Source organism: Cupressus sempervirens, chromosome 6 (genome assembly GCF_028749045.1).
Source record: "Cupressus sempervirens isolate cs-2001-9-10 chromosome 6, ASM2874904v1, whole genome shotgun sequence".
In the NCBI taxonomy this organism is placed as follows: domain Eukaryota; kingdom Viridiplantae; phylum Streptophyta; class Pinopsida; order Cupressales; family Cupressaceae; genus Cupressus; species Cupressus sempervirens.
Genome location: NC_143123.1, coordinates 515,691,572 through 515,763,660, shown reverse-complemented (window position 1 = coordinate 515,763,660; position 72,089 = coordinate 515,691,572). Strand labels below are relative to the sequence as shown.

The following is a 72,089-nucleotide window of genomic DNA, read 5'->3' as shown; positions in this document are numbered from 1 at the left end:
CTAGTGAACAAAATATGGTGTTAAGAGTTTTCTTATCACATGATTATGTTTACTATTAAGCATAGTTAGTTTTCTTTCATATGCAAGTTATAAGATTATTAATAATATTCAATTTTGGGCTAAAGTCTATAAATATTGATTCACCCTCCCCCCTTCCCCCCCATCTCATTATTTTCTATTTCTAACAATTTTTATGAGACCATAACTACTTAAAAGAGGCTTAACAACTTGAGTGAGATCCCTATGGATATGGAATATTCATAGAAGAACCTACAAGAACCTCTTTAGAAGATTGATATTCTAACTAAAGAAAGAGATACTTTGAAAGATATGAAGATGCTAAAGACTACATTGGAAATATGAAAGACACAATAGTGTTGAAAACATTTGTTTAGTTGTATATTGTCACTGATCTTATGCAAATGTCATACTCTAACTAAGAATAGCTAGTGTTAACTGAGCTCACTTGAGCACTATAGAAAACTCTAGTATCAACTGAATAGAAGTTAGTGTCAACCAAGTTTGGTTGATCTACAAAGAAGTCAATGTAAACCAAGTTTGGTCAGTCATTGATGGGAGTTTAGTATTAACCAAGTGTTTAGCCTATGTTAGTCGACTGACATGATATTAATTTTCTTATTTATTTGGTTAAAACAAGCTGACTAAATAGATGTTTATTAATATTTAAAGGGTTTACAAGCTAACTTTCCCTAGCTTATGATATATAATAAAGGTTAGGTTGTGAGGATTAAATAAAGTATGAAATTGAAGAAAAAGAGATGGACATATGAGAGAACATAAGGCAGAGTAGAAAGTGTGAAGGTCAAACTACAAGGAAACATATGATTAGGAAGAATCCAAAGGACAAGCTAGAATAGTGATTTGAATTTGCAAAGATAGTTACTTCATCAATTAGGTCAATCATTTTTAGTCTCTAACAATTGTAGTAATGAATAAATCTCTTAACATAGTTGACTTAAAAATGATTTTTGTAAATCCTCTTACAAGGTAGAATTTCTTGATTTAAGTGTTAAATACCTCTAACAAGGCCACTCCTAACAAGGTAATTGAATCCTCTAATAGGGCCACACTTAACCATGTGTTTTGTAACCTTTAACAAGGTTGGCTCCTGATAAGGCTCACTTCAGGAGAGTGAAAAGTTATAACTAGTTGCATTGGTAGTTTTTTCCAAATTGGATTTCCACATTAAATCTTGGTGTCTCATGTGTTTAGGATATATGCTTAATGGTTCTACAACTAAGTTACTAAAGGCTAATAGACATTGATAGCTTAAGATTTCTTTTTTAATTAAGTTATAGTGAATATCTAGTTCTAACCAAGTAGTGTAAGTATTTGGTTTAAGTAGTAAAAGTTTGTGTTGACATCTAATGGACTTGGATTTTTTTTTTTTGTGGTAATTGATTCACCCTCCCCTCTTAGTTACTCCTCTTATATATCCAAAAATTGGTATCAAAATATTGGTGCTTGCAAGAAAAAGGTTTTAAGGACCTAAGCTAAAGATCAGGACATCTTATAGAAGGGAGACTCCTAACTTAACATAGAAAATTTATTAGGATGGTATGAGTTGATGAAGCTTTATATATTGAGCAACAGTGATGATGGTGTGTTCTATTTGGAGAAAAAATATGTGCCACCACGCAAGCCTATGACTACGGAGAAAATCAAAGAAGAAAAGGAGCACAACATTATGATGATTGATATTGCATCCTTTTTAAACTATTTTGAATTTTATGAAGTCAAGTACTATCCTACTACATTTGACATGTGGGAAAAATTGAAGAAAGTAGAAAGCTTAATAAGAAAGTTTGATCGATTGAAAATGAAAGAAAGTGGGAACATCACCTAGTACAATGAAAGGATCAAAGATAGTGTTAGTGTAATCAAAGCTTTAGGAGGTAGAATTTATGATGAAATAGTAATAAAAAAGGTACTAAGAACTCCTCTTTCTATTTATGCAATTAGAGTTTCAGCTATTCAAGAGATGGGATGCAATCCAACACATGATCTAAGCCTAGATACTCTTGTGGGAACATTGACTACTTTTAGGTTGGAAAATTTTGATAATTATGCTCCTAACAATCTTGAATCTACATTCAAAGCTAAACTAACCCTTGGTAGAAAAGGAAGAAACTCAAAAGGAAAAAAAGTTGATAGTGAAGATCAAGAGGATTCAAATGAGGACCTTGAAGTTATTAAGGTTCTCCTAGCAAAAAGGGCAACAAAGGATAAAGTAAAATTTAGATGAAAGATTCCATTGATTTATTTTTCATGTGAGGAAGTTGGCCACATTGTGGCTAAATGTCTAAACAAGAATTATAAAGATGAAAGGAAGTTCAAAAAATTCAAAGGCAAGAATGACTTCAAAAGCTACAAGGACTTCAAAGGCAAAGGTAAGAAATAGTGTTACATTACAAAAGATTCTGATAGTGATGATGATGAAGATGAAGTAGTATATATTGCTATCAAAGATGAATCTAATGATGAAAATAATGAAAAAAATGGCACTTATCTCTCATGTTAGAAAAAATGATGCATGGATCATAGATAGTGGTTATTCTCATCACATGACTGGTGATAAAATAAAATTTGAACATTTAGAACACTATGATGGTGGAAGTGTTAGATTTGGGAAAAATAAACCATATTATGTAAGGAAAAGGTGTCATTGCATTGACTAATGAAATAAAATGTGACAATGCTTATTGGGTTGAAGGATTAAAGCATAATCTACTCAATGTAGCTTAGTTGAACAATATAAGATACAAAGTTAAATTTATGAATGGGAAAGCCAAACTATTGGATGGAAAGGGAGAACTAGTTGGAACAAGAAATTGGACTAAAGGTAATATTTTTTATCAAGATCTCAATGAAAAATCATTTTTATTAGCTCAAGTTGAAGAAAGTTGGATATACAATAACTAGCAGTTGCACGTCTATGTACATGCAACGATTAGCCGATAGGAGAGATTTTTCTAATTGAATGCAAGGAAAAGAAGATGTTTTATGTTGCTATGGAGAAGATATATCAATTTATTATTAGATTATGAGTATAGTAATTCAAATCTAATATATTGTGTTGAGTTGACATATTTAGAAAGATTTAAAGTAAGAAAACATAAGAAATATTACAAGTAAACAAAAACACTCATTCATTAAGTGTGAACATAAACCATTGTGTGCAATGTGACAATTTAGTATAATGTTTAACAAAGAACATACATAACTTGCCAACTAAATAAGTTAAAAGGAATAGTAAAGAAATATAATGTTTTTTAATCAATATTTGTTTCAATAATTTTTATTTGTTGTGCTTCAAATTTATGGCATTTGAGCTTATATTAGACATATATTTGAATAAAAAAACATATTATTCAAATTGCAAATATCTTATTTGAGAAGTAAAATTAGAAATCATATTGTTAACATATAACCTAAAACATAATAGTAAATAGTGTAAATCTACATAAATGTTGTAGTTAGTAGTGTTGAAAATTGTATGTTGAAAGTGGTATACTGTAATCTACAAAATAAAATTAGAATAATTTTAAGTTAGGTTTGTTTAAATTCAATAAAAATTAACATATACACATGAAGAAAAAAGTTATGATTCACATGCTTTTAACTTTTAAAAATTAATAAAAATATATATAAACCATACATTGAATTTTATAGAAAATAAATCATATTAAAATTATATAATCATATTTTCACTACAAATAAACATGTACACATAAGAAAGAAAAAAATATGATTAAAATGTATTTAACTTCTAAATAAAAATCTAATTAAAATTATAATATAACATAAATTAAATTCACAAAAGATAAATCATACTAAAATTATATATAAACATTTTATTTAAATTTGATAAAATGGAAAATAAAACTCAAATTTATAAACTTAGAATAACTTTACAAAGAAAAATTAAACCAAAACTAAATAAACATATATTTCAACACTCACAGGAGAATTATATACATTTTAACTTTACAAAGGAAAAATCAAAATAAACTTAAATATAACATTATTTAACACATTTAATATATAAAAAATCTAAAATTATATGTAACATGCATTTAACTTCAAAACTAAATTATCAATTTTTTAGCCCATACTATATTGCATGCAATTAATACATGTCCATTCTAGTTTTAATCTAGTAAGAAAGAAATTATCATTAATGCATTTAACTTCTAAATTAAAAAATCAAATAAAAATTGTTTATTACATAAATTGAATTTCACAAAATGCATTTAACATACTTTTAATATATAAAAAATTCAAATGACATGTAGCATTTATTTAACTTCAAAACAAAATTATCAAATCATTACCGACTATTTTGCATGCAATTACTACATGTTCCTTAAATTTTCATCTAATAAAAAAAATTAATAACATGTATTTAACTTGTAAATAAAAATCAATTATATATATTATAAGTGGAATTTCACAAATGATGAATCACATTAAAATTATAAATATATATAAATTTGACAAAATTTGAACAAAAATATTATGATTAACATATATTTTACTTTGAAATAAAAATCAAATTAAAATTATATAAAATATGCATTGAATTTTTAAAATGAAAAAATCAAACTACAATTATATAAACTTACTGATAGCTTTACAAAGACAAACAAACATGCCTTTAATCTTCACAATGAAACTCACACCAAAATTATATAATCTTATGTAACAATCATTTAAATTCAAAACAAAATTATCAAAAATTTGGCCCACGGTATTTTGCATGCAATTAATACATGTCCCTTCAAATCTTCAACCTCCATCCTCTATGCTCTAACTGTAAAGAAAACTCATTCATGCTCAAAACTAAACCTGTATTATTGAAATTAATAAAGAAAATTTAATTACAACATTCTTGGATTCTAATAATTTGAATAAGAGAATATCATTCTAAAAATTAAGAGGTCTTTTAGTGATCCTACAAACAAAAAGATGTATAGACAATTCTTGTTGTTCTGAAAGCTACAAGGTTCTCAGATTTGATATGATTTCAACATAAATTATTTTAAACATTTTATAGAAATGGTGAATTTTTTTGAAACTTATCCAATAGAAAGGAAAATGGGAAACTTTCCTGTAAGCTTAAGAAATAGTAAAAGGAAAGTTAAATCTATAATAGATTTTTCACATCATAAAAAAGAAAAGTTGAATTTCTAATAATTGATTTTTTTCACATGATCAGAAAATCATAAAACCAAAGTGGTCTTACAACTTTTCCATCAAAAAACTAAATTATGGTAGCAAAGCTCCCACACTAAGCCTATCGGCTTAAAAAGAATGTGTCATGTTAACTTTGATAACTTGATCAACATAAGAAAGAATAACAAAGGAAGAGCCATACCTTATCTAAAGAAACTTGAGATAAGAATGTGCAAACAATGTCAAATTGGGAAAATGAGTAAAAGAAGTTTCAAAAGTAAGTCCTATAACTCTAAAGATATTTTGGAACTAGTTCACACAGATCTTTGTGGGTCAATTGGTGTAGAAATCTATTATGGAGAAGTATATTTCATTTTATTTGTTGATGCTTACTCTAGAATGATGACTATAATTTATTTTTAAAAGATAAGTTTGATATGTTTCAAAAGTTCAAATAGTATTTGGATAGAGTTAAGAAAGAAATAGAAAAATTCTAAAATTCCTAAGATCATATTGAGGAAGAGAATTATTCTAAAATGAATTCAATAAGTTCTACAATGAAAGAGGAGTCAAAACACAGGTGTCAACACCTAGAATTCCAAGAAAAAATGGAATAGCAAAGAGAAAGAATAGATCCATCATGGAATTTGCAAGAACATTATTATTAGAAAAGAATGTTGCACCCAATTACTAGAGAGAAGCAATCAGCACAACAATTCACACACTAAACTAACTTCAATTAAAGAAAGGTACAAACAAATCACCTTATGAATTAAGGTATGGATACAAGTCTAATGTTTTTTATCTTAGAGTATTTGGAAGAAAATGCTACATCCCAAATTATGTAAAAAAAGGAAAGCTTGATGCAAATAGTAATGAAAGAATATTCCTAGGGTGCTCCAATAAAAGAAAGTCATACAAATGTCTAAATATTCCTACTCACAAAATTATAGAAAGTGTACATGTGAAAATTGATGAGTTTGCTAAAAGAAGTGAAGAACAAAGAAGCAAAGAGCCTAAGGATTATAGAATATTTGTATACTATGAAGAACTTGAAACCTTACCTCAAAAGGTTGAAACCAATCACCAACAAAGTACATCTTACAAATCATTGGTAGTTCAACTCGAGTCTCAAAAAAAGGCACTCGAGTCTTAGTTAGTTCAACTTGAGTTACAACCCCATGAAGTGAAACCCAAGAAATAGGTAGTACTACCCAAGCTTTAGCATAATCAACCAAAGGAACTAGAGAAAAAGGATGAAAATATTGTAGAACCTAGTTCTGAGAAAGGAAAGAAAGATCCAAGGCTTGCAAAATACGTCAAAAGGCATCATGCACTTGATCAAATAATTAGAGAAGAAACATATGGCATACTGACAAGGAACAAACTAAAAGGTACATGTTTACTTAATGAAGTTGAACCTAGATCTGTCAAAGACTCTTTAGAAGATGAAAATTGGATTGAAGCAATGAATGAAGAGATTGAGAAAATAGAAAATAATAAAACCTTGTCTCTTGTTCCTAGACCCAAGGATAAAAATGTAATTGGTACAAAATGGGTATTCAAAAATAAATTGAATGAGAAAGGTGAAGTGACAAGAAACAAGGAAAGACATATCTTCAAAGGTTATGCTCAAGAAGAAGGTATTGATTATGGAGAAATATTTGCCCATGTTGCAAGACATGGAGGAGTTAGATCACTTCTAGCATATCCAGCACAAAAGGGATTTAAAATATGTCATATGGATGTCAAGTCAGTTTTCTTGAATGGAGTTTTGGAGGAGGAAGTCTACATTGATCAACTTGAAGTTTTCATAGATCCAAGCCAAAGAGACATGGTATGTAAAATTCATAAAGCCCTATATGGTTTAAAGAAATCTCCTAGAGAATGGTATGAAAGAATTCATGGATATCTAGTAAAAATTGGTTTTGAGAAGACAAATGATAATAGAAATTTGTATATAAAGGAAGGACCTGAAGACAAGATATTGCTTGCAAAAATATTTGTAGATGATATCTTATTCACAAAACATGATGATTTAAGAAAATCATTCTCTAAAGAAATGAGAAAATCATTTGAAATGTCTATGCTTAGTGAAATAAAATTATTTATGGGTCTACAAGTTAATCAGATGAAGGATGGGATATTTATCACTCAATCAAAGTACATCAGGGAAACATTGAAAGTATTTGGAATTGAATTTTCCAAACCAATTGGTACACCGATGTTTACTGGGCTAAAGCTCTTAAAGGATGATGATTCAAAAGAGGTAAACCAAACTACTTATAGATCAATGATTGGGAAACTTCAATATGTGGTTCACACAAGACCTAATATTGCATTGGTAGTTGGCATAGTTGCATGATTCTCTACTAATCCTAAAGAAAATCATGTGATGACAATCAAAAGAATCTCAAGATATCTAAAAGGAACTAAATATTATTGGTTATGGTACAAGAAAGGAGGAAACATTGAACTAAGAGCCTTCACTTATGTAGATTGGGCAGGAAGCATTGATGAAAAAAAAAGTACTAGTGGAGGAGCATTCTTTCTAGGAAAAAGGCTAGTATCTTGGACAAGGAAGAAGAAGAATTGAATTTCTCAATCCACAACAGAAGTAGAATATGTTATTGTAGTAGTTGATTGTTCTAACATAATTTGGATCAAGTAGCTAATGTCATGAATGGAGGAAGAAATCAAGGAACCAATAGCTATCTATTCTAATAACACAAGTGCAAACAATATATCCAAAAATCCAGTAATGCACTCTAAGATAAAACACATTGCAATCAAATATCATTTCCTAAGGGAATTGGTTCAAGTCAAAGAGGTAAGATTGGAATATATCAACACTAAGAAGAAAATAACTAGCATATTTACCAAGAAAATACCTAAGGATGAATTTTTGTATCTCAGAGGTAAGCTAGGGATCATTCCCCTATTTGATGCTCACTAGAGTATAGATCAGTGATGCATCAACCAAGCTGCATTGAAGAACTATCGAGTTGATGCAAGAATTTAATAGCACATTTCATATAAATCAGTATATTAGGTGCATTGCAATTTTATTGTACAAAGTCTTTGGCATTAATTTCAAAGAGGGAGAGATTGATGTCTTGTCAAAGAAATGACTAAGGAATTTTGTATAAGAGCAAGAGGCAAAGTCTAAAGATAGAGCTTGATAAGATGAAAGAGGGAGTATCTCAGAGGGATTTCTCATAAATTAAGAATCAGAGTGAAACTAAGAATATTATAAATCATTATGTCTCCCCAAGTTTTCTTTGCATAATGAAATGTTGTGTTGCCATTGATGCCAAAGAGGCAGATTATTGAAAATAATAGTATAATTATATATTGTCATTGATGTTACATAAATGTCACACTCTAACCAAGAAAAACTATTTTAATTAACCAAGCTTAGTTAGGCACTATAGAAGACTCTAGTTTTAGTCGAATAGAAGTTAGTGTCAACCAAGTTTGGTTGATCTACAAAGAAGTCAGCGTAAACCAAGTTTGGTTAGTCATTGAAGGGAGTTTAATATTAACTAATTTTTCATTCTAGTGTTAATCAACTAACAACAGATTACTTTTGTTAATTATTTAGTTAATATAAGAAAAATAAATGAATGTTTATTACTGGTTTGAAAGGGTTTACAAGCTGAATTTTCCTAGATTATGATATATAAGAAAGGTCAAGTTGTGAGGATTAAAGAGAGTATGAAGTTGAAGAAAAAGATATGGACATGTGAGTGAAGATAAGGTAGAGTAGAAAGTGTGAAGGCTAAGGTGCAAGGAAACATCTAATTAGGAAGGATCTAGGGGATAAGCCAAAACAATGATCTAAATTTACAAAGATAGTTGCTTCATCAATCGGGTCAATCATTGTTACTCTCTAACAATTATAGTAGTGAACAAATCTCTTAACAAAGTTCAATTAACAGTCATTTTTCTAAACCTTTAATAGGGTAGCATTTATTGATTGAAGTGTCTAAAGACCTCTAAAAAGGCCACTCCTAATAGGGTGATTCAAATCCTCTAGCAGGGTCACGCTTAATCATGTATTTTGTAACTTTTAATAGGGTTGGCTCCTAATAGGGCTCACTTTAGAAGAGTGAAAATTTGTAACTAGTTGCATTGGTTATTTTTCCCAAATTGGGTTTCCACATTAAATCTTTCTATCTCATGTGTTCAAATTATATGCTTAATATTTTATGGTTCTACAACATTAATATCTTAAGATTTGTTTCTTAACTTAGGTACAGTGAATATTTAGTTCTAATTGAGTAGTGCAAGTATTTGGTTTAAGAAGTAAAAGTTTGTTTTGACATCTAAGGGACTTGTATTTTTTTTTGTGGTAACTGATTCACCCCTCCTCTCTCAGCTACTCTTATATTTCCAATAGATAGATCATCTCAAATCCAAGAAATAGCCTAAAGATTAGATCAAGGAAAGTGGTAAAGTTTCTAGTCTAAAGAAAGAAAGTGAGATCCTAAAACATGAACTTAAGATTGTAGATCTAAAGTTAAGATTGAATAATTATAATGATAAAATTAAATTATATTTGAAGTTTGAGAATGCATAAATGAGATCTAACCTTACTAAAGTAGTATCTAAGCTTGATTCTACCAAGTTCCACTATGCAAAACTTGAAAAGCATAATACTATTAAAAAAGGAAAGTTAACCCTTTCTAAGAAACACCTTGAGAGACTATATTCTACAAGTAAGGAGATTGACAAAAATATATATTTTTAGAGACTTTCTTATTATAAGAATGTTTTTGGATATTTCATTGGAGAAAATTTATCTAAGATCTGAATAAGATTGAGTCAAAGGAGGTTGAACAAGTCAAGCAATCTAAGTAAGTAGATGAACCCAAGAAACATGAGCAAGTTGAAACATCCAAATGAGAAAGATAATGAATTAAAAGGTAGATGTTATGGATGTAATGAAATTGGTCATATGAAGGGTGCATACAAGATCACGATGTGCCAAAAAGTGGCAATCTAGAAAATATGTAGTTCTAAAATGCCTCAACACATTTCAAAATCTATTCCAATTTTTTCCCACCCATCTTGATAGCAAACCAAAAAATTAAGACCTTTATAAGCCCAATTATATCTTTGGATATTAACCCTGCCTAGTCAACTTTAAAAATGTCCCAAAAATGTGTTTTTGGCCTATTCTTGTCTGTATTTTACTTCAAACATGTATTTGACAAATTTTTTGTTCACCCAAATTTGATCAAATGAAAAGGGTTTCTTTAGAATGTTCTTATCTTTCCATAAATGTAATGTCTGCCAAATTACGAGTTTAGCAAGTAATTATTACTTACTAATGGAGTTCCATATAAAGTGTTGATTGACACATTGATTGAAAAACAACTTTAACTTTCAAATGGTACAACATTTTTGAAATCCAAAAGATGTATCACATTCTATGCTTCTCCTACTATAAGGAGAAAAAAGAAAAATTAAATTTTGCTGAGTTTTTAATTAGTTAAGGTGGTCAGACATGAGAGTTTTTTAATTCTAAAAATACCATAGTATAAAATTCATATTTAATTTTTTTTTGGAATTAAAATACCCAAAAATATACATCACATCTAGGAATGAGTCTACTTCTTATATCTAGAAACTTATTTAAAAAAATTATCATTTCATTTTGATTAAGGTGGCTAGACATATGTCTACTTCTTATTTTTTTCCTAAATTTTTTGTACTATTGCATTAAAATTCAAATTTTTGACCAATCAATTTTTAATTTTTTAAGATAATGCCTAGAAGTTTAGAAGCTAAATTCAATTTCCTCAAGGTTCTTTTGTGTCAATTTTTTGATAGAAAGTTCATAACAAGTTGAAAATTGTATGTCAAGTTGACATAACCTTGATTTGCTAATTTTTCATTGCCACTTAAGGGCATAGTTTGGTTGACCATGATGTTGCACATACCTTGAAAATGGACTACATAGGTAATTCATTTAAACTAGTTATTGATTTTTATTATTAGAATTGTCATGGTTTTGGGTACAGAGGAGTTAATTGTAAAATCCCTAAATTTGATAACAGTAATAGCAATAGTAGAATTTTTAGAGGTATTAACATTGTAGGAAGAAGATCTAAAGAAGGAAATAATGGAGAAAGGAACAACATTGTATGTTACAAGTGCAACAACTTTGGACATATTGCAAGAAATTGTAGAGCACCTGTTTAACCAACTTGGACCTAGATTTGGAAACAATACACCAATATGCTAGTTGTGAAAAACATTGGTCATATAGAGAGATTATATAGAATGGACATGAGGAACAAAAAAAGAAATTCAAATTTTAGAAATAATATGAATAGGAATGCTAGAAGGAATGATAACAATAGTGATAGTGTAAAAGAACATGTAGAAGAATTCAAGGAAGTATTTGTCGAATCCAAAGATCCATCAAGTTCACATGTAGTGTTGGAAGAGAAATCAAATGAAACACCTAAAGGCAAATTGAAATCAGCTATAGTAATTGATTTAACTTATTTGAATTAAGCACTTTTATAAATGATTGAGTATTAGAAAGATAGAAGAGATGACAAAGAGAATTTAAGATATGCATTATTAGTATGAGACTTGTATAATGTGATGTGTAGAAGTTGTGGTCAAGAAGGTAGATGATATAGAATTTATATATGAGTGCACAAAGTAAATCAAGTCTTCTAGTAATTAGAAACAACTTTTTATTGATTGTGTACTTGTGCAACTAGTGCAAAGATGAATTGAAATTGATTTAAGGGTCATAATCAAGTTATTGAGTACCATTTGATTGTGCAAGACTTAAAGGAGAGCTTTGGAGAAACTGTAATGCAAATTTGAAAGAGTTTTCAAGTACAAATTGAAGAAAGCCTAGTTCCATGGAAATAAGGTATTTATCATGTGTGTGGTCATTATTTGAAGTGCTCATTTGAAAAATGGAAAATCCTACTGTTGGCCTAGTTTTTCACCTTGCATTAATTTTGTTACATTCAATAGTGAAAGAACCAATGGTTTTATGTTTAAAGGTAAGATTTGTTAAAAAACCTAGATGAAATTATTAAAATTGCATAAACCCTTATTGTCATGCCCTAGTCTTCAAAAAATTTGAAAAGTAGTGTTTTATTTGAAAATAGCATGGGTAGTTTTTCACTTTAAGGTTTTATCTTTACCTTTTTCCATATTTATTTTAAAATTACCTTCTCAAAAAAATATATCTTTTACCATAAACCTTTGTCTTAACCATGGTTTTAACCCTCTCTTAATTCCTTAGTTTTATTCTTAGTGTTTTAACCACAATAGGCTTTACCTTTTCTAATAGTTGATCTTAAAAAGATCAACGACGAACACTTTCCTACATTACAAACTTGCTCGACCTTTAGCAAATGTGAGGTAGTGCCTACATGACATGTAGCCCTTGGTGACAATAACTCCTTAATGAACCACAAAAGCTAGATGTGTCAAAATAGGTTTAGAAGTATTAGGTGTTGTTAGCACACATTGGAAAATTGGGGCTATTTCATTAGTTGAAGTGAGCAATGAGACTACTTTTAAATGATACGACACCACATTATAGATCTTGTGAAGATCTATGGTGAGTGCTTCCCCACAATGTAAAGATGTGCAAGGTTTATGAAATGTGAGAAAGTGCCCTAGTGACAAATGTACTTAGTGAGGTCATGCACTCCCAGTTTGAATAAGTGGTAGAATGGTTGGAAACTGTTAGGACACGCTAGAAAAAATAACTTATTTCATTGGTTGTTTCTATTGATTGGATTGTGAAAAGGTGAGTTATATGGGATTGTCAATCACTTGAAGATTGATGGAGGGTGCTTTGTTGCTTTATGAAAGTGCCTAATGTTTAACAAAAGTGGGGAAGCACCTAAGTGCCATGTGGACAGGTGGGGCTAGTCACTCAAAGGGTTGCCTAGTCACACTGAGTTGGAATGTATGCTAAATGGTTTGCATTGATTTTTTTCAATGGTCTACATGTTTTTGAGCTGGAGGGTGATTGTATGAGTGGGACCAAGATATTAAGAGTGGACTCATAAATTTCTAAGGGTTTTTATGATCGTCAATCTTGTAAAGATCAAAAATCAGTGCTTTCTAGCAATATGAAAGTGCCCATACTTTAAAAAATGTAGGGAAGTGCCTTGTTGATGCGTGGCCATTTCCAAAAAGGGTTAATGCAATCATTTTGATTTCAAGCTAAGTCATCTAATTCTTGAAGATTGACAATGGAATTTCAAACTTTATAGCTTGACACAAAATATGACAATTGAAGCATTTAATTTTGATCAATGTTATTTTGTACGAGCTTAATGTTGTAATAAAATTCCAATTTTCCATTATTGAAGCAATAAGGTTGTAGAATACCCACAGAACAAAGATTTATAAAGTAAAGGGAAAAATTTCCCAAAGGTTTTGATATACTGCTGTTTAATTTTTAGAGGAGAAAAAGAAATAAAATTGGGTGAGTCTTCTAAACTTCTAAAAAATTGAGAAGTTATTTTTGTCATAGGATAATTTCCAAACATGCCTCCACGAAGGGATTTTTTGGGGAAAGTAGATTATTTGAAGAGAGCAGTGCATGATAATTTCCTAGAGCAAATGCCACAATCCATGAATGAACTAGCCAGGGGAAAAGTTCTTATTCTAAAAAGCCCTAAGTTATTGGTCAGTGAGAGTTTTTATGATAAAGAAAACTGGTTAACGGATGTTGAAGTGATTGTTGGAGGGTAAGGGCTTTTTTGAAAATGTTTTGCAGAGAGAAAGTTAGATACTCCCTTGAATAATGTATGAGAATTTGATATAGGCAAATTGATTATCCCAAGAGTTTTCTTTGATGATTATTTACTTGTAATGATGTCAAAGAAATATGATCCAATTACCAGAATTGTGAAGAATCGTGCTGGTGATAATCTCTTTAGGGCTTCACTAGAACTAATTAGAGAGGTTTTAAGTTGAACCCCAACCATGTAGTCCATGAAAAGATAGACATGGAAGACCTCTAGGCTAGGTATGATGCACAAAGAATATATTTAAGAGGAGGATCATTGCAGGAGAATTTTGTCAAAATTGGATCATTGCCCCTAGCTACACAAAACACTCCAAAGCCTTTGCTGAAAAAATAGTTCAATGCTAGAGTGCAAGTATTATATTTCTTTCTTTGAAAAATCTCTGGCATAGATGAGCAAGACTATATTCTAGGCTCCATTATCTTCATTAATGCTTATAATTTTCAGCATGGTATGAATTCAATTTTTGATTTTGCTTCTCACTTGGTAGAAGAAATTCATACTAGATTAATAGGAATTGCAAAGCTAAAGTTAATAAGCCCTTCTGCTAGTACTTTGTGATTATGTATATATTCTTATACAAGGGAGTTACCTCTTTCTCTAAGGAGATGAAGTTGGAATTGGAGAGAGATGGAGAGAAGCTCCTTGTCCAACTATGGAGTGTAGATATGATAGGGGAGGTGACTGATACAAGTTTTGTTAGGTTTGATAGATATTTTTCTTCTAGGCTCAGAGTGTTGTTAATAGGGGATAGCCCTAGAATACCACAACCTCTATTAGAGTTGATTAGACAAAAATATCATGCTAAAGGGTTGATGTCAAGTAATAATTGGGGAGACATCACCCATATTCAGTATCTAATATTTTTAGAGTTCATGGTTTTCAGGGAAAACCATATGTACTACCTTATCAAGTGCCTTTAAAAGTAGGAATTGCTAAACTTTTATGGTAGATTGGATCAATTGAGAGAGAGAGAGTTGTTGGGTAAATCTAAAGGTACTTTCTTTCCCCAACTTACTATTGTTCATAACTTTTTTTTTGTCAAAAAGGGACGAAGGAACTTGGAGAAATTTTTAGACAAATATCAAATTGCTCAGTCCCATGCCCATTTTATAGATTTAGAGGATTTTATGACCTCTTCAGAGAAAGAACTAACGCTAAAGCTCATTAAAAAATGGTACACTTTCTAGAGGACATAGTAAGAAATAAATTTTCATTACAAGAGCAAGAGGTTATGAAGGAAAATGGAAAGTATATAGCAAAGTCCTAGATTTCATAAATGCTTTTGAGCCAGATTATGATCCCCTAGCTATTAGGAAATATTGGGGTATGAAAGTAGATATGTTGATGGATAATTTAGCTAGGATTATGCAAACTTTAAATGAAAAGAAAGAAGTTCTTACATAATCATACCTAGACAAGGCCATTGAGGTGGAAAGGAGGTTGGCAAGTAAAATGATTTTGAACCTAGTGCAGTATACATTGTAGAAAAGAGTTGGGTACATAGTGTCTAGGAGTGTATAGCCTATTCCTCCATATAAAAGGCTAAGGTCTAAAAGCCCACCTACTACACATACACTAAAGAAACAAAAATTGGAGCATGGATCATCCTCTAGGGTTGAAGAGAATTCACCTACCCAGTCTCCACTCAGGATAGATGATGAAGTATCCTTGAGAGAATAGTTGAGATAGATAGGAGGGGAAAGGGATATTGTGGTTACAACTAGAAATATTGAAAAAGGAGTACCTAAAGAACCTCTAATGCCTATAGTAGCTCGCACTATGGAAGATTTTAGAGGTAAGGAGATAGATCATGTAATAGTACAAGCTTCTAAAAAAATTATTGATGATGGAAGTTTTGTTAAGTCTAGAGCATTTTCTCAAATCTTATGGAGAAGAAATATTAATAATTTTGAGGCCAAGTGCAAACTAATTAAAGAAGAGAAACCTAACAAAAAGGACTCTAAAATTGAAGAGGAAGTTAAAACCAATTTTATGGAAGAGTTTGCACAAATAACCCTTGAAGGGTGAAGACAATTGTTAAGAAATCTAGGAATTTTGATTGTACCTAAATGGGACATTGCAAATGCCATGATTTTTATACTATGAGGAAAGCAAAGGATACTCAATTTAAAACTAAGGAAGAGGTCTTGCAAGCACATAAGGGATTAAAATATTGTGATGATCATCAAGCATTGGTGATATGGTCTATTGAGAAAAGGGACAAGACCAGGATGCAAGAAGTTTCAGTTGTTGAGCATACAAGTAACCTTATGGTATACAAAGTATAGGAAATGGATAGTGAAAAAGTATCCAAAATGACCAAAGAAATGGTGGACTTTGGAGTTATTGTTGCTGCTAAAGATTAAAAAATAAATTTTTGGAGCTCAATGCTAAATTTGAAGAGATGTTGAAAGCATATGAGGAGAGAGGAAATATAATAGATCAGTTGGAAGCTTAGGTGGCCTGATAAGCAACTTGGAAAGAGAAAAGTGGGAGAATCTAGCCAGTCTAGGATTGCCTATCCTTATCCTCCAGTTGAGCCCTTTAAATAAAATCCCCTTTTAGAGCTATTGGATGCTCCACAGAGACCAAAATTTTATATAGCTTAGAAGTTTGAAGAAGAGAATATCAAACTATGGGCATTGCATGCCAAATTAAATGACCTATACAAGGACAAAATTAGAAAAACAATCTTGTATCTAGTAGATAAGATTTACTAGCCAACATTTTATGAATAATTGGTGAGTATAATGGACATGTGGAATGAAATAAAAGGTGGTGAGGATGGTTTTAAGCCCGTTATGATTAAATGGGGTAGTAGGGATAAGGATGTCACCCTTTTATGTGTTTCAGTCATTAGTCTATCTTCTGAATAGATAGAAAAAACCTTTGATATGACTAATGATCTATGTGATTTTGAGGATAAGAGGATTGTAGTTCAGAAGAGGATAATAATTTTTCTTTCAAAGTATCTTGCTGAGAAATTTGAACTCTGCCCCCATGCACTTAGAAAAATAGATAAATTAAAAGAAAAGGAGGAATGGGCCAAAGAACTAGATGATTTATTATGTCTTAGAATAAATGGGGTTATAAGTGAAAAAGGGCTTATATTGTGGGCAAAGACAATTGAGGAAGTTGTTAAAGTATAGATATTTTATCATTCCTATTAGGGAAGAATTTGTTGAAATAAATAAGTTAGGAGAATTTATATTGAAGAAGTGATGTGAGGTGTTGATTTTTGATTGGTTGGATGATACAATTTTTAACAAGTGGATGGAAGATTTTGTGCATTCAAAGTAGTTAGAGATCAGAGAAATTGATGAAGAAGGGGTGGAACAAGATGAGTTGCAAACAAATGATGCATTAGTTAAAGAAAAAGAAGACAAAGATGAACAATTAACTGCAGTAACAAACATAGAGGTCCAAACTAATGACATGGCAGCAAGAGAATCAATTGTAGTTGTCAGTTTGTCAGTACATAATGACTTGAATGGGGAACCACAAGTTAAGCTTAGTTTTCAAGTATCAAAAATAGGTCCATCACAAGCATCATAATCATTCTCAATCACAAAATTCCTTAGCAATAAAGAAGTTACAATAGAAATGGTCCCACAAAAGAATATTCATGATTTAAATCATTTTGTTGTGCTGATTTTTGTCTTTTATGATAGAAACTTTTGTAAATATCTTTTTTTCTTAAGGAAAACTATTAGTACTCTCTAATCCTAAAACTTTCTACATCTCAAACTATATAAGTGAGATTCCAAGGCTAGATAATGGGCCCAAACTATTGTATAACTTTTAGTTTTGCTACTTTCATTCAGTTCAGTTTCCTTGATGCCAATTTTGTGATGTATTTTCTCTACAAACATGAGAATACATTAATTTTCCAAGATCATGGTGTCTTATCTTGAGTGTTTTTTAGTATCATTCCAATGTTATATAATTTTCAAAGAGAATTAATACAAAGATGAACTATCACCATATATGTTTTCTCTGAATCTTGTCTCCATTTTTATTGACTGGTTATTTTGAGGTTGTATGGGCAAAGACTTTCTCAATTGAATGCAACTAGGATATATTGTATATTAGTTCACTATTGCTTTTAAATACTTCAATGGTATGATAGGATTTCTAGGCACTAAGAAGGATATGCATAAGAATGAGTTTTATGGAAGATTGTTGATAATATTGATTATAATGCAATCAATTAGGTCAAAATAGTTGGATAGACTTTGAATCCCAATGGATGAGGCACTGATCAATTATTTCAGTTTGCATATGAAGAGATCATAGATAATCATCGAGAAAAAACTTAAAATTAAAATCAATTTTATTTCAAATGTATGAAGAGTATCATAGCTGGTCAATACTTGTTTGCATATGATCTTTGTGTTTTAGTTAGTTGTTGTTACCCAGAATTACTTGTAAATCTGAGAAGAATTATGAAAAATCTATTGTAGGGGATGAATAGTGTAATAGCATGTCATTGAACGAAATGAAATTTGAAAATAGTATAAGTTTTTGAATCATTTTATCCCTCAGGTGTACCCGTCTTGGCTTTGCAGAGCCAAAAGGGTGGAAAATCTTTATGATTTTGTTGAAGTTGGATCTAGATCTAAAGACCATCTAACTGAACATAGTAAATAGCTAATACTTAGGCTATCTTGATCTTCACCATCTTAGTATTAGGTATTTTATCACTTGGTAGTTAAAAACACCAACACCAACGATGTGTAATGTAAGTGAGAGGACTAGATATAAGTTCAAGAAAAACCCATATGTTTATTTGGATGATAATCCCCTAGGAGCCTTTTCACAAGTTCCCATAATATATTACACGTTGAAGATATTAGAGTGCACATTCATTGCAAATTTGATAGTATTGGTGATAGTGACATTCACAAGGACTTAGACCTAGTTTGTAACAATGATCTATCTTTGAAACAAGGTTTTGATAATTTGAATGATTTGAACTTTGTCAAACATATGTTTTACATGGAATTTGGTAATCATGAGCAGAGAAGAATCATTTTGAGAATAACTCAAAAGGATATGTTTTGGGTAGGTGATATCCCTATTATAATTGATAATTATTTGATTGACAAGCTTACTAGTTTGAGAAATGAAGGTTGTAATGTAGTGAATGAGAAGAATGTATAGAAATTGGTAGAAATTAACTTTAACACTAAGTGTGATGGAAGAAACATGAGATTAGGCCTAATACTTGAGATTGAAGTTAGAATAATCAGTAAGATTATTGGATAGAAGATGAATTATAGTTCTAGACTAAATTCAATGCCTACTGGATTCATCCATACAACTTACTTGATGACTTTGAAGAAGGAAAAGGTCAATATGCATGAAATCCTAAGAAAATAATAATTGGATAATATTGAAAGACTAAATAAGAAAAAGAATGTAGTAATCAAATTTGAATCACTATTTACACATCTGTTCTTCCAAGTGATCAGAAGGTTTCCTAGTATGCCTAATCATGAATGGGATAGTGATAAGTGTTCTATGATAATGGTAACCCACTACTACAAGAAGAAATAAGATGAGAGAATGATAGATGATATTACAAGGATGATGAAAAGTTTTCAATCAACAATGAAACACAGTCTCATAATTCCACTATCATTGGTTGAGAAATACAAGAATGGCATATCTTTAATGGTAGAGACTGATGTAACATGTATGATAAAAATTAAACCTAGAGCCAAATTCATTGATCCTATTGGATATGAAATCACTAAGGAACTTATACAAGGTTATGCAAAGATAATATTGGAATCTGAGAGAGACAAGAATTTTCCCAGATGGGGCACCTATGAAGACAAAGTAAAGTAAGTTCATAGTGAACTTCACAAAAAAGAAGTTAAGAAGAAAGTAGAAAAGAAGATTGATGCAATCTTGAAATAATCTGGTATGACAAGAGAGGAATACAATGAAGCAATGGGAATTTCAATGGAGATGAGAGAAAGTGGTCAAACTAAGGTATTAATGGAAAAACCATTAGCAGTTGATTTTGGATTATCACAAGGGCTTGTGGTAGCTATACCATTAGCTAATTCACCCTATGTAGTAGTGTCACAAGTGCAACCAAAGGTTGTGACATCAATATAGAATGGAAAAGATGATGAAGTATAATCAAAGTTCAAAGAGTTAACCTACCTAGCTCTAGGAAGTTTGCAAGAATAACTAAGGTCAAACAAGAGAAAGTAGAGTCTACTTTATGGAAAAGAACAAAACATATGGTTAGTAGACTAGGAAATAGAAGAAAAAAATCTACACATAGTTGAGTCTAAGGAATGAAAAGAAGAAGAAAAAGAGGCAAGACAAGTAGAGAAGGAAAATGAATAGGTAAAGATATTATCTGAAAGGAAGCCCTGAAAACCAAAGGTTGAAACTCTTAATGTTACAATTATAGATAACAATAACCTTGTACTTATCTGAAAGACAAGTAGAGAAGGAAAATGAATAGGTAAAGATATTATTTGAAAGGAAGCCCTGAAAACCAAAGGTTGAAACTCTTAATGTTCTATGATTTGTATAAAAACATGGATACATTATAGTTGGTGAATGTTGTTGTAAGACACATGATATTGAAAGACAAAATATTTGAGGGTATTCTAAAATAAGATACAAAAATATTTGTATGATAGGTTAATTAATGAAGAGGTTTTTACAAGGATAAGGGAATAAGAAAGAATCAGATAAGAAAGTTATGTGAAGTAAAGATTGATGAATACCTTGATAGAAAAATAAAGGGTATTGAACCCCTATTGAGAAATAAGAGAAGACCAATACTGTTGATGGAAGGAAATTATGAAGATGTTAATAAGGGAAAATAGAACAAAATTATGAAGTTCATGACCTCCACACCTAGTTACGAACAAGAAAGCAAGGATATACAGGGAACACTCCCTATAATGATAGAGAAGACATCACTAGTTGAGTCCTCAATAGTAGTAATGACCTTAGGAGAGTTTTCTATAGCACCTATACTAGTAGTAATTTTAGTGGAAGAGGTTGGAAATGACAAAATAATGGCAAATTCAACACCACATGTAACCACTATTAACGATACCATGCAAGTGGATAGTATAAGGATTACCATTGATATATGACAAGAACATACTTTTAAGGATTATGAACAATATATTATTGGCAATTTTGTTAGCTACACTAGCTCTAAAGATGAAGATTATAAAAATCAAGGAAGAAGAGGAAGGAATAAATAAATAAAGAAGAAGAGAAAAGAAAGAGACTAGAAGAAAGAAAGAGAAGAGAAGAGGAAAAGAAAAAGAAAGAAGAAGTAGAAAATAGGAGAGCAGAAGAAAACAAGAAAGAAGAAGAGGAGATGAGAAAAGAAGAAGAAAGGAAGAGGAAAGATGAAGAAGAAAAAGAGGAAAAGAAGAAGACAAGAAGACGAGGAAAGAAGAACCCACCAAAGTTGATTGGAGGGTAATAATGCAAGCATCTACATTTTTACCTCAACTAAAGCATACAAAGATAGAATTTGATAAAGTGGTATATCACCATGAGGTAGATATTCTGATGCAAACACTAGAGAAAAGTAAATCTCCACTAGAATCAACATTAGAAAACTAATCTAGAGATGATGATGATCAGCTACACCTGATATCATCTTTGAGAAAATTATTTGAGAAAAACAAGAAGGTTAAAAGGCTTGAAAGGACTTTGGGAGATGTTTAGACAAGTTGAAAAAGGTTATAACAGTAAGAATAATAGAAATAGATCCCCAACAGAGAGAAACATAACTAATGAAAACTTTCGATAATGATTTCACTCATTTATCAAAATTAACAGTGGGTCAAGAACAAATCAATAAAGATACACAATTGTTTGATATAGTGTGCACAAATGTCGGGAATGATTTGCAAACACTTGATGCTTGTATCAAAGAATTGAGAAGATTTTTGGAAGCAAGAAGAAAATTGTATGGATAGTGCACCTTGTTATACAATCACATCCATTATATAAATGATGAATTAAATGCAAAGATGAATGAGTTGTAGGATTTAGCAAGCAAGCTACAACAACTTGATATGAATATTGAAGATATTGAGGCATTTATTACACATGTTCATTATGAAATTAAGATCATCAAATTGAGGTAGGAAAGAGTAATAAAGAGGTTCTCATTGTTAAGAGAATATTTGACTTTAAAATTTAGCAATGTCCAAAAGTAATTGGATGAATGTCTTGTAGCAAAGACATCATATGAAAATTTTATATATTCTGATAAGAATGCAATAGAAGTGGCATCCTATGGCTTATGTGTGCTTATCAACATATCAAAGGAAGTCAAGGAAACTTGATAGAAAGAGTTTGAAAGTATAAATTCAAGCTTTGTAGACTATGTTTCCACAATATCAAACTCTACATGAAGGAAAAGTAATACAATTTTGATTTGTATATAAGTTTTGCCACCTTTGTCATTGATGTGGAAGCGGGCATGATAAGGAAAATTGTGTATAGATTGTATGTCTATAGATAAGGGAGAGACAAGGAAAAAAATAAGGAGTAATGTAAAAGTTAGTGCTATAACCAAATAGGGAGTTACAGTGTAATTAGGAGATATAAATAAAAATGGTAAATATGTAACTATCCACAATTTTGAAAATTTGAAATTTTGTAATGTCAATTTGTGTTTTGAGATTTGGCTAATTTTCCCTATCTTTCCATTAATTTCAAAAAGGGATAATTTTGGAAATTTTACTATGTTAGACTATTTGATGTTGTCATTTATGGAAACATGTCGACTATGTGAAGCGAGCAAATCATGAAGATGAAGGCATGATAGTTGTACATAGAAAATTGTCTAAGTGATAATTAGTATATTTGATGTAGAGCTTTCCTTTATATAGGCAACTAGGTTGTGGTGTGGCCTTAGACTACTTCAAATACCCCAAAATGGAGTTAAGAGAGAGCTCTACACCTTTATATGAAAGTTACTCAAAAACATGGCATAGGCATCGAGAGGAGCACAACTAGGTCTTTAAGCACAAAACAACTAAATACTAGGGATATGCTTGAAATGGGAACCTATATGTTCAAGGGGGAATGGAAATTTTCTTTAAATCTCAACAAACTCAACTTGATGAGTTAGAATAACCCAACTTATTTCCAATAGCCTCAAACAACAAAATTGGCTTTTACGCCTAGAAGCCCCAATTAGCTCTACCAAAGAGGAAATGAGAACTTGGTTTGAAATTACTCTAAAAGACCTAGAAAAAAAGATGATATTCAAACACCCTTTTGGAAGATGCTTTTGATTCCAAGGCTTCAAACTCCTAACTAATCAGATGACCACCAAACCAAAAATGCAGCAATTAGTCCTATTAGGCCTACTTGATTGGGTTTGTGAAGAAAGTACTAATTGGGCTATTGATCAAACATAGCCACCAACTAAGAAAATAAGAGGGATATATTAGAGATAAAACTCCACCATTAGAAAGGTTTCATCCATCCCCTAAGTGTCTATGTCATTTTAATACCTATTGTCTTGGACCAAACACATAGATAAGTTTGGCCTAGAGATGGATTGCAAAATTAAATAACTTGTTCCCTATCTCCTATGATTCTAGGGTCTTATAGTACACTCACATAACTTTTATGTTCCTAAGTGACAATAAATTTCCACAGTGGCAATGCAAGTTAGGGCATTTCTGCTAAAGCTTGTTAATGAAATAAGGGTTTTTGTGCAATCGAGGAAGAATGTTAAATATCTTTTGATGTTGGTCACTTCAATCCTTCAAACCACTCTCATTTTTCTCCTAAAACATTGAAGATTTAGATTCAAAAAAAAAAATTCTTATGCCAGTGCATACCAATCTATACACTTGTGTGTTACAACAAATTATAAGGAAAAATGAGAGATTTTATTGATTTCAAATTGTAAAAGTACAAGTTCTCTATCTTCCACCCACCTAAAAGGGCTATTTGAAGACCTTTCCCAACTAATCCAACTAATTAAAGGTTGTGACAATTGGGGAGTGATTAGGTGAAAGTTTTTAAATACAATCAGAAACTACCAAGCCTTTACCGAGAAGTCAATGATAACTGAGCTCACTTGGGTAGCAAAGATGGCTTCCTATATGGGTTGAGCATTCAGTGATAACTGAGTTTGGAGATAGTATTGACCAATTTGGGTTGGTTAACAAAGGAACAACAACATAAACTCTATACTAACCAAGTTGGGTCAATTAACAATAAATTTTTGTGTTAACTGAGTACACATGTTTAGAATTCTAAGAACACACCTACCCTATCCTAGGACTGATATGTGCCTAATGACCATAATCAAAGACCCATGGTTTATAAAACACCAAGGGTGACTAGGCCTTACAAGTAGGCCTATTTGTAATGAAAAAATACTACTAAAACTTATGAAAGACTCTTAGGAGTGAACGCTCTTGAGTGAAACTCATGAAGAGCTTGTTGTAGTGGATGCCTTGGAGAGTGCAGGTATAGGTTCTCCTACACAAATATTTGGTAGAAAAAATAGAGTTTTTCTCAATGTAGTTTATAGAGGCAACATTGACATGTGCATAGTTAGATATGACTACCTAAGACTGTCTTGATGATGTATATGAGTGCATAGATTAGTATAGTCAACTCTAATAAAGTTATGGATATATTACTTAATTAATTAGGTGAAATTCTTAGATGTTATCCCCAAGTTAGCATAAGTTAATCTTGTATTTTTTAAAGTGTATAAATACATGAAGGCTAATTGGGTAGATAATTTGTAATTATCAATGTATAGAGAAAGATTTCTAAATGAAAATTTGAAAGTAATTATGGTATAATATGATATTAATGTAATGATCTATGATGTGAATTCTGATGTATGATTAGAGGAATACAAATTTTGTGATGAGAAACGAATACAATATCGGATATGCAACATATTAACAATAGTAAAGAGGTTTTTGTATCTATCTCTTTGTATTGAAGGAACTATATTCTATATTGCATGTTTGGAAACTGGGCTCATCTTGTATACATTTTATATTTGTATATAACAACTCCTAATAGGTTTGAGGCTTCTAACAAGGCCTATTTCTCTAACAAGTATCAAGACACTATACAGATCTAATAGACTCCAAACAAGATCAATATCTTTCACAAGATACTTTTTATTAGTGGGTTATTTTCTAGGTACCATCCCCTCTGGGGTTGTCCCTTGGACAAGGTTTCCCTAGTTAACAAAATATGGTGTTATGAGTTCTCCTATTACATGGTTATGTTTACTATTCAACATAGTTAGTTTGCTTTCATATGCTAGTTATAAGATTGTTAATAATATCCAATTTTGGACTAAAGTTTATATAATATGGATTCACCTTCCCTCTCAATATTTACTATTTATAATAAAAACATCTTGGAGAATCTTTGAAAGGAACACAATGTAGAAAGAATCCCACATGTTGAAACCAAAGTCATATTGCTTCTCCTCTAAAAGTCTAAAATCTCAAAAGTTCAACATGTCAAGCTCTCACTCTCTATGACATCATCACACCTTAGAAGGTCACTTTCCAATCTATTCCATTCAACCTTCCAACAAAAATTGAAGTACCATAGGGAAATGCAATTGGTCCCCTATGCCTGGAAAAAAATAATGATCTATTAAGGGTATGTCATGCCCAAACTACAAGGCAAGAACACAAATCTTTTTTTTTTTTTTAATTAATAATTAAAATGCTCTAAGTTCGATGAGGTTGCGATCACAATTTAAGAAAAAGATTCTCTACATTTCATCTTAAGTTTAAAAACTCTTGTGCACGAATACATTGTTAAAATTTTGAAACTTTTGTTACTAGATTGATATCGACGTTTATTTCATTTCAAATTAATCTTTAAACAATAGATTTAAATTTCATCTATAACAATATAATTAAAGATAGATTTAACATTTACAACATAGTATCTTTCATCTCATACAAGGTTAACATTATTAAAAATAAATAAAAAATTATAATCTCTTTGCTATAAAAAAAAACATCTATCAATTATAATTTAAGCATTTTAAGAAAACTTTATGATTACTATAAAGAAATAATAATTAAATTATATCTAAATAGAGAATCTAACTTCATTAAGATATTTCCATTAAAGATAACGATTACCAAAATCAAACCAAATAATAATTAAATAATTCTTATATATACTTGAAATTAAATAATGCTAACTACTAAACAAAATTAACTAACTAATTCTTAATGCACAAATGTCTAATTATCATCTTAATAATTCAATAAATCTATTACTAAACTAACTAAAAAAAATGAATTTAAAACTATTCTAAATTACATAAATTTAAGCAAGACTTAACTTAATTACATGATAAACTAACTTAAAAATTTAAGAAATTAAACGAACTTAAATTAACTTAATTTAAACTAACTTATAACTAACATGCTAAATTTAAAATAACTTACAATTTAAATAAATTTAAACTAACTACTAAAAACTAGCACCTATCACTAACTAACACCTAACACCTATACTAACTCCCCCCCCCATGATTCCCCTACCCCCTACCTTGGGCAAGTGCTTCTGCAGGTCTAGCATTGGCCAAGGACAGCGCTCTGCCCAAGGCCTAAGTTGGCACAGACCCATCCAAAAAGGAGGCAACCACAAAAAATTTGCAAGGGGAAAAACAAAAGTTTCAAAAAAAAATTTAATCCTTTTTCCATGGTCTGCAAAAATTGTGGAGGTGATAGGGTGACATCATCTCTATGATGACTATTGACATTGCAACCAAAAAATTTTAATAAAACCTTATTAAAAAGCAAGACCAAAACTGACATCCACGATGGGGAGATGGGTATGCATTAAACCCATAAAGTTTTATAGGTAAGAAAAGATATTAGGATAATTAGTTTATATTTTCTTTTTTTTCTTTTTTTTGATGGCTATTTTATTATTGTTTTTTCATATTAAATATAACATTCAAAAAGAAACAAAAAAGAATAATGAGAAAATCTTTTAGATTCTCTGTTACCAAAAAGGTAACAATTTCCTTTTCCATACAAAAGATAGAGAGTTTTACTCTCTTGAAACTTTTTTGTCAAAATTTTCTAAGTATAGAATTTTCTGTTGCTTTAATAACCAAGGAGAGAATTATATTTTTTTAAAGAATATTTAATAGAACTACTAGCAATCAGATAAGCCAAGAGATTTAGATAATCATTTAATCCACAATGCAAGAATTGATTTAATTCCAATAATCACAAAAACTAATCTTTCATTCATAATAAAAATTTTGTTTCCAACATATAAGAAAACTTGAAATTTACCTAATTGAATCAACATCATTTCCATCCTATTTTTTTTGTGCATCCATATAATTAAAAATTATGATTAAATCTCATGATAACAATATTACTCAAATCACCACTTTATTGGCAAACTTGATTCAAAGGCTCGGCTGGGAAAGAACCAGGAAGACAACTCGGCATCGTTGCCATTACAACAAGGTTTTGAAAAAAAAATACATAGGATTCCAATCCTAAAATTTACAACAATGTAATTGAATTTCTTTCATGACCCTCATCAAGGGTTTCACATCATTTTTTGCAACACATTTCTAAGAACTGTGGAGGGAACATAATCTGATCAGGTGCCAACAAGCATGACCAAGAGACAATCAAACATGCATACTCATACAAGGTTTTCACAATAGGATTCACAATGAATCAAAACTAGGGAAAGGTGGATTCTTCCAACAGGAGAAGTCAAGCACAACACCAAAATAGATGCCCAATCGAGGCTATAAACCAAGAACTTCCATTCTTCCATTTTAACATGCCATACTCATATGAGGTTTGTGCTGAGAGGTAGGGGGCCATAATACCCTACCCTCTCTCCCTCTTCTCATCCTGAGAAGAGACTCTACACTAGCTGGAGTCCAACTAAAAAGACCTTTCCTAAAATTGGTCACTTATGCCCTATCCAAGGTTGAGTAATACCAAAACACCCATACAAGAAAACCTCAAAATTCAAACATAAACATGAAAGAGAAACATTCAAAAAATATGGTTTTCAAATCTTCCCAACATACCCAACATACATACAAGCATTCAACAACAACAAAGCATAAGCATGAAACAAGCATGAAAATCTAAACTAGGGAGATGAAGAACTCCTACCTTAACAAAGAGGTAATGGAAAATGAACAATTTGAGTAGAGCTTTTCCCTTCCTTCTTTCACTCTTCCAAGACACCTCTCTAAAAGTAGAGATTGGGTAACAACCTAAACTACTCCAAGAAGGGCCTCTAAATAAGCCTCAACTAAACCACCAAAAGGAGCAATAACTTCTCCCACCCACCTACAAATCTATAAGTTCCTAACTCAAGCCACACTATGGTTAACCACAAAGTGGAGGTGAGGTGAGGCCAATCATGGTAGCCATGGTCAATTTTCGCACAAAGGAAAAAAGAGACTTTTTGAGTGATCTCAAAAGTCAATAAAAGGGGCTTAGGGGTTGGAAAAGACCCCCAACCCATACCCATACCCCTTGGGTATAAATATTTCATGTTTTAAAGCCTTAGGAATAGGTTTGGAACCAAAAAAAGCTAGGAAATAATTAAGACCATCTAACAACTCTAAAAAATACAAATTAAGCGTGACTAAACTCGATTAAGAACCAAATTAGCAAAAAGACACTAACTTAATCTAACCTAGGTCCACAGGTTACATAGCTAACCCTAATTAGCACGCTGAAGAACATAAGAAAATTCACGAGTGTCAAGTGACACTAAAAAAAAACACAGTAAGAACATTAACAATTACTGGTCACAGAAAGACACATTCACACATCTCACAATAAAATACTTGAATTACAAACCACAAGGTTTCCACAATGAGCACATAGGGATCAGTTATGTTCCTCCATCGAGTTTCTTGGCTAAAATATCTATACACTCATTGCACACATCAGTAGTCCCATAAAATCACATGCACATATGTATATACGTATTAGAAATTCACATAAATTGAAACATACATCAATCAGGGTTTCTTTCATCCTACTTAATTCATCAACATACATATACATAAAACATTAAATGACAACATCAAATATCTGAAAGTAACATCACAAAACATGAAATAATATAATATGTTCAAAGCTTCTGATAATGTCTCGACATCTCAAGTCATGAGTATCAAAATAATAGTAATGTATCACTATGCTACGATGGGTTGGGGCGAGGCCTCACAGGGTATCAAGGAAAATTTTCCCCAATTTTAGTGGCAATGAAAAAGTTTCATTAGAAGAGAGCATAGCATCATTCTTCGTCACATGTAGTGTGGTTGTACCTCAACATAAGGACATCACTGTGCAATTTTTTGTGGAAAAAATTATAGATAAATAGATGAATTGGTTTCAAAATTTTCCAATGGGATGCATCAAGAGTTGGGCCAACATGAGATAGCAGTTTGAGACCAAATTCAAGGACACTAAAGATAAACACATGCTCTTGACCTAGCTAGCCCATACCATGAATGATCCATCTATCTCAATGTAAGAGTTTGTTACTAAATTTAACGAGATCATAAATAAGATTATGATAACTAGTAGGATGATTCCCAACAACTATAAAAATTTCTTCCAATGAGTCATGCCACTAGATGTTAGTTTCAAACTAAGAAGAGATCAAGTAGAGGATTTAACAATGACGCAAAATATGACAATTGAGTTGGAGGGTGACTTAATTTCAACCAAAAAAAGGAAGAAAGAAATACAAACTAGAATTAGTAGTAGGAGCAATACAAAAAGATCAGAGGCCATATTGCAGAGTCTTTTCGATGAGATGATTGCCTTGAAGAAGTAAATTTCCAAGTTGGGCCCTTCCTATCAACAACCATGTCATGGCATTCTAAGGAAGAGCCATCAGTTGAAGGTGTTGCAGTTACCATAACACAACCAAGGTTAGCAATTGAAGTGTCACTTGGGAAAGGAAAAATGTGCATATTCTACCTCACCATAGATAATGATGGAGATACATGCCCAAAGATGATGAGGTACAAGAAGCTGACTACCACAAATAAGCTAGTCATAGAAATCACCCAGCCTAAAGAAGATTCAACTCTAGATGGAAACTTTAAAAAATTTTACTTGGAGCATGACTCAAATTTACAAAGGTGGAGATATGTTTTCTACTCTAGATCAAATGCCTTTTACCATGATAATGCAAATCTAGAACTTAGAAAAAAGCTTGACAACATCTTCATAGCCTAAGGGAACTTCTCTTGCGAGCTATCTTGTTCAAGTGACAAACCTAAGTTCTTCTTCATCCACTTATGCACCACCAAGTAAGAATTTGATCTCCTTTGACATAATCTAATTGTGTAAAGACACTAAAATTTAGATCTCTCCTCTAGACTATCTTAATTATAATCTGAGTGAACTCAAAAAATCACTTGATTTTTGTCAAGGGGATAGTGGTAGTAATGATATGAATACATATTCAAGGTCCCCTCTTGTGGAAGAGCCATCTTTGGAGCATTTTTGAATAGGATGATTTGAGTGTTTTGGCTACCTCTTTGGGCCAAAAACCTAACCCATTCTATGTGTCCATGTTCATTAGTGAACACAAGTTGAGAAATTGAATAATTGGCTTTGGAGCTTCAAATGATCTTATACCATCAATACTAACCCATGCTCTTGAGTTTCCTCTAACCAAGGGATTCGATCGATGTTACTCTATGGATGCAAAGAAATTCCCACTGGTTAGGAAAATTAATGATGCTTAGGTTTCTTTAGCAACTCACCTAGCCAAGAGATTGAAGTTGACTATTCTCATGGTAGCTATCCTAGCTAGTTATGGTATGCTCCTTAGGAAAAGTTTGTGTAGAGACATGAGTGGAGAAATCAAGTTGGATTGGTCCCATGCTATCATTCCAATTGGTAACAAGAAGATCAAGATGGAGATGGAGGAGAAGATGAAGTACACAACCATAAAGTTAGGCAACATGGAGGCTTAGATCCTATACCATGAGTTAAAGTTTGGGAACTGCATGATCTTTCATGTTCTATTTGATGTTGGGAAACATGAGTGATTGGATGGTCTGAGCATATGGATATTAGAGTTTGATGGTAGTTGGGCTGGAGCAAGCTCTGGATGGGGTGTTGTGCAAATTTCTCCTAAAGGAGGAGTGGATCACTATGTCTATAAGCTAGAATTCAATAATACAAAAATACAATGGAGTATGAAGTGCTCTTGGTGGGCATAGAAGATACCAAGGGAAAATGAGTTAGAATTATATAGGCCCTTAGAGATTTCAAGTTAATTGTGAAAAAATTTCCTAAACTAGTATACAATGAAGAACAACAGACTTCAGAATTATAGGAATCGAGTGTGGGATGAAATGGAAGTGTTTAAAGCTTTCTCAATAGAGGTCATTCCCATGGAGAAGAAGCTAAGATTGGATTATTTGGTGGTGTTAGCATCCCTACCCCTCTCTCATCCCAATTTTTCTGATGGGAAATTAAAAGTTGAGGTGTTTGTCTGCTCCAATGTGCTAGACAATGTAGAATTATGGCAAGTATTTGAAGATGAAAAGAAAATCTAGCTATTTTAGGAGAGTGTTGAATCACTTTCTAGACAATACTTTGAAGGAAATGAGAGTACTAGTTATGAGATTTCTTTGACAAGAATTGAAGTCTTGGAGTCGGACATCATGTAGTTAAAAGGTAACAAGATCCCTTCACACTTGGTTTCTCTTGAAAAATTATTCTTCCACCATGATGCCTACATCTAGAGAAAGAGAAAGGAAATAGATAAATCTTTAGGAGTACATAATGGATTGAATATCAGGGATGAGCTCAACCTAAAGATGATAAATATCACAAAATGCTACAGTAAGGAAGAAAGAGAAGCGGTGAAGGTGCTTCTCCGAAACACCATGTAGGCATATTCTCAATCAATAATTTAATGAACCTCTCTAGAATGGTAGGCTATTGTCTAGATTATGCACTTTTTTTTTGCACTGACCTATTGTTCTTAGAAGAAAGACTTAGTCATTTTTCAAATTTTTTTTGAGACATGAAATTTAGAAAAGGTTGTAAACATAAAATAGGCTAGAGGTATGTGAATATACATAAGAATTCCTAGCTTTTACAATGTTAATCCAATACTTATAACTTCTACTATAATAGTCACTCTATTTTATACAAAATAAATTAAAACCATTATAAATTATTTTTTCATTTTTAATTACATACAAAATTAAGACTATTATAAAAAATTTGGATTTTCAATTAACACTAGAAACCAACATACAAGTTAGTTTTCTTATATGTAGTCTAAAAAATTTTTGTTAAGAAAATAAATTATTTTTAAATTGACTTTATACAATATATAGCTTGCCTATTGACAAAAGTAACATTAATTAAATGTGTAAAAAGATTAGGGCATATGAAATGAATGGATTATTGGAAGAAGAAAAAATGCCACCTTATCAAACAATATCATTATTAGAATTATGTAATCTTAAACCTACCTAATACATTTCCTTACCACACTAGAAAATATTAAAATTACATTGGAACATTTTGAAACAAGATTTTCATAATATGCTCTCTTGTATCGTTGGTGGAGATAGTGAAGCCATCTCTCTCTCTATAGAATAAATGAAAGCCTCTCGATATAGAAATTGCATGATCCTTGGTACATGTTGGTATGCTATCTGGTTTCAAATACTCCCATGTTAGTTCTTTGAGAAAATTTTCCCTTAAAGATTTGAGATAATTCAAAGTTTCTTCTTCTGTTGATCCAAGATTATCTCTCATATAACATCCTACACATGAAGCTTCTTCTCCCCTCGCAGCTTCTACCTGTATGCTAATAATTTTAAATTAGTTATGTTTCCTTGATATAAATGAGATTTATACAAAGAGATCTAAGTTAATTTTTTTATATCATACCTTGAAACTATTAATATCATTACTCAATCGAAAGGTCATTGCTAAAACCTCATTGAACCTTGAAGGAAGGTCAATTTTTGGAAGAAGATTTTCAGGAATAATTGCATCTAGTGTTAATATAGGTTGTAGAATAAGTATTTGACCACCAGCACTAATTTTTCCATTCTCCAAATACTCCTCAAAAGTTGGTATATGACCAATAGAAAGCCACTCTGCTTCTTTCATGAAAGAATCCAAGAATATCTCCCACTACATTACATATTCATCATTTATAAAATATTAGGTTTTCTAGAAGAAATGATATCTTCCAACACTTTAAAAGGGTTAATATAGCATATAGAAGTACTTACAACTTTTCTAGCATAATCAATTGTATCTCGGCCTTGAGTCTTGGTTGCCTCTTGTGCCATTTCATTCATCATATCATAAAATGCTTTGAACGTAACTTTCATATACTCCGGAAGTAAATCAATAGTAGAGAGATCCCATCTAAATCAATAAATAATATAGAATGATATTAATAAAAAATTCTAAAACATTCTTACTATCAATAACCATTTTAGTTAGTATTGTAGGGGTAGTTTAGATATTACTTTTCACCTTTTAACTATATCTGTGAAGAGTTTGATCTCATCGAGTGTCCCATACATGTCATAAATATCATCCATAACTGTTGCAAGAGCACAAATTTTTGCAAAGCCAATTCTAAAAGCAGAATACTTTGGCTCTATACAGCCTCCTGCTGCCCAAAAATAAAATTCCACATATCGAGTACGAGTGAAATTTAATTGAAGCATATTTGAATCCACCCACCACCTGAACAAACAAGAAGCATCTATAAACTTATTTTGAGGTTTCATATGCACTCTCTCTTAACTTATTTTCAAGTTTCAATATCATATTTTTTACAATTCATGGATCAATTAGGATAAAAAAAATATGACCTCAAATTTGCATGTTTGGGTGCTTTGTCACTAATTTGGCAAGATATTTAGTAAGCTCATTCATGAGTTTCAATGCTTTCCTTCACACCATTGGGTGCATGGGACTCTTAGTATGCCTCTATAATCACTTTATTATCTAAACCAACTATTAAACAAGCCTACAACCTCCCATGCACATGGTAGGATTATTCATCACTAAATTATCAACCCACTTTCTAACTAGAAGGATTTCCTAGGCTCCTTTCAAGTTTTACTCATTTTATCTCACAATTTTGTTATTATCTATGAACATTAATTGTAGTCAAATATCAATAAAGTTCTATGTAAGAAAAAGAAAACTAACTTAGTCTATTGGTCTATATCATAACAACCTTGAAAGTAGTTGAAGTTCTCTTTGTTGCATAGATTGCAATATATTGAAGTCCAACATTGCCAAATCCAAAATCTTCTTGTTAACCATGTTGGCTATCCTGCATATGAAATTTTTTTGTCATACTTGAAAAAAGGATGTGCCTAAAAAAGTATTTAGAAACCTTAATACTAGCAAGACATTGCTTAATGTCAACTTGTCATACCATGAAGTGTCTGCTCCATATATGTCAATATAATTCCTTGCTTCCAATCTAGGAAGATTGGTGTGCCAACCATACTCCAAATTAAATTTTATCTATTGCATAACACAAACACTTTAACATTATTGAGAAAAAGAAATCAAAAGCATTGAAATACAAAATTTTTAATATGCATGTATTGAATACCTCTTGTAAAAGACTGACATCATCAATCTTTGAAATAGTTTTTCTTAAATATGAAGTTGTGAAGGCCTTAGCCTCATCCATGACTTTCTCTCCAGGAAATGTAAGAAGTGAAGCACGAAATAGATTTAATACCAATCTTATCTCTTCATGTGATTGAGTATATGAAATCAAGAACTCCCCATCTTTTCCTTTGAAATTCTCGAGCACGCCTTAAGTGATTTAAAAAGGTTAATCTTATGATTAAAATAATAAAAAGAATAATTATTAAATAAAAAAGAACACACATTATATAATAATAGAGAATAGTATATCATCTAATAGATCATTTTGGATATTCAATACACATCCACTGTTAATTATTGTTAGTTGGACAATTGTTATTTCTGACCCGAAAATAGCAGTAGTATTTATGGGTAGCTTAGATAGCTATTCATCCTTATCTATGTATAGTAGCATTAATTATGTGTAGTTTGGACAGCTATTTTTCCACTTTCCAAGAATTAGTAAATGGTTATTGCAAGGATAATTATTTACTAATTTTAGTGATTCCCTTTTGGACACCTTGCAACCAATTATATTATTGGCTATTGAGTTGTCTTAATCTCAGCCATTGGTTTGATTTAATCTCGGTCGTTGGTTTTTCCAATAGGGTAGTATAAAAAGGGGTCATTGGGTCATTTGGAGACACAAGTTTTGGAGAAGCATTTTGCAGTGATAGCAAATCGTCTTGCAGTGTTATCAAGGGTGCAGTGTTAGTGTGGGGATAGCAGTGGGGAATATCAGCGAGAGAAATTAGGAGGTTGTTGGAGTTCTGCCAATGAGAGGCAAGGAATTTTGTATCTCTTGATTTGCTGAAGTTTAATATAATTCCTCATCTGTAGAACTAGTTTTCCCTTAGGGGTTTTTCTAGGGACAATTTGTCCAAAAATATTGTGTTCATTGTGTTGTTCATTTCTTTTCGTATTATATAAGTGAAGTTGCAGTTGTGTTATTTTTCAATATTAGCCAAAAATTTGTTTTTAGCAGTTTAATAATCATTTACGATAGGAGATTAATAATCAGTGACTGCAATAGTTGATTTTTCACATGGTATCAGAGCATTGTTAAGGGTAGAAGAGTTTTTCCCTAGGAAAGAAATTTTGATCTCTTTAGATTTATTATTGCTTTAAACCCTTGAGATGGCTTTAGCTAGTTTGAGAGATTAGGATAGATTGGATGGCGCCTCAAATTTTGGTGTTTGGAAGGCCAAAATTTCTTTATTGTTGGAAGAGAATGGTATCAAAGATTATGCTATCAGTGTTGTACCTATACCAATGGATGCAACACAACTTGCAGCATATAGGAAGGATGATGCCAAGGTGAGGAGGATAATCCTTGATGGTGTCAAGGATCATATTGTTCCACATATCTCAGAGCTAGATACAGTGAAGAAGATGTGGGATGCCATTCTGAATCTATACCAGAATGCTACCACCAACAGGAAGTTGATTCTCAAAGAGAAGCTAAAGAATACCTGAATGAATCAGGGAGAAGACATCACAAGTTACCTCACCAGGCTTAGACTTGTCAAGGATGAGTTAGCAGCTATTGGAGATAGCCCTAGTGATGACGAGCTAGTGAGAATAGCCCTAAATAGGTTTACTAAACAATGGATGGTCTTTGTTCAAGTTGTCAGTGGACGAGATACTTTATCAATTTGGGATCGACTATGCACTAATTTCACTCAGGAGGAGTTTAGACTAAGTCTTGTCAATGGGGCCAACAAGAGTCAGAAAAATGAGGTGGAACAAGAGAACGTTGCCCTAGTGGGTAAAGGGAAAGCAAAGAAGGGATCTAGCAAAGGATCAAATTCACAAAGTGAGAAGAAGAAGAAGGACCTTTCTAAGGTCAAGTGCTTTGGATGCTACAAGTTTGGTCACTATGTCAGTGATTTCCTAGAGAGGAAGAAGGGTAAGAAGAAGGTGGCAGCTTTAGCAAGTGCAGAAGAACTCTCTAGTAGAATGGAAGATGAGTTTGCACTCATAGCTTGTATGCTTAGCTCAACCTCATAGTGTGTTTGGTATATATATAGTGGGGCATCATTTCATATGACAAGAGTTAGAGAGTACTTCTCCAGTTACAAGGAGGAGGACACCAACATCCAAATTTCTATGGGAAACTTGTCCAAACTCAACCCTATTGGAAAAGGGACTGTTCAATTTCAGAGGGAGAATGGAAAGATAATTCCACTTCATGATGTGTTATATGTTCCAAGCTTAGGTATGAATTTGATTTCTGTATCTGTTCTTCAAGATAGGGGGTATAATGTACTCTTTAGAGGGGCAAATGTGTTGATTAAGCACAAGGATTGGAAATCACCCATAACTATTGGAGTTAGGAGTGGTCACCTTTATAGATTGTAGTTTGATACTCCTAAGGAACTTATGAGAAAAAGTAATCCTAGAGATCTTGGAGAGTTGTGGCATAGGAGGATGGGCCCTATTCATCATGGAGCACTTAGATTACTTCGTGAGATGATGACAGGTATTCCAGAGGTGAGCATAGAGCATGACAATGTATGTAAGGGATGTGTGTTGGGGAAGTTTGTGAAAGAATATTTTCCAAGGAGTGACACCAGATCTAAGGGTGTTCTTGATCTCATACATTCAAATGTTTGTGTACTAATGTCAATGAAATCTCTCAGAGGATATGAGTACTATGTTACTTTTATTGATGATTTCTATAGAAAAACCTAGATATACTTCTTGAAGACTAAGGATGAGGTTTTCAGTCAATTCCAAGAGTTCAAGGCTCTTGTGGAGAACTCAACAGGAAAGAAGATAAAGGTTCTTTAGTCAGACAATGGAGGCAAGTACAAAGGAAATGTCTTCCAGGAGTTCTACACCAGAGAGGGAATCAAGAGAGAATGGACTATTCCTTACAATCCATAGCAGAATGGAGTTGCTGAGAGGAAGAACCATTCTATATCAGAGGCATCAAGAGCTATGCTACATGACCAAGACATGTCTCGTTACTTATGGGCAAAGGCATGTAATACAGTAGTCTACATTCAGAATAGAGTTCCACACAAGGTGCTAGGGAAGATGACACCAGAGGAGGCTTTCACAAGGAAGAAGCTAGATGTTAGTCACTTCAAGATATTTGGGAGTTTGGCATATTGCCATATTCTTGGAGATACACATACAAAGTTAAATTAGACTGCAGAGAGGGGGTACTTTGTTGGGTACAATGAGACCTTAAAGGCATACAAGATTTTCATTTCGGGGACTAAAAGAATTATTGTTAGACAGGATGTCAAATTCATGGAGGACAAGGCATTTAGGAGATCTAGATATTTGCCAGCAGATGATCAAAGTGAGCAGCCAACAGAAGCTCCAAGACCAAGTCAAGAGTAACAAATCTCAAGTACAATTACCAGTATGAGTGTAGACTTAGTTAGTGAAGATTCACAGAGTATGGAGCAACAGGTGCAACAGGAAATGCATCTAGAAGACTTAGAGGTTGAAATTTCATCCTCTATAGTTGGCACCAGGAACCATGTGGTTCCAGATACACAAAGGGATACTTAGGAGTTTGTGGGAGCTCCTAGGAAGATTACTAGACAGCAAAGACAACCAGCCAAGTTCAATGACTATGTGGCATTAGTTAGTTAGTTGGTAGATAGTGAGCCTTCTAGCTATTAGGAAGCTACAGAACATCAAGTATGGTGAGATGCTATGGTTGAGGAATATTCTTCAGTAATGTAGAATGATGTGTGGGAGGTAGTACCTAGACCAATAAATAGGGCTACAACAGACAAAAGGAACACTTCAAGGTGTTGTATCTTGGCTCAGCAGGAAGAAGAAGTCTGTGGCTCTAAGTTTAGTAGAAGTAGAATACATAACAGCTAGCATGGTGACATGTGAAGCTATATGGCTTCAAAATTTGTTAGTAGCCTTGTTTGGTCAGAAGGTTGAGACTACTGTGATACATTGTGACAATCAAAGTTGCATCAAGTTGTCTAAGAATCAAGTGTTTCATGATAGGTCTAAACATATAGATATTAGATATCACTTCATCAGAGATTGTGTACAAAGGGGAGTTGTTTAGCTATAGTGCATACCTATAGAGGAGCAGGTAGTAGACATTCTAACTAAGGCATTGGGGAAGGAAAAATTTATCTTCTTCAAAGATAAGTTAGGTGTCCTGTAGAATAGCTTCCTCGCTAAGAGGGAGTGTTAATTATTGTTAGTTGGACAGCTGTTATTTCTGACCCAAAAATAGTAGTAGTATTTATGGGTAGCTTGGACAGCTATTCATCCTTATCTATGTATAGTAGCATTAGTTATGGGTAGTTTGGACAGTTGTTTGTCCACTTGCCAAGAACTAGTAAATGGTTATTGCAAGGATAATTATTTACTAATTTTAGTGATTCCCTTTTGGACACCTTGCAACCAATTCTATTATTGGTTGTCGAGTTGTCTTAATCTCAGCAAATGGTTTGATTTGATCTCAGTCGTTGGTTTTTCCAATAGGGTAGTATAAAAAGGGGTCATTGGGTCATTTGGAGACACAAGTTTTGGAGAAGAATTTTGCAGTGATAGAAAATTGTCTTGCAGTGTTAGCAAGGGCGTAGTGTTAGCATGGGGATAGTAGTGGGGAATATTAGTGGGAGAAATTAGGAGGTTGTCAGAGTTCTGCCAGTGAGAGGCAAGGAATTTTGTATCTCTTGATTTGCTGAAGTTTAATATAATTCCTCATCTGTAGAACTGGTTTTCCCTTAGGGGTTTTTCCAAGGGCAATTTGTCCAAAAATATTGTGTTCATTGTGTTGTTCATTTCTTTTCGTATTATATAAGTGAAGTTGCAGTTGTGTTATTTTTCAATATTAGCTAGAAATTTTTTTTCAGCAGTTTAATAATCGTTTACGATAGGAGATTAATAATCAGTGACTACAATAGTTGATTTTTCACATCCACAATGCTAAGATAAAACCTCATGGACTTTCTTTTTTTTTTCAAATGACATAATCTAAATTTAATCATTTATGACAATGGTCAAAAACTTCACAAAAATTGATCCCTAGCATACTCCTTTGAAACCATGAGACAGTTGACAAATGATTGTAAGGTGTTTGCAAAGTGACATCATTTACAAAAAGGCAGAACTGTTAGTTATTGTCCAAACAAATAAATATCAATCATCATAAGAAAAAAAAACTTTACATGTGGGTTATTCTGAAAGATCACCTGAAGAGACCCCATATCTATGCAAGCGAAGAATTCGAAGGGCCAATGCTATACTGTTCAAATCTGCATCTTTCCCACTACTAAAACTTTGCTCATTCCAATGCCTGCAACTCATTAACTCATCATATTTATATATGTACCTATTAACATAAATAACACATACACAACACATATATATAAAATATATAAGACATATAACATATACTATAAAACATATAGCAGATATAGTATATATACAACATATATAAAATGGTAATTCTTAAACATTAGAGATCACTTAATTCTTATGATAAAAGTGTTAAATAGTCAAAATTGACTTATTTTTTCAAAAATAATTTCTTTATTAGTGTGTGATGTTTAAGGGTAGCCACACTTAAACATCACACACAGACTTGATTCTTATGCTAAAAGTCTTAAATAGTCAAAATTGTCTTACTTTTTCAAACTTGATTTCTTCCATATAACATATATAAAATATGCATATAACACACTCATTTCTTCTCATTAACATATATAAAACATATAACATATATAAAATATGTATATATATAACGCACTCATTTCTTCTCATTAACTTGTTAGAAATATTAATTTCTACTCTAATCCATCAATAAATGTTTCTAGAAGTGTAGGTTTAAGTTGTGTTGGCTATAGCAGTTTCAAGAATTCTGTAGATAATTGTATTGTCAGAAAATGTCAAAAATTTCTAAAGATTGTAAACTTTCCTATAAAAGGGAGCATTGTGTATCCATTTTGGTCAATCAATAAAAAGTGATCATATATTGTGTTGTAGCACATTCATTGCATTTCATATTTTATTTTAGTGTGCCTCTGCCCACCCAACAGATTGGTATCATAGCCAAGTTTAGAAGAGGAGTTTGAAGGATTGTGCATAAGAAGGATTGCAACAAGGAAAGGAGATATAAAGTTATTGTGAAATCTATAAGTTTTTTTTTCCCTATTTAGGGTTTGTTATATCTATGAATTTTGTTTATAAGTTTCTATCAGGCATGGCTTCAGGGAGTTTTTAGGCTTCAATTCCAATTTTTTTTGGAAAGAATTATGATGATTGGGCTTTTAGAATGAAGCTTATATTTGATTCCTATGAGTTATTAGATATAATCTTAACTGGTTATGCTGAACCTATAGATGAGTCTACTTTAAATGCTAATCAAAAGAAAAAGCTTGATTAAAATAGGCAGAAGAGCAAAAAAGCTTTGCAGATTATTGAATAAGCTTTGGATGACTCAGTTCTTGGAAAAATTAAGCCAACTATTACAACCAGGCAAGCTTGGGACATTCTTGAGACTTCATATCAAGGTACAAGTAAGGTAAAGATTGTTAAATTGCAAGCACTTAGAAGAGAATTTGAGAATTTTCAAATGAAGGATTCTAACTCTGTAGGGCAATTTTCAAATCGTGTTATGAATGTGGTTAATCAAGTGAGGATGAATGGTGATGAGCTTTCTGACCAAAAAGTTGTCAAAAATATTCTAAGAAGTTTGCCTTCTAAATTTGATAATGTTGTGGTTGCAATTGAAGAATCTAAGGATTTAACAACTTTGTCTATAGATGAGGTGTTTGGATCCTTGTATAATCATGAAGAAAGGTTGAAAAAGTGTAATGGTAATTCATTGGAGAATGCATTCAAAACACAAATGACATTTGGCAAAGGCAGAGGAAGAGGAAATGTTGGATTTAGAGGAAGAGGAAGAGGTAGAAATAATTTTTGAAAAGAAGAAAGGAGTCCAAATTCAAGAGGAAGAAGAAACCAATACTCCTATTCAAGGGGAAGCTATAACAACTAGACATCACAAAGGTATGATCAATCAAATATTCAATGTTATTACTGCAAGAAGTTTGGACATTTTGAAAATGAGTGTAAAAAAAAAAGAAGCTGATATGAGTAAGAAAAATGTAAATTTTTTTTAGAGTAATTCTAAGACATTGCTTATTACTCTCAATGTAGTTCAAGAGAGCACAAATGATTTTTGGTTTTTAGATAGTGGTTGTAGCAATCATATGACAAGCAATAGAGAGTTTTTTGAGAGTTCGGATAGATCAATTAAATTAGAAGTGAAGTTAGGAAATAATGAGATAGTGGAAGTAAGTGGAAAAGGCACAATCAATGTTATAAAAAAGAATGGTAAGAAATATATTTCTAATGTATACTTTGTACCTGATTTGAAACATAATCTTATAAGTGTGAGGCAACTTAGTCAAAAAGGTTATAGAGTTATTTTCGAGAAAAAATTGTGCACTATATTTGATATGCCTCCTAGTAACTTGGTGATTGCAAGGGTAGAAATGACAGATAACAGAATTTTTCCACTTCGAATGAAGAGCAATATGATTGATAAAGTTGCAACAAGTTTCAAGGTAGCAAGTCAAGATCAAACATGGATATGGCACTTGAGGTATGGTCATCTAAATCTCAAAGGATTATCTTTATTGAAAAGAAAGGAAATGGTAAGAGGCTTACCCCCAATTGAACAATCATTAAGTTCATGTGAAAGTTGTATTTTGGCCAAACATCATAGTGAGAGTTTTTCAAAAGGAATGTCATATAGAGTAAGGGTACATTTAAAAATTGTGCATTCAGATATATGTGGTCCAATGAAAATGCCATCATTAGGGGGGAGCTTTTATTTCTCAACATTTATTGATGATTTTACTAGAAAGACATGGGTTTACTTTCTTAAATACAAATCTAAAACTTTTAGCAAATTTAAAGAATTCAAGGCTTTTGTTGATAAATAAAGTGGTTTACCTATTAAGCTATTGAGATCTGATAGAGGAGGAGAGTATAAGTCAAATGATTTTTTAGATTATTACAGGGATCATGGAATTAAAAAGCAATTTACTACCAGTTACACACCACAGCAAAATGGTGTTGCATAGAGAAAGAATATGACAATAATGGAGATGGGAAGGAGCATGTTGAAAGGTTAGAATCTTCCTAATGAGTTTTGGGCTAAGGTAGTTTCTTGTGTTGTTTATATTTTAAATAGGAGTCCAACAAAGATTCTGAGAGACATGGTTCCACAACAAGCATAGAGTGGTAAGATTCATAGTGTTTCTCATCTCAAAGTATTTTGTTGTACTACATATGCACATGTTCCTAAAGAAACTAGAAGTAAGTTAGACAATAAGAGTGAGAAATGAATTTTTGTTGGCTATGATGAGCAATCTAAGGCATATAGGTTGTTTAATCCTATCACCAGAAAAGTCATTGTGAGTAGGGGTGTTGTATTTAAAGAGGATGAATCTTGGGATGGAAATATAGATGCAAATGTTACAAGTGCTGCAACAATACCATATAATGAGAAGGATAAAAAGGATCATGAAGATCAAAAGGGTCAACCAAGTGACCAAGAAGGAACTCCACCACAAAGTCCACAAGGAGATCACTTAGAAAATGAAGTTGAGCATGGAGAATCTTTGAATTTGCAAGTAAGTAATAGTTCAAACCCTATACTTGCATAGTTGAGATCAAGGATTACAAGAAAGAAAACTAGAAGCTTGAATGAGATTTATGATCAAGGAAGTAAAATAGATTTGCAATCAAACTTTATTTTATTTACTCAAGATCCTATATATTTTGAAGATGCAATTAAGGAAGAACATTGGATTAATGCAATGAATGATGAAATAGAATCATGTGAGAGAAATGATACATGGGAATTAGTTGATTTGCCTAAGAACAAAGATTGCATTGGTGTAAAATGGGTTTATAAGAGTAAGTTTAAAGCTAATGGAGATGTAGACAAATATAAGGCAAGGTTAGTTGCTAAGGGATTTTTACAAGAATATGGGGTTGACTATAATGAGACATTTGCACCTGTAGCAAGACTTGATACTATCAGAATAGTATTAGCTATTGTAGCTTAAAATAAATGTATGGTTCACCAAATGGATGTCAAATCAGCATTTTTGAATGGATATTTGGATGAAGAAGTCTATGTGCAGCAACCACCAGGATATGAAATAAGAGGACATGAAGACAAAGTTTATAAGTTGAAGAAGACACTCTATGGATTGAAGCAAGCTCCAAGAGCCTAGTACATTAGAATAGATTCATACATGATGGAGAATGGATTCAAGAGAAGCACCAGTGAACCTACATTATATACCAAGATCAATGAACAAGGTCAAATTTTGATTATTTGTTTATATGTTGATGATTTGATCTTCACAGGCAATTTATCTATTGACATGTTTAAATCAGCAATGAAAAGGGAATTTGAAATGACAAATTTAAGATTAATGAAATATATTTTTGGTATTGAAGTTACTCAAAATGACAAGGGAATATTTATTTGTCAAAGTAAATATGCAAAAGATATTTTGAAAAAATTTAGATTGATAAATTGCAGTCTAGTTTCTACACTTATATTAAGAAAAGTTTTGATTCAACTATATTCAGAAGATTGGTTGATAGTTTGATTTATCTCACTACTACTAGACCAGATATTATGTATGGAGTGAGTTTAATCTCTAGATTCATGGATTCACCAAAGACTTCACATTGGCAGGCAGGAAAAATGGTTTTGAGATATACTGCAGGAACTATGAATCACGGCATTTTGTATTCTACTTTAGATAATTTTTAGTTAGTTGAATATATAGATAGTGATTTTGCAGGGAATACTAAGGATAGAAGAAGCACATCTAGGTATGCATTTCATCTTGGGATAGTTGTTGTAGCTTGGGCATCAAAGAAGCAACCTGTAGTAAATCTCTCGTCAACTGAAGCAAAGTATGTGTAGCAGGAACAACAACAGCATGTCAAGCAGTATGGACGCAAAAGATTTTGAAAGACTTAGTGCAAGCTCAAGATGGACCTTCTACAATCTATTGTGACAACAAGTCTGCTATTGCACTTTCAAAGAACCATGTGTTTCACAAGAGGACAAAGCACATTGACACAAGGTATCACTTCATTAGATAGCTAGTTAATAGTAAAGAAATTAATCTACAACATTGCAGATCAAAGGAGAAACTTGCAAATATCTTCACCAAGGCCTTACCACAAGTATAGTTTGAAATCTTGAAGGAGGCTTTGAGAGTTGTAAATATTAAAGAAGTTTTGTAATAGTTGATAGTAGAAATTAGGGGAGAGTGTTAGAAATATTAATTTCTACTCTAATCCAAGTCAATAAATGTTTTAGAAGTCTAGGTTTAGGTTGAGTTGATTGTAGCAGTTTCTAGAATTTTGTAAATAATTGTCTTGTCGGAAAATGTCAGAAATTTCTACAAATTGTAAACTTTCCTATAAAAGGAATGTTGTGAATCCACTTTGGTCAATCAATAAAAAACTAGTCAAATATTGTGCCATAGCACATTCATTGTGTTTCATATTTTATTTTAGTGTACCTCTGCGTACCCAACATAACTAAGCACAAGCATAAACCTTACCCTAATGATCTTCCTATGGACAAATTCATAATACAGATAGAAAACAAACCTGTAAACATAATAAAGAGTTTCCTTTATTTCCTTTTGGAAATGTCTGTCGATTCCAAGACGTTCAATGCTATCCACCACGGAAAGTCTTTGAAGAAGAGAAGAATCATTGCCTTTCATTTCATTCAAAATCTCCTTCACTTCTTCAATCAATGTCTCAAGTCGTTCAACATAAAGAGGAGACTGCAATTGTACCCAAATGAAACAAACAAATAACATCACTAAAAACCAAAGAAACATAAAAGAAAAAACACAAAGCAAAGATTTGAAGTAGAAAATAGCATAGATTGAAAGTAAGTTACATCATAAGGTGATTGAAGGGAGTGTATGAAATTATCGTCCCACAAGTTGGGGTGATAGTTTGCAGTGCGGCGCACAGTAGATTCAATACTACCACTGTTTGAAGCCTTGATAAGCATTACATTTGAACTCCTCTTCTTTCTGATGGGCTTTGGAAGAACATTTCTAGCGAAAGATTTGAGGTTGTGTGTGGGTGCAGTGTTAAAGACAATCAACCTTAGTGAGATGGCAGCCATTCTAATTAATTAGCAATTTGGGAGAGAAATGTTGTATGAGAAGTGTATAATGGGCATCCTTAAATAGCATGAAAATAGAAGAGTTATTATTATTATTTATTATATTTTAATGACCATTCAATACTTTTCTCATTACATTTTAAGGCTTTTCTATATTTCCACATTGAAAATTTTATTGCTAAAATACAAAGAATAGGGATATTCAATACTTTCCACATATTTGATTCAGCACATTGCTAAAAATACAAGAATAAGGATATTCCCTACTTTCCACATATTTGATTTAGCACATTGCTAAAAATACAAGAATAAGGATATTCCCTACTTTCCACATATTTGATTCAACACATTGCTAAAAATACAAGAATAAGGATATTCAATACTTTCCACATATTTGATTTAGCACATCACTAAAAATACAAGAATAAGAATATTCAATACTTTCCACATATTTGATTCAACACATTGCTAAAAATACAAGAATAAGGATATTCCCTACTTTCCACATATTTGATTCAGCACATTGCTAAAAATACAAGAATAAGGATATTCAATACTTTCCACATATTTTATTCAGCACATCACTAAAAATACAAGAATAAGAATATTCAATACTTTCCACATATTTTATTCAGCACATCACTAAAAATACAAGAATAAGAATATTCAATACTTTCCACATATTTGATTCAGCACATTGCTAAAAATACAAGAATAAGGATATTCCCTACTTTCCACATATTTGATTCAGCACATTGCTAAAAATACAAGAATAAGGATATTCAATACTTTCCACATATTTGATTTAGCACATCACTAAAAATACAAGAATAAGAATATTCAATACTTTCCACATATTTGATTCAGCATGTTTTAAGAAAACACAAAATTCCCTAAGATTAGGGTTTTTGACATTCCAAATAATTAGGAATGAGGCAATCATTACCCGAAAACTTCGGCTAGCAAAGTGCATAAGTTTGTAGAGTAGATTCATTTGTTTTCATTGGATGTTGTTATTTTTGCTACAGGATGTCTTGTTGTTGTTGCTGCTTTATATATATATATTATAATTTAGCATGAGTTCTTCATAAATTTGATGGTTTAGTACTGTTTTTTATTTTTATCATCTAGAGAGAGAAAAAGACAACTAACAATAATACAAGAGAAAATAGGAAAATGGTTATTTTTAAACAATTAGTTTGCGATGTTTACAGTAAGAGATATAAGAATTACAAATGAAAAAATAAATAATTGGTGCCAAACAATAATACAGTCATTTTTAAACAGTCAATAGTTAGTAAGTATGTGATATTTACAGTAAGAGACAGAATATAATGTTGAATGATCAATTAGAGTTTGATGGGTCTTTATTGGATGAATACTGAGCATATGCTACTTCTGTTACTAGAAGTACAAATCTCTCTCTAACATGTTTGCAAAAGCTATATTTTGTTTGACATCTAATCATAATTTTTCATCCACATAATATGTGTACAAAGATATTTATCTTTCAATGGCCCTCAATGAATATGATCTCAACCTATCTGCCATTAAATCTGACTAAACCAATGGGTTGTTTGTATTATTCTATGACAATAGACATGAGCAAATAATGGGAGTGGGATAGAAATTTTTTTAGACAAAATGTAGCTGATCAAAAGTTAGAAAATTGAAAATACAATGGATTTTATTACAATTTTCAATATATGTTCTTCATAATCTGCATGTTTTATAATAGAAAACAATAACAAAATTGAAAAAAAATCACTTTATATTGAAGGTGATCTGATTTTAATATTTTTTTACTTTTAATGCATTCTATTTAGAAGATAGCTAATGCCCAAATAATGTAGGAGTTTATCCACTACCAATGTTGGCTAAATGATCTATACAGTCATCATTCTATTTATGTAAATATCTTTGACTTTTATGTATGATATTCTCTGTGGGATTCAGTAATTATTTCTGCTGCTTTGATTGCTAGATTGTTATCTCTTTTAATGATAATTTGAATGGTAAATGTTTTTTTTAAGGAAAAGAAACAAAAAATAATTTTTTTTATAGTCTAAAATGTCAGGCCTATATATAGTGACATTCATATAGAACTATTCTATATATTTTTAAGGGAAACACTCAAACATATTTTATCTTCCATGAAATTTGAATATACAACTTTTCATTCAAGAATACAAAACTACAAAAAAAATTACTATTAAATGAAAAATAAATTCTCCTTCTTGCACTAATATTTTTATAGTACAATTTAACCCATTAAATAATTAAAATATTATAAATATATTATTATATTTTCTAAGAGTTTTTAAAACAATAATTTTTAAAATGTTATTTTTTTATTAATGTGAAGTGTGAGTGTGTTAATATCAACATTTACTTTCTATGTTAAATTTGACAACCATCTACATGTCAAAAACTTAATATTTATTATAAATATTGTATAATTTTAAAAAAAAATTTAATAAATAGTATATAAAGTATTTTCTAAAACTATAATTATAGATATAAATAATATTTTTTAAAAATTAAAATTAAAAACTTAAAGTGCAAAAATGAATCAAAATATAAAAAAACTTTAATGTTTATAATGATATCTATTGGCATTTCTTTAGATAGATTTATCTAAGATATCTATACTAGTTTTAAGATTATATAATGACTCGCAACAATTTTAGATATATGTAATCAATTATTTGTCACTCATATAAATTGTAAATACATGTACAGCTATATAGATTATACTTCCTTCTTTACATGTAATTCTATAATAATTGTTGTTATAGAAGTTTATTAATTTGATTTAAATTATTTTTAAAATCATATTATATTTAAAATTCAAATGATTTAAAATATTGTTATGAAATATCTAATTATTTTGCAATTAACATTGCAGAGGTTCATATTTATAATTATAGGGGTGAAATGTTTAAAAGTACGTCAAAAGTTTTCTATTAAAAGGTTGAAAAAAAATTTAAGTAGCCTTAATTATTATGGAGTTGATATCCATAGTTGAGGGGGTCAAGTGTTTAAAAGTATTTCAAAAGTTTTAGATGTTTAAGAAAAGCAAAAAAAATTATCTTAAAAACCCTAAAATATTATAGCAATCATCTTAAATTTAAAAATAAAACTATTTTAATTGTCTTCAATTAAAAAATAAAGAAATAGAAATATTTCCCATAATCTAAATGTATTATTTATATGAATTACTTTTTCTAATAGTTTCTAAATTAGATTCTATACAAAAATTTCATCAACATTTGAGATCACACTCTTTAATCCACCATTAAAATATGAAACGTGGCATATCTTATGATGGATCGTAGAGTGTGATCCTAAATATTAATGAAAAAATTCTACACAATATAATCTAGAAATTATCATAGCAATATCACATGGATTATGAAAATATAATTGTTATACTATTTTAATTATTATCTAATTGAAAATAAAATTAATTAATTAAAAACTAAAATACAATGAATATTTTTAGTTAGTAAATAACAAGTACCAGTATTGAATGGTGAGTTTGAATTCTATTTTGAGTGGGAATTTGAGTAATGATGGCCATTGACATAATTTTGTGGCTTTGTAATCAAATACTGGTAGATTTGATGGGCAAAGGCTTGGAGGTAAGGCATCTTGCAAAGCAATGGGAACAAGAGATGACTCAAATGGTGCAATGGGTGAAGAAGAGTCTGCAAATGGGGCCCAAGAGGGGGTTATGTTCCTTGTGAATCTTGGGGGTCCATAGGTGGAAGAGAAGTAGGAGAGATTTTTTTAGGTGGACGATCCTTGGGCTCCTTAGAATTGATCCTCCATTTTCGAGGTCAAACCAAATAGCAGGTCCTCTTCCCTTCCCATGGCATACAAAGATGACTTTCAAAAGGGTGAGTTTGAAATCCATGTCCCTAATTCTCTAGTTGATCACTCTATCCCTTCTATGGAGATGATGCTTGTGGGAAAATTCTTAGGGTCAAGTCCAAATATTGAAGTTGTTTGAGGGGGTCAAGTGTTTAAAAGTATTTCAAAAGTTTTAGATGTTTAAGAAAAAAAAATTGTCTTAAAACCCAAAAATATCATAGAAATCATCTTAAATTTAAAAATAAACCAATTTAAATTGTCTTATATTAAAAAATAAAGAACTAGAAATATGAGAATATCCTCCCATAATCTAAATGTATTATTTGTTTTAATTACTTACACTTATATCTTCTAAATTCAATTGTATAGAAAAAAATTCATTAACATTTGAGATCACACTCCTTGATCTGTCATCAAAATATGAAAGCTGACATATCCTATGATGGATCATAGAGTATGATCCTAAATATTGATGAAATGTTTTTACACAATGTAACCTAGAAGTTAACACAGCAATATCACATGGATTGTGAAAATATAATCGATATACTAGATGTTTAGTAAGAAATTGTTGGCTTTGATGAAATGAGAACCTAATATTGATATATATGATAATTTTTTCTATATTACTCTCATTTGGATTTAGTTCCCTAGGCTTCCTTTATAATTTTGGAATGAAGACATTTTAAGAGTCCTAACTGCATCTTTTGGGGAGCTTCTTTCCATTGATCCTATGGTACGTCTAAATTGAAATTGGTTTTTGCTAGTGTTCATCAACTCTTAAACCTACCAGAGAAAATAGACATTGTTTCTAAGATGGATAAATTGGAGTAGGAAGTGATCTATGTAAATATTCTTTTTTCCTTTTTTTTTTGCAATAAACTAGGCCACTAGGATAAGAAATGCCCAAAGAAACAAAAGAAAGAGAACTAAAAAAATACATCTAGAGAAAAAACCAGAGGAGAAGAAAGTTTTGGAAGTTAAAGATAAAAAATGGTGAATAGAGATGATGCCTAGAATGATATTGATGGTTCATTTGAAGGTAATGAACAAGAAGGGAAACATACAACTAATAAATATGGGATACCTCCTTTAAGGGAGAAGTTACACAATGAGGCCAACTTGGAAGTCCAAAAGTATATGGTTGTGTGATCTCAATCAAAAAAAAGATGAAATCCACCTAATTGGAATTCATCCGTGGAAAATGAGTAGGATAGTAAAGGAAAAAAAAAGTGAACCAAATATGCCAAAAGGAGATCATGTTGAAGGAAATATTTCCCCTTTCTTGGACAAGAAAATAAAAAGGATACTAAGGACATGATCCTAAGTGTGGAAGTGAAAAAGGCCTTCGTGTAAATAAAATGATCAAAGAGGACTATGCTTTGGTGTGAGATATCATAGATAGGATAACCAAATTAATTAATCTTTTAGTTATTAACTCCTAGCATCTTAATCAGGAGGAAGGAGAAATAAAATAAAGTTCCATCCCTCATCCTTCTAGAGTGGAATATTTGTTCACTAGTATGGATAGAAGTCCTTTCTTTGAGGATGCTCAATCTTGTCCTATCTTAAGGGAAAGGAACATTAATCTTTAGATTGATTTGGAAGAGGTGGATGTTGTTAAATAATCTTTCCTAGATGCTTTTTCCTCCTCTAAGAATAGGAAGTTTAAATCCAAGGAGAATGGACCTAAAATTTATGATAATAACTCATAGAGGAGAAGAAAGAAGGTGGAAAAAGAACTTAGATCCTCCACTTGAATTGGAAGACCCACCTGTGGATTGCATAAAGAATGTGTGGGATCCTCGAAAACCCTATAGGAAAAAGAATAACTAGATAGATGATTTGAAATGGAAAGTATATATGCAAAACATAGTGGATGGTAATCAATCTACCATCCAAGATTTTATCCCCAAGAAATGAATATTCTATCCTAGAATATTAGAGGGTTAAATAACCCTCATAAGAAGGATGTTTTGAGGAACATTTTTAGTGATCATAAGCCTTGAACATGGTGGTTCTCCAATAGAAAAATATGGATAAAGAATAAGTTGGAAAAAAAAAATTATAAACAAAGGTGTGCTGGGAAGCAATGAAAAAGGTGCATCCAAAAGTACTATAATTTTTGGAATCAAAATGTCATTAATAGTAATCCTATTTTTTATGATGATAATATTATTAATTTTAAGATGTCATCACATGAGGGATAACTTATTTTTGGTCATATTTAATATTTTTTCTCCTAATAATAAAGACTTGATGAACAAATTCTTGGACAAGATTTCTTATTTTAGAACCTCTTTTAAGGACTCTATCTAGATAATTATATGATATTTTAATACCATTTTAAGTGATGGGGAGAAGGCTAGAGGTAATATGAATTCATAGGATGGTAGAAAAAATATGATGGATTTCATTTTTGGAATGAAGCTCTAATAGAAATTGATCTTAGAGGCACTAAATATACTTCATCCAATAGAAGGATTAGAGAAGATCTCATTCAAGTTAAGTTGGATAGAACCCTCATATCCCACAATTGGATCTAGAAATACTATTTCTCTCCATCATCTTTCTCTAATATTGCATTAGAGTATTTTTCCATTATTTTTCTTGTATATACTATCTCATGTAAGAATAATTCCCCATTTAGGTTTGAGAAAATATGGATGACCCATCCTAATTTTGATAACTTATTTAAAGGATGGTGGGATAGCAAAGTTGGTCACACTATAATGTATAGGGTAGTTAAAAAGATAATTAATGTTAAGAAGTGTGTCTAAATCTAGAAGATACCTAATTTTGGTGATATTTTTGAGACTAAGAAGGACATTCAAATTGGTTTAAAAGATTGTCAGGATAAGATCCAAAAGGAGGGATATACCAATCAACTTTATGATACATTAAATGATCTCTTGGTTAAATATCATGATATAATTGCAAAGGAAGAGAGGCTCTAGAGGTAGAGATCAAGATTAACTTGGTTAGCTAAAGGGGACAAGAACACCAAATATTTCCACATTACTTATCTCAAATACAAGGTTGCCAACTAAATCATTTAGTTTAATATAGTTAGAGGAAAAATCAACAAAGATGAGGAGATTTTCATAGAAATGATGAATCACTTCACTTCACTCTTGACAGCTCAAAATTCACTCAAAGAAAATAACTAGGAGAATCTCCTATTAGTCATACCAAAGGTGGTTACTAATAGTCAAAATAAAGACCTAGAGGCCATTTCATCCTCTTCTGAAATAAAAAATGCGATTATGTATTTTGAAGGTGCTAAAGCATGAGGACCAGATATTTTTCCTATATTTATTTTTCAAAAGATGTGGTACATCATCAAAAACTATTTCCTAATTTTGTTAAGGATATTTTTGGTGCTAGCTCTATCCTAAAAGAAATTAATATCACTTTTCTTGTTATGATCCCCAAAAAATTGGGTGCTAATATAGTTGATTAGTTCAAAATGATTAGACTCTACAATTCTTTGTACTAGATTATATTTGAAGTCCTTACTTATAGAATGTTAAATTATCTTCCTGAGTTGATCTCTGTCCATCAGAGTGGTTTCTTCCCCTAGAAGGAACATCTTAGACTCTATTGTTGTGGTTCATGAAAATGTGCATTTACTTGTTAAATTGAAGAAATAGGACTTCCTCATGAATTTGGATCTTTCATTAAGTATTATGATAGAGTTGATTGGAATTTTCTTATGGAGGTGTTGAAATATTTTTTATTTTGGCAACCAAAATATCTCGATCATTTTTTAACTAATTTCCATTACTTCATTAGATGTGATCACTAATGGTTGTTCTTCAAAATTCTTCCAAATCACTTAGGGATTGAGGAAAGCTGATCATATCTCCTCTATCTTTTTTTTCTACCCTAGCTGACTATTTGAGTACATATTTATCTGATATGGGTTTTGAAGGATCCATCCATGGTCTTAACCCCTCCTCCCATCCTCAATCTTGCACCCATGAATGGTTTGTTGATGATACCATTTTGATGGGGGAGGCTTTCATTAGTGAATAGAAAAACTTTAAATTTTTTCTCAATTCTCACTCCTTGGCCACAGGTCAACTGATCAAGTGGAATAAGTCTTTTCTTTTTTTTCGTAACACTCCCATTAATAGATAGTAGAGGATATCCAGATGACTTGTCTTCCTATTTCCCCCCTTTTGGTTCTTATCTGCATTTCGCTTTGTGCCTCAATCCTCTAGATTCCTTCTAGAAATATTTGTAGGACACATTTAATCAAAAAATGGTTTGATTCAAATGGAACCTTCTTTTCCAAGATGGAAAAAGTACCCCTCTCAAAAGTTGTGTACAAAATCTTCCTACTTGTGCTTTAAGTCTTTTCAAATTCTAGGTAAATATATTGAGTTGATCAAAAGATCTCAGAAGAATTTTTATGCTCTCATGTGGAAGATAGGAAAATGATGCCTTTCATTATGTGGGATCAATTATGAAAACCTTAGAAAGATGGGGGCTTGTGCATCTTCTCAATAAAAAGAAAGAATGAGGCTCTATTGACTAAGAAGATTTGGATAATGTACGTCAAGGAAAGGGAATGGAATCTTATTCTAAAGAGAAAATATATATTTTATTTTCCTTCCATAGGGGATTTTCTATTTTCCTTGAATGTGGAAGGTGTCTCCTACATGTGGAGATCTATTAATATTGTAAATATGTTGCTAAAAAGGGTGTGAGATGGAAGTAAGAAAATGGAAGAAAGATTTGGTTCTGGGAGGAAACTTGGATGAAAAATGATCTGATAAGAGATAGTTTTTGATATGTGTAAGTTACATATCAATGTAAAAGTATCAATGGAAAGCTAGCTTTAGACAACTAGTTTAATGGTAACTAGGTGAATCTTTTGTTGATTAATCCCAATCTTCAAAATATTCAATTAAACTTCAATGATTGTAAAGTCAATGAGGACATCTCTGATTCTATTATCTGGGGTAAAAATCCTAATGGTATCTACTCTATGGATTCAAGGTTGTCTACTCTCACTCCTAAAGGGGATATCCCCTTCTAGGCATCCTATTGGATCAAAGGCATAATCTGGAAAGTGCTATCGTTTACTAGATAATGATCCTTCTTTTTTTGTTATTAGACAATCTATGAAAAATGGGTTTTATATGGATAATAGATGTTTTCTTTGTAAAAAGCATTGGAAAAATGCTTACCATGTATATATTTTTATTGTTCCTATTCTATTGAGATTTGGAATGAATATTTTTTAGGATGGAATCTCATCTAAATTTTTCCAAGAAATGTCAAAGATGTTGTGAAATAGTAGAATTGCTTAGCAAAAAATGAAAATGCAAAGACTATATAGAATATTATGCCTCCTTATATATGCTTGAATATATGGAAATAAAGGAACCATCTAGCTTTTAGGGATAAGGAATCCCTAAATTGGGTGATTACAAGGAAAGATAATGAAGAAATTAAGGAAAATTTTCTTCTTAATAGAAAGAATACTAAAATTGGTGATGAAGGATTTTCATAGGATGTTGTTACTTTGTGATTTTAATTCAAATAACATAAATTAGAAAATAAGAGAGAAGGTGGTATTAGAAATATAAGAGTAACTAAGAGGGGAGGGGTGAATTAGTTACCACAAAAAAAATCCAAGTCCCTTAAGATGTCAAAATAAATACTAAACCAAAAATCTATTGAAACTAAATAGACTGTTGTAACTTGGTTAGCACAAGATCACTTGGTTAACACAACATAGCTTTGTTCACACTAACAGTTATTGTCACTTGATAAAGACTAAATATCCATATATTAAGATATTAAATGTGATTAACCTTATTTAACTTAGTTGGGGAAACCTGAAAAAGAAGGATGGCAAGCATTGGAAAGGGAGGGAAGAGTGATTTTCAAAATTTGAATTCTGAGAAGGGTGAGATTCCTTTGGACTATCGAAATTAGATACCTGGCTTGGAGTAAGGGTCATAGAAGGAGGTCAATTAGGGATCTTTTAGTATAGGAGATCAGTTAGAGAAAGATGATGGGGACCCAGATGCTTCCCCCAAGGTGGTGGTCAAGATTCCATCAATTCCCAAAGTGGGTCTACCTAGCTCTGCTAAATGGTCATCTCTTTTTGGGGTCAAGCCCACAAGTAAGTCCTCTTTCCCACCTGTTAAGATTCTATCTAAGGTGGAGAAGGGATATTGTGCCATTTCCATTCTGGACGAGCTCATGGATCATAGTATTAAATCCATGGCTTCCACCTTGGTTGGAAAATTCTTAGGGCCAAGGCCAAATATCGATGTTGTGAGATCATTTATAAAACATAAATGGGCCCTCAAAGGTCAAGTTTCAATTACAACCATGGATAAGGACTTTCTATCCTTCAATTTCCCATGTTTGGAAGACCTCTCTAGCATTCTGTGTGAGGGGTCATGGGCTTTTGGTTGTTCCACTCTGGTTCTCCAGAAGTGGTCATCAAAGATGAATCTAAACGACTCATTCTTTGTGCAATCCCTTGTCTGGGTAAGGCTACCTAAGCTTCCCCTAGAATTCTAGAATGAAGATGTCTTTGTGGGGCTAGCTAGCTCCTTTGGGGAGCTTCTCTCCATAGATTCGATTACTGCATCTAAAAGATGCCTCACTTATGCCCGCATATGCATAGGGGTAAGGGAAGATATTGACATGCCAAAAACTATGGCATTTCATTCTAAATTGGGAGTCTATGTTCAAAAACTAATTTATAAGACCATGCCATTTGCATATTTCCTTTGTTTCAAATTAGGCCACAAGGAAAATCAATGTCCTAGGGTAGAAAAGAAAAAAAGTAAGTCCACTAGTACTACAGTCAAGGGGAAGAAAATGATTTGGAAATAGAAAACTTCTAAGCTTTCTAAGAACCAAGATGGTACCATGAAAAAGAATAATGCATGTTGATAGGAAGGAGATCAAGGTATTGAAGGTGGTAAGGCACCAAATATCTCAGATAAGGAAAATAAGAATGACCTTAGCTAGGAAGGAGACCAGAGAAAGGAAAGTGATATAGGACCAAAAGTGTCTGAAATTGAGTGCCAAGCTGTTGAAGTTATAGTTGTGGTAGGAAATAACTTGCTAATCGAGAAAGAGTAGGAAATTGGTAGTCTGGAGACCACCCAAATGGAGATCTCATCGAAAATAGTTTCAATAACCCTAAATACCGAAGTTGGTGGTCACCCAAGGGTGGATGCACTTAGCCTAAGAGATGGAATCATTGATGATGGGATTAGTCAAGTTGGAAATGAACCGATCTACCTATTGTTCCCCTGGTGAATTTGTCTACCTCCAAAGATCTGGAGATGAAGATGTTAGAGCTTATAAATAATTCTTCCCTAGAACAGATATCAAAATGGGAGGAATGGATTAGCAGTTTCTCTCAAGATATAAAGGTAACTAGAGTATGGTTAAAAAGAAGAAGAATCAAAATTGTGACCATCCTCTATTGTCTCCAATGATGACCACAAGCAAAGTCAAGGCTGATTTTTGGGTAAAGCTTAAGTATCTAGGAAGGAGAAGCCTAAATTAGACATGACAAGATGAGACCAGAAAGAACTTGGTAGATGGGAGCCAAAGAACCATCAAGGAATACTCTAGAAAAAAGAAACAAAAATTATATCTTAGAACATAAGGGGCCTAAATGGTACCCACAAGTAGGAGATAGTTCAAAATATGCTTAGAGACCAAAGACCTAGTTTGTTTACTAATCCAAGAAACTAAAATGAGAAAAGATGTAGTAGGCAAGCTGTCTTTTAGCAGAAATATGAGTAGTGAGGCTACAGATTCAAAGGGAGCTGTAGGGGGGGTGTTGATGATCTACAACAAAAAGGCTTTTCAAATTTCTACTATTCATAATGAAGGTAATTCTCTCCTCTGTAAGGTTTCTCATGTACATAGTGGTGACTCTTGGTTTATTTTAAATTTGTATGCTCCCAACACTAAAAGGGAGAAAAGGGTCTTTTGGGCTAATATCATTGATGTTATACATAATTGTAACATAAATAAAGGGGTTATTATGGGGGATTTCAACTCCCCCCTTACTAATGAATAAAAAGCTAGTGGGCTAGCCCTGAATCAAGATAGTAAATTAGACCTCTTAAATTTTATTAACAATCTGGCTTTCATGGATATTGATCTCTCGGGGGGTAGTTTCACTTGGTCTAACAGGAGAGTTGGTGGGCATCCAATTCCATCTTGACAGAGCCCTTATTTCCCTTGCTTGGATGCAAACCCACTCTTACATAGTTTTCCTTCTCCCTAGAGTTGGATTGGACCACTCTCCCATCTCGCTCTCTTTTATTCATCTGATGGTCAAATGGAATTTCTCTTTTTGTTTTGAGAAGAAGTGGACTTCCCATTTGGATCTAAAAGCCAAGATTTCTTCTCGGTGGAACATAGAGATGGAAGGTGCTACAATGTTCAAGATAGCCCAAAAATTAAAGAATTTGAAAAGAAACATTAAAGTTTGGAATAAGTCAGACTTTAGGCATATATTCCAGAAGAAGGATGAGAAGTTAGACCAACTTTGTATTATCTAGGAAGAGATTCAGCTGGAGGGATATAACGACCTAAATAGGATTGAAGAAAGGTCAATTCTATCTGATCTCCATAATATCATAAGCAGGGAAGAACACTTTTGGAAGCAAAGATCAAGAGGTAATTGGCTCAAAGAGGGGGACCAAAATACCAAGTTTTTCCATTTATCCACCTTAAAGCATCGGGCACATAACAAGATTTCAAGCATCAAAAGGGGGTAGACCTTGTTTACTAAAGATAATGAGATTGCAGATGAAGCTGTGAAGTTCTTCTCTTCACTTATTTCTAAGGATCCTTCTCCCTCCTTGATAGATCAAGAGGACATTTTAAATGTTATTCCTTCTCTGTTGCAAGATCACCACAATTCTATGCTAAAGGCTATTCCATCCTTGTAAGAAATTTATTAAGCTCTTATTTCTCTTCCTGGTATAAAGCTCCTGGCCCAGATGGATTTTTTACTTTCTTTTTCCAGATATATTGGAAGGTGGTCAAAAGGGATGTTGTTAAGGCCGTGCAAGAATTTTTTGGGGCCAAGAACTTTTTGAAAGAACTCAATGCTACTTTTCTGGTGCTTATTCTAAAAATTCCAGGGGTTGACTCGATGGATAAGTTCAAACCCATTAGTCTTGCAACTCATTCTATAAAATCATCTTGAAAGTTTTGACCACTGGACTTCTTAGTGTCCTTCATCTGATTATCTCCTTGTAGCAAACTAGATTTATCCCAGGGAGATAGATTCTAGACTCTATTATTATGATTCATGAGGTGATTCATTCCTTGGAAGCTGGGAAGAAGGAAGGATTTTTTCTTAAGCTGGATTTGTCTAAAGCTTATAACAGGGTGGACTAGAATTTCTTGATGGCTATCCTCTAGGATTTTGGATTTGATGCCTAGGTTTGTAGACTGATCCTTTAGCTTGTCTCAAGCCCCTCTCTATTCGTATGGGTCAATGATTCTCCCTTAAATTTCTTCTTCCCCTCGAGAGGGATGAAACAAGGCAACCCCTTATCTCTTGTTCTTTTCATTATTATGGCTGAGTGTTTGGGGAGGTTAATTCTAAGGAAAATATAGGATTGGAGCCTACATGGTCTCAAACCTTCATCTAGGAAAACTTCTTTCATCCATCAACAATTTTTGGATGATACTATCCTGGGTGGAGATGCCTCGGTCTAGGAGGCCAAAGTGTTTAAAGGTTTGCTGAATACTTACATGAGGGGTTTAGGCCAGGCTATAAACTAGGATAAAAGTTTGGTCTACTTTATCAACACGCCCTTGGAGAGATAGAGGAAAATTTCTTGTATACTGGGATGTGTTGTTGGGTCTCTTCTAGCAAGCTATCTTGGAATGGCATTGGGGTCCAAACCTCTGAAATCCTTCTAGAATGGTATCATTGATAGATTCAACAAGAAACAAGCTAGTTGGAAAGGAGCCACCCTCAGTCAAGTAGGAAAATGTACTTTCATGAAATCTACCCTTCAAAATCTCCCTACTTATGCCTTTAGCCTCTTCGGGATCCTAGTTAAGCATGTTGATAGAATGGAGAAGATTAAGAGAGATTTCTTATAGACAGGTGTTGAAGATAATAAGAGATATCATCTTGTTGTTTGGGACCATGTCTATCTCCCTAAATGCTATGGTGGTTTTGGCATTAGAAAAATTAGACATCTCAACAATGCCTTGTTAGCCAAGCAGATATGGTGCATTTTTCAAAGCTCAAGAGAATAGAGGGACATCATGGTGGAGAAATTATGAGAAGACAGTCTCTCAATTTTTTGCTTAGTGAGGTTGAGATACCTCAAGGATCTTACATATAGAATAGGATTCTAAAGAATTTTTTTTTGGCTAAGCCTAAGGCAAAATGGAAAGTAGGAAATGGTGAAAATATGTTTTTCTAGCTGGATAATTGGCTAAGCCAGGGACCTCTCATTGACCACCCTAACTATGGGAGATGGGCAGAATGATGTATAATAAGATTTGGTCTAAAATTTAGTGACTAAAAAGCTAGTCAAGGATGGTAAGACCTGTCCCTAGTTTCTCAGGACCTCAAACCTTTGATGATTATCCTAAATGTTATGATCCTTAATAACAAGAGGGATGAAGTCATTTGGGGAGACAACTCAAATGGGAAATACTATGTTGCTTTAGATTACTTCTCATTATTGGATACAATGGAGAAACCCATCTAGGCTAAGGCATGGATTCCTAGTCTTACCCCAAAAATTAACATATTATTTTGGCTTCTTCTCCAAGAAAAAGTTCTTACCTTGGATAACTTGGCAAAGAGAGGTCAGATTATCCCTAATAGGTGTAGCCTTTGCAAGCAAGATTTGGAAATGCTTAACTACCTATTTATTCATTGTCCCTACTCCTCCAAGGTTTGGAATCTTTTGACTAGGGACCATGGGGTCAGTTGGTGTATCTTAGAAAACATCTAAGAGTTCTTCAGATAATGGAATAGTGTGCACATTGGAATGAAGACTCATATGTTATGCTCCTGGTCTCTTCTACACTTCTATTGGGGAATATGGAAAGAGTGAAATAATCATATCTTTAGACATAGAATCCTCTTCTTTTGTTATTGTAGAGAAAATTAAAGGTTCAATGAAGGAGAATTTTTCCACTAGAAAGGGAGGAGACATAGAAAGAGGAGGAAACAACATAGAAAAGAAAAAGGATAGGGATATGAAAAGACAAGAGGCTAGGTGGCTTTTTTCCCCTGAAGACTTACATAAAGCCAACTTTGATAGGGCAACCAAAGGGAATCCTAGTCCTATCGGTTATGGTGGAATTATCAGAAACAGTCATGGAGGTGGTCTTGCAGCATTTTCTTACCCTCTTGGGTCTCAATTGAACCATTTTTTTGAGGTCAATGCAGCTTGTCACATTATTAAATTGGCCCTAGCTTCTAGTAGTTTTTGGGATCAAGAACCTTTGGTTGGAGGGGAATTCTTTAAATATTATTAATTGTTTAAATGATCAATCTTTTCCCTCTTTGACCATTGCAAATGTGGTGGAGGAGATTAAATCTCACCTGGGAAAAATTAATAAGGTCCACATCATCCATGTGTACAGGGAGGCCAACTCAGCCACGGATTGGTTTGCAAACAAAGTGGTAGTCAAAAACATGGTGATGATCTGGCATAATAGTAATAGCTTTCTAAAGGTTGTAAAAGATTTTATATTGCTAGATTGTATCTAGGGAAGTACGAAGGCAATCCAATATTAATTATGGAAAGATTTGTAAGATTGCACGTCGGACAAGGCGTAAATGAAAATCAAGCAAAGGTATTAACTATCCATCATATTGAGTACATGTGGCACATTTTATGGGTCAATTTGCTTTCAACCATTATAATTGCCAAATGTAAAAGAAAATTAGGGTTAGAAATTTGGAGCAAGCTAAAGCCTGTGAGAGAACAATGGGTAGGTGTAGGAATTTCAAACTAGAGGACATTATGGTAGGGCAGAGAAGTAGGAAGGAGCCGATGGGAGAGGCAAAAAATTGGAGGAAAAGCTCAAATGTCTGGCATAAGCTAGAGAAGAGTGGTATTACAAGATTCATAAAAAAAATCCATGGATTTGATAAGGAGATCACTAAGATTATGGTGAAATCATGGAAGGATGGGCATGTAAAAATTGATGGGGTCACTCATCAGGTTGATGTGGAACTGATTGCCCAGGTCACAAAGATTCCCTTGGAGGGGATAAACTTTTTTAGAGATAAGAAAATGTCAGCTAACATAGTCAAAGACTTTGTGAAGGATGAGGATGAAAGGAAGAAACTCATGAAGACTGAGACATACTATGAAACGAAGTTGATTAAAAAGCTTTGGAGGTATGTCTTAAGGGTTATTATAGAATATATATCTCTGGATAGTAGATTCGATAGGTTTAGAACACATCACTTCATTCTATTAAATCATTTTAAGCATGACATAAAGATTTTCATTCCTTTTTATCTTTTCAATTCAATGAGCAAGGGCATTGAGGGTTTTAAAAAGAAACCTACTACAAACCTAGCCCTTCATGATGGTTTTCTCCTTCTGGTCTATGAGTACCTAAAGACTCATACCAAGGGCAAATCCCTCGGTGAAACTGGGGATGTATATGAGGAAACTAAGAGCTCAGATTCTGAGGAAGTTCAAAGCATAAATTTGGAAGAGGAGGATAATACCCCCTCTAAAGGAAATAAGTCAAAGGAAGGGGAGAAAATTTCTCCCTCTGCCAGCATTTTTCCTAGAAAAAAGAGCCCTCAAGGCTTAACCCCCAATCCCCCCAAGTCTAAGGAATAGGAGGAGGAGGAGCATAATGTTGAAGAAGAGGAAAAAAAGTTGGAGGAAGAGATGAAGGGGGAGGACAGTGAGAAGGTTGAGGAGGATATGACATTTATGTTGGGGAACCCCAAGAAAAGGAAGGTTGAGGAGGCTTTGCTGTAGGAAGAAACAAAAGAGTAGACTCCTACAATTTTGGACCCTGTCCCTTCTATTTCTTCATCATAAGGTAAGATAGAATTTCTGGTGGAAGATAGTGGGGAGATTGTTTTGAAAGACAAGAGGAGGTCATGGAGAAATTTCAACACTAAAATGACAAAGATGGGGATTTTCAAGGAGATGATGAACCCCCAAGTGATAGAGGATAAAGATGGAAAAATCCATTTTGATGAACTTATTGACCCAACTCTGGTTGCAATTTCTAAAAATGCAAGAGAATATAGGCTCAATCTACTCAATAACACTAAAAATCTAGTATGATAGATAACTTTCTCTCTATCAAGTAGTTGTTTCATGAGATAGAAGAGCTCAAGGAGAAAAGGAGCTAGAAGGACAGCCATAGGAGAAGTAGGGACTAGGATACCATGTTGACTAGGAGGATCAAATCTCAAAAGTTGAAAAAAGAGCTCAAAGGATGGAGATTTCTAATTAGAACCTAGCTAATCAGGTGATTGCAACTTTGAACACCCTGAATGAGAATATCAATAGTATGAGTGAATCACTGAAGAATGTTGGATTTGGTGGGGAAGAAGAAGATAAGGCCAGTATGGACTTTGGGCAAGCTAAGGGAGAAATGAAAGAGACTAGGGGATCAGAAGATGATTAGAACTAGGACCAAGTGGGCATGGACAACCAGAGGGCCAATGAATTTGTAGAGACTTTGCAAGTTCTAGATAGGGAGAACTAATAGTTTCAGTTTTCATTCATCCTTATCTAGGGTTGCTGGCTTTTTTTTCCTACCCGTAGGCCTGTCTTTTAGTTTTGGCTTTTTATAAGAAAATGCATAGTAGTTGGACTTTACTTATTACTTCTATTTTAGATATTATGCAAAAACTTTTGGGTTTCAAGATCCCTATAAAACCTATTTTACTTAATAAAAAACTTAGTTTCAAAAACATAAAGCAAATAACATGAACATGTGAGACACCAAGATTTAACGTGGAAACACAGTTTGGGAAAACTACTAATTGCAACTAGTTACTATTTTTCACTCTTCTGAAGTGAGCCCTATTAGGAGCCAACCCTGTTAAAGGTTACAAAACACATTTTTTGGGTGTGATCTTGTTAAAGGATTTAATTCACTCTATTAGGAGTGGCCTTGTTAGAGGTCTTTAAACACTTTAATATAGAAATGCCACCTTGTTAGAGGATTTGGCAAATAGTTATTAAGCTAACTCTATTAGGAGATTTGATTCACTGCTACAATTATTAGAGAGTAACAATCACTTGACCTAATTGATGATGCAACTATTTTGCTGATTTCAAATCTCTTTTTTGGCTTGATTACTTGATCCTCCTCTGTTAGAATATTTTTTGAAGCTTGGTTAACTTAGATACTCTATCTTCTTGCATATATCCTTCTAATTCACTTCCTTAATTCATTTTCTTCTATTCCACATGTTCAGACATTTAATCCTTAACTTGACCTTATACTTATATGATTTACCTTGTCAAGTTAGCTTGAATACACTTTTAGAAAATAAATAATCAACCCTTGAGTCAGCTAGAACTAACAAATAAATCTATCAGACTCACTATGTTGTCACAGGAAAATCCCTTGTTAGCTAACCCAACTTGGTCAATACTAACTTAGAAAAGACTTTCCTTTGGTAACCAAGCGAACTCAGTTAACACTAGATTTTTCCAAGGTTTCTTTGGTAACCAAGTGAGCTTGGTTAACACTATTTCCATGCCAACTTTCCTTTAACAATATATTTCCTTCGATGCCCGAGTGAGCTTGGTAGATACTAACTTTGAACTTGGTTACTACTAGAATACTTGGCATACACAAGAAATTATCTTCAATGCACGAGTGAGCTCAAAAGAGATTGACTACTTGGTAAAGACTTGACATTTTGTGTAACATCAAAGACAATATATAATTTAGAAGAAAAATTCAATAGGTGGTGGATATGTGCAGGATCATGGTGTGCCAAAAGGTGGCAATGCAAAAAAAGTAGAGTTTGAAAATGTCTAGAAGTGTTTCAAAATCTGCTTTGACTTTTTCTGACCCATCCTGATACCAAGGCAAAAAGGTTGGGCCAAAACTTATTGGGTATCTAATCTATTATCAAGTACCCAATATCATATCAAGTATATGATATCATATCAGGTATCTGATATGAGATCGAATACCCAAAACTTGCAACTAGGAATTTTTTTAAAAAGTTGAGAGTAAATAAGGCATTTACGGTCGTAGCTTGTTTGATTTGCCTCTATTTCAAGTACCAGATATAGGAATGGGTACATGATATAGGTATCAAATTTTTGTATTATTTTATGATTATGAATGAATTTTCATATAAATTAGGTATTTTTATTTAGAAATTGTTGAAAATTAGGTTATTTTAATAGAAATATTTTTTTGCAATTTAATAAGCATGGCTAACCCAAATGATGATATTGAGCCACGAAACATTATTCCTCAAAAATCTCCACCAAACTCTCCTTGAATTGAAGATTTAATATAATAAATCCTCACCAAATTGAGGGGTTCACAAACCACATATAAAGTTCTATACTTGCATTGACTCTCATATTATCCACATTAAACACCATAGTGGATAATATTCAAACACTTACCAATGAAAAAAATACTTCTCTTCACTAGCATTAGGAAATTCATGCCATGTTTAATGATGGGTTGGACTATGATGAGGTTGTGGCCCTAAACATAAATAAAGATGATATGGTTAACCTTTTTGTGGACCTAAAAAATGGTTAAATAGTAGACCACAAAAGCCCAAATTATCAATTAAATGGTGCACAAATGAGGCTATGCATGTTAACTTGTGGATGGTTTTTGACAAACCTCCACAATAATTTAGAGGTGTCATTCTATCTCATTAAAAAACTATATGCCAAATTTGTGTTCAGCCTCAAGGTCAACTACTAGAGCAAACTCACCCTCTTTGACATCTCATTCCAAAGACAACAATCAATGAATATCTCATGTACTAGATGTACTAATTCGTATGCAATCTGCTTTGACATTACTACATCAACCCTAACTGATCTTCAAATTCTTGGTTGATGCATCACTAAACATTGTTTAGTGAGCTTTAGATAGGGGAATGAACCCTAGCTTACCTAGGTAGGAGCAAGGAGTTGGGTCTCAATTCTATGAAAGTCCACGGATTGAGATCATGCTCTTTTAGAAATAGGTACTTATTTTAGGCTCGAGCACCCGATCTAAAATTTAAAGATGGGCACCTTTTTTTTTTTAAATTGGGTGCCCATTTTTTATTTTCAAAAAATGGGTACCTATTTTTTAAAACATAAAAAAAATTCATTTTTTAGAAATGGGTACCCATTTTTGAAAAGTAAATTTTTGTTTTGGGGGGCAATTTTATATGCTAATTTGACTTTTTCAAAATAGGTACCTATTTTTTTGAATTTCAAATAACGGGTGCCCATTTCTTACAACATTGGGTGGGATTTTTTTCTCCTACCTCAGGTTTTGGTTTGGGATAGGCCTGGTAAAACAAGCCTTTGCCTTGACCTCTCAAGATTTGGCTAAGGCATTAAACTGATAAATTCACAACTTGCCATAATTTTTAGAGGATATTCTCGATCAAATTTTATTATGAAACAAAAACCCATTAGAGTTCTTACTATCCTGATTTCAAAAATATAAATTTTATAGTACTATGATTTTATTTACTATTTTTGCATTATTTTTTAATGAAAGGTGGTACCTAAATGTAAAATAGTGAAGTTCACTAAAACTTTAATAACTTTTTAATTTTATAATTTTTCTTAAATCAATTTATATGTCATCAATCTACATACAATTCTTTTGAGGTTAAATAAAAGAATTTTTGAAAAAAGTGAAATTTTGATCAAATTATGGTGTCTATATACGAGAGGATTTAAAATTTACCATTATAGCCAATTAATAATTAATAGTAAAAAGTTATTCAATAAAAAATTAAGCAAAAATTTAAAAAAATAATGTCATCAATTTTAGGTGTATTAGGTAACACCCTTTAAAAGTATTTATAAAGATTCACTTATTTATGTCAAATTATGGTGTCTATACATGAGTGTGGTATAGTCCTGAAACATACATTTTGTAAAAGTGGTTTTTAGAGATCCATACCAAAAACAAAATCTATCATATGAGTACACAAATAAATTACATATTCAAAAACTAGATTCCGAACACTAAAATTTTTCTTTCTGAAGTTTTTAAATATTCAATCTCTAAATGCCTCAAATTTTGACATCAATTGATAAGAAATTTCAAAAATAGGAAAAACACTTCCACTTTTTTCCCAAAAGTGAGACCCAACTTCTTGCACTTACCCACCTCTTAGATACAAAAATGCATCCTTAGGTAATGGCTTGGTGAAGATGTCTGCAATTTTTGTTCCTTTGAATTCACATATTCCAAGCTCACCTCCTTTACTTGCACTAATTCTCTTAGAAAATGATATTTTATTACCATGTGTTCTGTCTTAGTATGCATCACAAGATTTTTAGAAATGTTAATTGCACTGGTTTTATTACAAAATATAGCTATTGGATTATTGATTTCTTCCTTCATACCCAACAACAATTGTTTGAACCAAACAATGTTGTAATAATTTACTATTGTTGCTATATATTCTACATCTATTGTAGACTGAGAGATGCAATTATGTTTCTTGCTTGTCCCAGACACCAACCTCTTTCCAAGAGAGAACTCTCCACCACTAGTGCTCTTCCTATCATCAATACTTCCTGTCCAATCAACATCATTGAAGGCTTTCAATTCAAAGTTGTCCTTTCTTATACCAAAAACCATAGTCTTTAGTACCTTTTAGATACCTTGTGATTCTTTTTATTTCCATCATATGATTTTATTTTGGATTAGCAGAGAATCTTGCCACCATACTAATTGTTAGTGTAATTTCAGGTCTTGTGAGCACTACATGCTAAAGTTTTCCAATCATTGATCTATATGTACTCTAATCTACTTCTTTGGAATCATAATTTTTGGAAAGCTTATGTTTAGTAGACATAGGTGTTCCAACTGGTCTAGAATCCTCCATTCCAAACTTCTTCAATATCTCCTTGATATACTTTGATTGATTAATGCAAATACCATCCTTCTTGTATTGAATTTGCAGGCCAAAAAAAAATTTTGATCTCTCTACACATTGACATTTCAAATTCCTTACACATTTCCTTAGAAAAATATTTGTACAAGTCATCATAACTAGTAAATAATATATCATCTACAAAAAAAATTTCCAACAATATCTTCTTTTCTAGTCCTTCTTTGATGTATAGGTTGTTGTCGTCATTTGTTCTTTGAAAACTATTTTTTACCAAATAACTATACAATATTTCATTCCAAGCTCTAGGGGCTTATTTGACACCATATAAATCTTTGTGTAATTTGGAGACCATATTCCTTTTTTTAGGATCTATGAAACCTTTAGGTTGCTCAATGTGGACTTCTTCTTCTAGGATTCTATTCAAGAAATCCAACTTTACATCCATTTGATATACTTTGAATCCTTTATGTGCAACATAAGAAAGTAGTGTTCTAACACATTCTAATCTTTCAATAGGAGAAAAAAATTCTCCATAGTCAATACATTCTTCTTTATCATAACCTTTGCATACTAGTCTTGCCTTATTCCTTGACACTTCTCCATATACATTCAACTTATTTCTGAACACCCATTTTGTGCCAATTACATTATTGTCCTTGGGTCGAGGAATAAGAGATCAAGTCTTATTTCTTTTAGTTTTTCCTATCTCTTCATTCAGAGCCTCAATCCAACTTCCATTATCTAATGAATCTTTAATAATTCTAGGTTCAAACTCAATAAGAAAACATGTACCTTTTAGTTTTTTCCTTTTTATTGTACCTTTTGATAGATCTCCAATGATTTTCTTAGGTGCATGATGCCTTTTGACATATCTAGAAGTATAGGTTCCTTCTTTCTGATTTGACTTGGTTCAGCATGCTCAAAATGATCTTTTGAATCATGCTTAGGTCTAATTGTCTACGACTTAGGTCCTTCAGACTATGACTTGGTTTCCACTGGCTAGAATATAGGTCCTTCTGATAGAGACTTGGGTCCTTCAAACTGTAACTCAGGTTGCACTAGCTACAACTTAGGTTGAACTAGAGATATTGGGGACTCGAGTGGTGAAGATTGTTGATTTCCACATACAATTGCTTGAACCTGAGGTAAAGTATTAGGTTCATAATAGACAAAGTTTCTATATTTTTCAAGTTCTTTGATTCTTTGTTCTTCACCCTTTTTTACAAACTCATCAATTTTTGCATGTGCACTTTTTATAACCTTGTGAGTAGTATGATTTAGACATTTATATGCTTTTCTTTTGTTGGGGTATCCTAGGAATATGCCTTCATCACCTTTTACATCAAATTTCCCTTTCCTTGTCTCTTTTAAGATATAAAATTTTCTTCCAAATACTTTGAAATAATAGGCATTAGATTTATATCCCTACCATAATTGATAAAGAGTTTAATCTAAGTCTTTCTTCAATCAAACTTGGTTCAAGGTATGAACTATCGTATTGATTACTTCTTTATAGTATTTGATTGCAACATTTTTATCTATCACCAATGTCCTTGCACAATCCATAATGCATCCATTTCTTCTTTCTTCTATGTTATTCTACTGAGGTGTAACAAGTGTAGATACCTATCTTTTGATTTCTCTTTTATTACAGAATTCATTTGAAGTGAATTCACCTCCTCTATCTGACCTTGGACAATTTAGTTTCTTTATTGTTTCCTTTTCCACTCTAGTCACATACCACTTGAATTTTAGAATATCTTTAGATCTATATTTCAAGTACATTACTATCATCATACAAGAATATTCATCAACAAATAAAATGAAGTACTTATCTCCACAATAGTTTTCTATGCCAATAGGTCCACAAAGTTCTATATAAAATAGCTCCAAAACTTCTTCAGAATGATAATTCTTTCTTTTGAAACTTGTCTTTCCCATCTTCCCAATTTGAAAATTCTTGCACATGCCCATATTAGGTTTCTTGATGCTTGGAATGCCTCTGACTCTTTTATTCTTTCTTATGTTGACCAGGTTATCAAAATTCACATGACACAATCTTTTATGCCATAACCAACTTTCTTCTATTTGAGCTAGGAAACATGAACTTTAAGTTAGATCTAGATAGAATAGATTAACTTTTGTTTGATTTCTTGTCCCACCTAGATTTCCTTTCACATTCAACAACTTGGCCTTTCCTTTCATGAATTATACCTTGAATCCAATGTTTTTCAATTGTGCCACACTAAGTATATTATGTTTTAGTCCTTCAATCTAGTAAGCATTGTCACATCTGAGTACATTAGTCAATGCAATGCAAAATTTTCCTTTTAAATAATATAGTTCATCATTTTCAAATCTGACACTCCCACCATCATAGTGTACCAAGTTCTCAAATTTATTTTTATCACTAGTCATGTTCTGAGAGAAATCGCTATCTATGATCCATGTGTCATTCTTACTAATATGAGAAATGAGGGTCATCTTATCATTTTCATCATCTGATTCATCTTTAATACCAATATAAACCATTTCATCATCATTACTACTATCAGAGGCTTTAGCCATGTAGCAAGATTTCTTACCTTTATCCTTCTTATCCTTGTACCTTTTGAAATCTCTCTTGCCATTGTACTTGTTTTACTTCTTTTCTTCTTTGCCTTCTTTGTTTGGACACCTTGTAGTAATGTGACCAACCATTTCAGAAGAAAAATAGAATAGGGGTATTTTACCTTTGTACTTTCCTTTACCTTTAGGGAATCTTCTTGTAAGTAGGGCTTTAGTGTTTCAAGATAATCATCAAAGCCATCTTCTTCTATAATTTCAAATTGTTTGCCTTTAGATTTTCCACCTCTCTTTTTGAGTGATACTTTAGCTTTAAATGCAGACTGAATTTTACTAGAGTTAGGAACATCATTATCAAAGTTATCAAACTCAAATGTTGTCAACCTTCCTACCAGTGCATCCAAAGTTATATCATTTTGGGGATTGCATCTCATATCTTGAATTATTAAAACTCTAATTGCATAAACAGGAATAAGAGTTTTGAGTACCTTGCTTACCACAGTGACATCATCAATTTTCCTTCCTAGGGCTCTGATTGCAATCATACTGGCTTTGATTATTTCATTGTATTATGCAATGCTTTCATTTTCTCTCATCTTCATTTGATCAAATTGACCATTGAGACTTCCTGCCTTGGCTCTCCTCACATTTTCATCTCCTCCATAGATATCTTTTATCTTGATCCAAATTTCATGAGTAGTAGGACAATATTTGACTTCATTAAATTTAGCATAATTGAGAATAGAGGCAATGTCAATCATCATTATGTTGTGCTTCTTCTTTTTTTTAATATGTTCCACAATCAAAGTTCCCATAGGTGTCATGTACTTGTTCTCTAGGTACTTTACGCCTATGTCTCCAATGGTTACCAAATGTAGCTTCATGAATTCTTGCCATGCTTTGAGGTTATCTATGTTCAACTTAGGAATTTCCCTTCTATATGACATCTTGATCTTTAGCTTAGGTCCTTGAAACCTTATTTTCAAGTACTAAATGCTCTAATACCAATTATTGGAAATATAAGAGGAGTAACTAAGAGGGGAGGGGTGAATCACTTACCAAAAAAAAAAATCCAATTCCCTTAAGATGTTAAAACAAATATGAAATCAAAACTCTGCTAAAACTAAATATACTATTGTAACTTGGTTAGCACAAGATCACCCAGTTAACACAACATAGCTCAGTTTACACTCAAAGTTACTGTCACTTAGTAAAGACTGAAGATGCAGATCTTAAGATATTAAATGTCATTAACCTTATTTAACATTGGTACAAAAGCATAAAGAAAATAACATGAACACATGAGACACCAAGATTTAATGTGAAAGCCCAATTTGGAAAAATCACCAATTGCAACTAGTTATTATTTTTTCACTCTTCAGAAGTGAGCCTTATTAGGAGTCAACCTTATTAAAAGTTACAAAACACACTGTTAGGTGTGACCCCATTAAAGGATTTAGTTCATCCTATTAGGAGTGGCCTTGTTAGAGGTCTTTAGAAACTTCAATCTAGAAATGCCACCTTGTTAGAGGAGTTGGAAAATAGATATTAGGATAAATCTATTGGGAGATTTGATTCACTACTAAAATTATTAGAGAGTAACAATATATTGACCTGATTTTTGATGAAACTATTTTTCTTATTTCAAA

General features: G+C 32.3%; 1 protein-coding gene across 1 annotated transcript; it reads right to left on the bottom strand.

Annotated features, from left to right (window-relative positions):
- Window positions 1–32,505: 32,505 nt before the first annotated feature.
- LOC149553286 (alpha pinene synthase, chloroplastic-like) lies at window positions 32,506–45,923 on the bottom strand. The gene is made up of 10 exons (XM_089789871.1): window positions 45,672–45,923; window positions 45,371–45,552; window positions 39,904–40,007; window positions 34,677–34,885; window positions 34,494–34,585; window positions 34,290–34,388; window positions 33,575–33,790; window positions 33,325–33,463; window positions 32,975–33,223; window positions 32,506–32,884 (listed from the first exon to the last, which is right to left on the bottom strand). The coding sequence occupies exons 1-10, from the start codon at window positions 45,903–45,905 to the stop codon at window positions 32,588–32,590; spliced, it is 1,821 nt and encodes a 606-aa protein (XP_089645997.1). The 5' UTR covers window positions 45,906–45,923; the 3' UTR covers window positions 32,506–32,587.
- Between the last annotated feature and the right edge of the window lie 26,166 nt (window positions 45,924–72,089).

Bases quoted from the DNA above. Each gene is read 5' to 3' on its own strand.
- LOC149553286 (XM_089789871.1), bottom strand. From the start codon at position 45,905: ATGGCTGCCATCTCACTAAGGTTGATTGTCTTTAACACTGCACCCACA. The intron at 40,008-45,370 runs GTTTGTTTTCTA...AATGAGTTGCAG, and splicing joins ACTCTTTATTATGTTTACAG to GCATTGGAATGAGCAAAGTT. The intron at 33,791-34,289 runs GTTGTTATGATA...TTGTTTGTTCAG, and splicing joins GAACTTCAACTACTTTCAAG to GTGGTGGGTGGATTCAAATA.